General features: G+C 36.3%; 5 protein-coding genes and 1 long non-coding RNA gene across 6 annotated transcripts; 1 reads left to right on the plus strand and 5 right to left on the minus strand.

Annotated features, from left to right (window-relative positions):
* Positions 1 to 14,646: 14,646 nt before the first annotated feature.
* Positions 14,647 to 16,302, minus strand: LOC122316735. Its single transcript, XM_043133482.1, has 2 exons — positions 15,706 to 16,302; positions 14,647 to 14,962 (listed from the first exon to the last, which is right to left on the minus strand). The coding sequence occupies exons 1-2, from the start codon at positions 16,290 to 16,292 to the stop codon at positions 14,914 to 14,916; spliced, it is 636 nt and encodes a 211-aa protein (XP_042989416.1). The 5' UTR covers positions 16,293 to 16,302; the 3' UTR covers positions 14,647 to 14,913.
* Positions 16,303 to 26,942: 10,640 nt separating this feature from the next.
* LOC122317299 (histone H1-like) lies at positions 26,943 to 27,830 on the minus strand. The gene is made up of 2 exons (XM_043134298.1): positions 27,648 to 27,830; positions 26,943 to 27,539 (listed from the first exon to the last, which is right to left on the minus strand). The coding sequence occupies exons 1-2, from the start codon at positions 27,708 to 27,710 to the stop codon at positions 27,078 to 27,080; spliced, it is 525 nt and encodes a 174-aa protein (XP_042990232.1). The 5' UTR covers positions 27,711 to 27,830; the 3' UTR covers positions 26,943 to 27,077.
* Positions 27,831 to 29,767: 1,937 nt separating this feature from the next.
* LOC122316315 (leucine-rich repeat extensin-like protein 3) lies at positions 29,768 to 30,268 on the minus strand. The gene has a single exon (XM_043132847.1). The coding sequence runs from the start codon at positions 30,266 to 30,268 to the stop codon at positions 29,768 to 29,770; it is 501 nt and encodes a 166-aa protein (XP_042988781.1).
* Positions 30,269 to 32,954: 2,686 nt separating this feature from the next.
* On the minus strand, positions 32,955 to 33,925 carry LOC122314960. The gene is made up of 2 exons (XM_043130617.1): positions 33,755 to 33,925; positions 32,955 to 33,652 (listed from the first exon to the last, which is right to left on the minus strand). Exons 1-2 carry the CDS (start codon positions 33,923 to 33,925, stop codon positions 33,086 to 33,088), a joined length of 738 nt encoding a protein of 245 aa, XP_042986551.1. The 3' UTR covers positions 32,955 to 33,085.
* On the plus strand, positions 33,538 to 34,298 carry LOC122314962. Its single transcript, XR_006243919.1, has 2 exons — positions 33,538 to 33,681; positions 33,781 to 34,298. It is a non-coding gene; the product is annotated as an uncharacterized LOC122314962 (long non-coding RNA).
* A 7,617-nt stretch (positions 34,299 to 41,915) lies between these two features.
* On the minus strand, positions 41,916 to 44,454 carry LOC122314798. The gene is made up of 3 exons (XM_043130395.1): positions 43,673 to 44,454; positions 43,141 to 43,518; positions 41,916 to 42,514 (listed from the first exon to the last, which is right to left on the minus strand). Exons 1-3 carry the CDS (start codon positions 44,229 to 44,231, stop codon positions 42,150 to 42,152), a joined length of 1,302 nt encoding a protein of 433 aa, XP_042986329.1. The 5' UTR covers positions 44,232 to 44,454; the 3' UTR covers positions 41,916 to 42,149.
* Positions 44,455 to 58,290: the final 13,836 nt, after the last annotated feature.

Genomic DNA, 58,290 nt, shown 5'->3' on the forward strand with positions numbered 1-58,290 from the left:
AAGTGTGTAAGCCCCCTATATCTTTTTAAAACAGTGAGAAAACATGGGTAGACTTATATGAAAAAAATCAAAAAAGATAGGTCTCATTCCTTTTTAATAATAATACTAGATATAATTTTAGGCGTGCAAGTCTCGTGCACTTTTTCTGAAAAAAAGTAGTCAACCATTAAAAAGTAATTTTTTTTTTATATAGATTTTGAATTTATTTATTCTTTTCAAATGGAATGCACTAGACTTACACATCTTAGAACTTTAAATATTATTTTTTATTTTTTTAAAAAAAAATATATCAGATTTGTACACTTTAAGACCGTATCAGTTGATATGGCAAACTTTAAACAATTTCAAAAGTCACTTAAAAATCTCACGCATTAACAGATATGGTTGAAAAATAAAATCCAAAATGATTAATGATATTTCTTAAATAAGAATAATGTATAGATGTCGTGTTGTCTATCAAGACCAAGAAAATGAACCAAAATGTGCCGCATTATGTCACCTTGCACGCTTCTAGCTCTCCAATCATGCATCCTACAGCTGTATGATTCATGAATATGTACTGATCTATATATAAGATGTAAGTGTTCAACGAACAATACACCTTCAAGTACTTTGTAGGTATGTAGATCTTGCTTATTACCCTTCACCCAATTTGGATTTATAATTGAGTCCTCCATTCTCACCTCATTTGTTTTGATCAATTGGTGGTCGACCATGCTAGTCTAACTTACTAAATTACTATCCTTCTAGTAAATAACTTATTATCTTTCTTTAATATGATTGAACAAATTTAGAAAGTATGTTGGTTTTTTTCTATTTTTAGGATCGACTGTAACTATGGTTTTATTTGTTAGAACGTATATAAAGAAGGGTATAGATAGATTCGTAAGAGTTAATTACACAAGAATGAAAGAAAAAGATTGTAAGCACTTTCTTAACACATAACAGTTAAAAAGATAGAATAAAAGATCAACAGAGAGCGATCTCATTTCTATAATATCATATTCATCAATAATCAAACTCTTTATCTCTTATAAACAAACTTTGACAAGAGTAAGCTATACCACTAATTCTATATCTCTAACATTCTCTAAAATGTACACAAATTATTTTTATTATAAAGTAGATCTGATGAATCATATAAAATTTAATCAGTTTATGAGATTACTTTTATATAATTGATTTGTGTGGCTCAACATTCTAGATTGAAGGGGAATAAAAGCGTAGGCATGCAAGGAGGACCGAAGAGAGTGAGAATTGGAAGTTTGGAGCAGAATATATAATAATTAATAAAATAATAAGCAGCTACAAATTTTAGTTGGGTGAGATTAGAGACGTTACAAAGTACTAGCCGTTGTTGTAGCACTCCTTTCCTCCTGCAAGCGTATATATATGACTCCAACTTGCTGCGTCAACATCTCTTTTTCAAATACCGGAGTCTTTAATAATATCATTACATGCAACTGAGTCTGAGTCAATCGCTGACATTTTCTCCCTGCTTAATTTTGCCGTTGGCGTGATCACTGCCTTCCCAGCTCCCTCCCTCCTCGAGCCTTCATTATCCACCTGCGCACGCATTGATGATTGATTAATAATAATAATAATAAAAGCTGTACATTCTAAGAAGTCTACTCTTCCTCGCCTGCTGCTAGAAACCTTTTCTCTCACCCTCCTCCCCCGCGGGAGGGAGGGAGTTCCTCTCCATCTACCATCATACCTTGTCCTTCGTTATCTTTTATTCATCTTTAAAATATGTATTTCATGCAGTCTACACCCACGACAACCCTATGACAGATCGAGTATAGGCACATGGCCGTACTCTCTAACATTTCACAATACTCTATATTATTAAAAATAGATCATGATTATGTGATGAAAGTTTTTATAATGAATAATGATATTATATGTTGTGATATTTAATGCAAGAGTATTTAGTATATATAAACAAAAACAAGTTGCTCGACAAATCGCCATTTGAAAGCCAAAACATGATAAAGAAACAAAACTAATGATTCTTAGGAGATCAAACTTCGAATGAATAGTATTGTATGAAGTCCTCATGGCTATGCTTCATATCATCAACTTTTAGTACATTTTTGCAGGAACAGTATGATAAAGAAAAAGAAAAGAAGTGTATAGTACTGTTACATGTGACAGTCTAGAGTTGAGAATCTTTTTTTATATTTTTAGGCAAATATAGAGGGTTATGAATCATTGACCAGTAATAGATCATGTGCAATTATATTGTGCATGAATGCCAATGGTGGACGGTGGATATTTTAACTTTTTACACGTGCATAATACTCTTACCACTACCACTACAGTCCGTGACTTCTTCACGAAATAGATCAAATATGCATGGGAGGTAGACAATTAAAGATGACCTGAGAAGCTCGATTGGCTTTTTGAATCGACTTTTCAACCGCTGATTTGCTCCACAAAGCCAAAGGAATCATGGAGTCCCCAAACTATGCTTATTTGACTTTTAATTACAAAATAAAAAATTATATTTTTATATTAATCTCTTAAAAAACACATAAAATAATACCCATTTTATTAAAATCCTTTTCCTTCGCACCTAAGCAAGGTAGCAGGGGGGGAGGTATATGCTGATCTTTTACTTGGATTAGAATGATCAAGTCTTTGGGATTGGTTGAAAAGTAAGTAGCCTTGAGACATCGTGGATGGAGACAGATTAAGCTTAATTTAAGTTTAGTTTAGGTACATTAATCTTGCATTTTGTGTGTCACAAGTCATTGTCAATATTCATCTAATAATTATAGAGTTTTGCTACATATAAGTAAAGTCGCGTAATAATCTGCTTACCAATATTGATTTATTCATATTCAAAATTTAAATTAGTACCGTTTTCAATAAAATCTATTTTTTTGACCAATCCTATTAGACTAGTGCACATATTAGTGGGTAATTGTACTAACAATTAAATTTTTTCATAATTATATACATCAACGTTAAACTACATTAAAAATATAGAAATTATAAAATATCACGGCCATATCCGTGATGGACACGCTCAGTTACGTTGATAAGAAACTAGAAAATGAGATTCAAATAATGGCAGCTTAATTAAACAAATTAATGAAATAGCAGCCTCGAATTAGGTATCTATATATATATATTAATTAATTGTCAAACCCAAATTCTATATTCTATAATCTATATATATACACGTAATCCATTGTTGATGAGTCACATAATCTACAATTAAATCGTAGTTGGCCCCTATAGTTTACTTAGAGGTATGGTGTTAATTACATATATAAAGATTCAACTTTGCCGGTTTGCCCACTTTTTACAAGCCATTAATCTACCTCTTTTTCTAGGGATTATGTCGAAGTCAATGATCCCTTTATTATTTGAAAAAATCTAGTTACAAGTATAATTATGTACTAATATATATATTAATTTATTATAATTGGTTAAAAAATAGATTTTATTAAAAACAGTGTTAATTTAAATTTTAAGTATGAATGAATCAGTATTAACATACAGATTAATACACGACTTTATTTGTATATAGCAAAACTCTTATTATTTATGTCACACACCGACACAGGTGACGTTCTTTATAAGCTAGCAATATATGTCCTTTTCTAACTTGCGAAGTAAAAGCAGTTTGTTAATTTTATTTTTATTTTCTAATTCGGTATAATATCGTGAGATATCAAAAATTTATCTACAGTTATTTTTATATATTTTTTGTGCACTTCATTAATGTGATAGACTGTCTTATATTTTTTAATATAAAATAATTATTTTAAATAATTATATCAGTATAGTACATAAAAAATATATAAAAATAACTTTATATAACATAACTCTTAAGATATTTTTTTTTGGACCATGTATATTCATCTTAATTCTTCTGTCCATCCTTTTATCAGTTTCTTAATTATAAATCAAGGCAATACAGCCCAACTCACACCCAATTATGAATTTGTGCTTTGGACCATAGCTCTGCCATACGGCCCATACCTAACATTGTAATAACCAGATAAAGTTAAGTGAATTCCAAAGAAAGAAGCCCTATGCTTGAAGTTTCATCAAAGAAGCAACAAGCAATCTGACATGATTTTCTAATTAAAAAACTTTCTATGATTGAGAAAGAGATATAAATAGCATGTAAATCATACCGTACTTATACAAAAGAGATGCCAGATCTTATAAAAATAAATTTATAAATTAGAAAAATATTTTGGCCAAAGAAAAATTTCATAAAAATAAACCCGCAAACTGACATGACTTGATGTAATACGTCAAATTATATATTTATTTTTATTATAAAATAGATATAACGTATCACATGAAACTATATCATCAGTTTCTAAATTTACTTTTATAAATCTCTTTGTGGTTGTAACACTTATTTACAAATTAACGTGACTTGATATAATATTAGATTAAAAAGTTAACTTGCTTATAATAATAAAATTGTACATAAATATTCAAAATTTAGAATACAGTTTTAATTAAGATCGGCTGTATGTAAAGCATTAGTACTCAATTAGGAGAAGATGTCAAATCCTTTAACGCTAGCTACATAATCTCAACAATTAATTAAAATTTTTTATGTGCAGTCATTTTTATATATTATTTACACGTTCTACTAATATAATTGGTTGTGTAACTTTTTTTTTTAAATATAAAATAATTATTTTGACCAATTACATCAATTGAATGTATGATAAATATGTAAAAATGATTAAATGCAGCATAACTCTTTTGACAAAGTGAGATTAGTTTTTTTTTTTTTGGGGGGGGTTGAAATTTAATTTAATTGTAGGGGTTAAATGCAAAATTGTTGGGTGACTAAAAGGAATTATTAATACATAAAAATTTTAATGGAAATTAATTCAAAGCTTGGGGTGTACGCGGTACGTACGTACGTACGTATTGGGATGCATATAATATTTAGGCCATGCAATTAATTTGCATCTAAATTTGGAGCAGCGCGCAGTACGTAGTTTAATTAATTATTAGCACATGCAGCCACCTATTAAATTAATGTACTTAGCCCTTGCTGATCACCAATTAAATACATGATACGGATAACCTAAATTAATAATTAAGAGGAAATGGGTGAAAGGAAACATAGTATATATTATATGTAGATCATGATCAGAAAAAAATTGTAATAATTTGGGACGACCCATCTTAATTAATTAGAGCTATTAATTACATCAGCAGTACTAAACATGAATTGAATTGTAGTAGGATATTTTATTGAAACTAATTCGTGCATGGTCCGATGTTTTAATTTGTGTCAATCATAAACAACACAATATTATTTAATAATCCAACCAACACGAGAAAATTAAAGCTAGCTAGCACTACTTGACGTTATAAGAAAAATAAGTAGTCGCACGACAAAATATACAAGTTCGAGCTAGCCCACTCATGACTTGGAGTAGGAGTACTCCAGTCGTCTGCTTGATCATATATATATATCTTTAACATGCTCAAGACTTTTGACTCTTAATTCTTTTCATGGCTGATGTCAACATCTTAATTGATTTGTGTCCATGGCCATACTACCCTACTTCTTACTTCTTCTTTTTTACTTTTAGAGAGGGAGACAGAGAGGTATGGGAATGAAGGGCCATTAATGCCAATTAGTCTATTTCAGCAGGTCTTTAGACTTTTTGTATAGGAAGAATATTGTTAGGTATCGTTTGTTTGAATTAAACACCACAATAGGAACGAACACACACACACACATATATATTTAAGACGACGGAGCCGAGCCCTACAAATTGATTGGCTACGTATATGGGAGATTAATTGCATAGATATATATTTAAGAACATGATGACTTGCACATGAATTGAAATATTATTGGATATATGATCAAGCGGGAACATGCATGATTATTATTGTTAAATTAACATTAATTGTATAATAGATCAAAAGGTATATGTGTGTTCTAGTTTAACTTTAGTGAACTCGGAATATGTTCAATTAATATTCTGTCTACAAGTAGAAAATATTAACAAATTAATAAAATTGTTTCTTGATTTTATGAACAAAATTGTTTCTTAATTTTATGAGTTAGCTAACGATCGACAGCTGATCATGAATATGTTAAATATTTTAACATGAACATTAATAATTGGATATTTGATTTCATATGATCTACAATGATAAACAGTAATAAATAAATGCGTACATTTCTCTATCAGTTTGACGAAGAATTAGATCTGGTTATGAGAGAAGAATTACCCTAGCAATTTCGCTTCACAAGTGTCTCACGATGGCAAAAGACACTCTAATATTGTAAGTGAGAACCCTTTAATCTCTCAGTGCTATTTATAGATTTCTGACCATCAAGAAATTTAAGAGTTTGTATCTGACTATAATTAGAGATATAAAGTTTTAATCTTATTTCTTAGGATTTTTCTTATCCCGTTATCACTCATCTTTTATATGATAAATTTGAGTTATTTCAAATTCTATCAAGATGGGTGTGTGGACATAGAGTTTAAATAAAACTTTTATATTCTCTTACTTGGCCCATACGCCCATAAAATAATATTTTTTGATCATAGGTTTATTACAGGAAATTAACCATACTGCGCAAATTCATTTCCTGAAACTTTCATAGCTCAAAGTATGTTACATGAGTTCTGTAATATCAATGTTAAATCAACTGCTGATGCGAGTCATGGGGGTCCTTTGTTATATAATCAACAAATTCTCTTCCATGTACCACAACACCAGCAACCAATTTTACATGATCTTTAATTGGGATAATTAAGGCTAATACCGTAATGCCTTGGGTTCCAATTCATGTCTTTTGCAGACATTATCTTGTCATCATTCTTCCAAACCATTCAATGTATAAAGAAATGGAAAGACAAGAAAGCAAAAACAAAACAACCATAATAGATATTATTAAGTGTCCAAAATAAAATAAAACATCTACGAGCTCAATAACATGTTTACATCATAAGATCAATTCTGTCAACATGTTCTTTAAACTGTTTCGCTACTAGACCCTTTGTTAATGGGTCTGCTATCATAAGCGTAGTACTAATATGTTCTATGGACACTGTCTGTTTCTGTACTTCCTCATTGACACTTAGGTATTTGAGCTCCATGTGTTTAGCACCTTTAGAATACCTATCATTTTTTGAGAAAAATACCGCAGAGGAATTATCACAATAAATTCTCAGCGGCCTTTCTATAGAGTCAACAACTCCAAGCCCTGAGATAAAGTTCATCAGCCATAAACCATGCACTGTGGTCTCAAAGCATGCCACAAACTCAGCCTCCATTGTTGATGAAGCAGTGATAGTTTGCTTCATACTTTTCCATGAGATCGCTCCACCGACTAGTAGGAAAACATATCCAGAAGTAGATTTCATACTATCAGAACAACCAGCAAAATCAGAGTCTGAGTATCCAGTTACCTCTAAATTGTCAGCTCTCATAAAGGTAAACTGGTAATCCTTAGTTTCTTACAGATATCGCAATACCTTCTTTGCTGCTTTCCAATGAGACATCCCTGGGTTACTCTGATAACGTCCAAGCATGCCAACTGCAAAACTAATGTCTGGCCTCGTGCAAATCTGTGCATATATCAAGCTCCCTACAACCGAAGCATAGGGGATTTTTGTCATCTCTTTATGCTCCCACTCAGTTTTAGGACATTGTAATAGGTTAAACTTATCACCTTTTGATATTGGAGTATCAAGTGATGAGCAACTTTTCATGCCAAATCTCTCAAGAACTCTGTCTATGTAATTTTTCTGAGACAATCTCAATAGTCCTTGTTTTCGATTCTGGAGGATTTCAATTCCGATCACAAAGGACGCCTCACCTAAATCTTTCATTTCAAAGTTCTTAGATAGAAAACCCTTGGTTTTATAAAGTAAGGCAAGATCACTACTAGCCAACAAGATATCATCAACATACAAGATCAAAATTATAAACTTGCTCCCACTGACCTTTAGGTATATACATCGATCAACGATGTTTTCTTTAAATCTAAAGGCAATAATGGTATCATTGAACTTTAAGTACCATTGTAGGGAAGCTTGCTTAAGCCCGTATATTGATTTCTTAAGCCTACATACTAGGTGATTTTTGCCCTTTTCTGAGTAGCCCTCTGGCTGCTCCATGTAGACCACTTCATCCAAACTTCCATTTAGAAAAGCTATTTTCACATCCATATGGTGTAACTCTAAATCAAAATGAGCCACCAATGCCATAATGATTTTGAAGAAGTCCTTTTTAGATACTGGAGAAAATGTCTCTTTATAATCAATGCCTACTTTTTGGTGAAATCTTTAACAACAAGTCTGGCCTTATGTCGTTCGACGTTGCTTTTAGAGTCGCGTTTGGTCTTAAAGACCCATTTACACCGAACTCTTTTACACCCTTTAGGCAACTCAACGAGATCCCAAACTTGATTTTGATCCATGGATTTTAACTATTCTTTCATGGCATCAATCCATTTATTAGAATCACATCTTTCTATATCTTGTGAAAACGTTAGTGGATCTTCACTTATCCAAATGTCAAATTCAGATTCTTGGAAATATACCACATAGTCTGCTGAAATAGCAGGTCTCCGATCTCTCTGAGATCTACGTAAGACTATCTGTTCTGGTAACTCAGAACTTGGTTCATCAGTGATATTATCATTCTGAGATGGGTGATCATTCTCTTGTTCCAATGTATCATTGTGATGATCAATTAGAGGAACCATTATCTTTTATGAGGATGTAGTTATAGGGACATCTACTCGTACTTCCTCAATGATCACATCTTTAGGTTCTATTTTCCCATTGATTTCGCCAAGTTCAATGAATTTGGCATTCCCTGTTTTCACTCTTCTCGGACTGTGATTAGGATAGTAAAACCTATACCCTTTGGATCTCTCTGGGTAGCCAATAAAGTACCTACTTACTGTTCTGGGATCCAATTTCTTTTCATGTGGGTTGTAAAGTCTCGCTTCTACTGGGCAACCCCTAATATGCACGTGTCTTAAACTTGGTGTCCTACCAGTCCATAGCTCGAAAGGAGTTTTTGAAACTGACTTACTAGGAACCCGGTTTAAGATATAAGTTGCTGTCTTAATGGCTTCACCCCCACAATGATTTGGGTAAGGTAGAATTGCTTACCATACTTCTAACCATATCCAATAAAGTCTGATTACGCCTTTTAGCAACACCGTTTTGTTGTGGCGTCCTTGGCATCATGTACTGTGCACCAATGCCACGTTGTTCAAGAAGTTTGGCGAATGGGTCAGGATTACGACCCGATTCGTCATACTTTCCATAGTATTCTCCACCTTGATCTGACCTGATGATTTTCACCTTTCTATCTAACTGCCTTTCCATCTCCATGAGAAATACCTCAAGTATTGAACAACTTGAGATTTCTCATGTAGCAGATAGATATATCCAAACCATGAAAAATCATCTATAAAAGTGATAAAATACTTTTCTCCACCAAAACATTTAGTGGAGAATGGTCCACATATATCTGTGTGAATTATTTCAAGAAGTTCTTTACTTCTTATGACACCTTTCTTAGTATGTTTGGTTTGCTTTCCTTTAATGCAATCCACACATACTTGAAGATTAGTAAAATCTAAATGCGGAAGTATCCATTCTTTTACTAATCTCTCTAACCTTTCTTTGGAGATGTGCCCCAATCTCTTATGCCACAAGTCATAAGAATGTTTATTCATCATGTTTCTTTTAGTTTCAATACACATTTCATGGTTATGGATATAGGTATTATGAATAAATGTATTATCGAGACAAAGTCGATAAAGACCATCGGAAAGAAACCCAGAACCAATAGATAAAGAGTATCTGAACAAATTAAAACTACCATTGTGAAATGAAAAGAAATAACCATTAGAGTCTAGTCTAGAAAGGAAAATTAAATTACAACTCACAGAAGGTACAAAAACTGTGTTATAAAGGTCTAAACAATGACCAGTACTCAAAACTAAACGAAAAGTCCTTATGGCCAAAACTTCAGCATTATTCTCATTTCCCATAAAAATGAATCGCTCACTGGGGTTTGGTGTTTGGCTTGTAAGGTATCCCTGCATGGTTATAGAAACATGAACATTAGCACCTGAATCTAACCACCAAGAATTAGTAGGAACATTTACAAGATTTGATTCAAAACATACAAGGACAAGAGGCTTACCCTTTTTTTCAAACCAAACCTTACGTTTCTGACATTCAGATTTTATGTGTCCATTTTTTCCACACCAGTAGCATTTGGTACTATTATGTTTAACCTGATTAACATTTCCAGGCTCCTTTCCTCTTGGTGGTCCAATTCGTTTTTTTTACTATAATTGTGCTTTTGCTTTCCAGCTTCTTTGGTAACAAAATTAGCAAAGTAATGCCTTTGTTATTTCAATCTTACTTCCTCCTGAACTATCATATTTGCCAGCTCATTCACATTCCATTTATCTTTAATAGAATTATAATGCAATGGACCATACTGAGGTGGCAATGAGTTCAGAACAAATTGAACAATAAATGACTCCTCTACTTTCATTCTCAGGGTTTGTAATCTGGCGGCAATATTTGTCATTTCAAGGATATGCTCTTGCATTCTTTTGGCTCCATCATATTTCATGGTGGTAAGTCTAGCCATCAGTATTCCTGCTAAAGACTTATTTGCAGACTCAAATCTCTCATTAGTATTTTTCAAAAAACTTTGGGCATCCTCAACACTATAGAGTGAATTTTTAATATTTTCAGATATGGTCATTTTCATGAACATTAGAGTTAGCCTGTTTGATCTCTCACACTGTTTAAATTACTCTTTTTTATCCCTGTTACTCTCTTCAGTGAGAGGTGGTGGTTTTGGACTTGTAAGGGATGAGTCTAGGTCAAGGACCCCTAAGATGAATCTGACTCGCTCAACCCACTCAGAAAAATTAGAGCCATTCAAAACAGGAACTGATGAAATTTGTGAATGTAATTATGTCGGTACATTTACTGCAAGAAAATATTCGTTACATAATGCTTTGAGTTAGACACTTATAAACAATAATCAGAATTTAAATAATTATGGATGAACTAGTAGTCTCATCAAAACCCTTCTTTGGGAGTAGATCTTAATGCACAAAGTGTTCTCACCAATATTAAATTCTGTGGATGAACTTAAGTGTATCATCAGAATTCTCCTTTGGGAGTAAACTCTAATATACAAATTGTTCCTTCCAACTTTTCTTTTGATGGATGAACTAGTAGTGTCATCAAAACTCTTATTTGGGAGTAGATCTTGACACACAAAGTGTTCACTCCAACCTTAATTTGATAGGTGAACTAGTAGTATCATCAAGATTCTCCTTTGGGAGTAGATCTTGACACACAAAATTGTTCACTCTATCATATCCACCTTACTATGGATTTTAATGATTGTTCACCAAAATTGAAGAAAATCTTGTATCTTTAGGCAATTAAGTTTTTCTTTAATTTTGATAAAAATCACTTGTCCATATTGGATAAATAATTATATATAGCATGATAAAAAGAGCTAATTCATACGTGTATTTTATGTATGTAATAATAATATGCACATGACATTTAATAAAATTTAATACATGTACTTAACAATAATATCATGCATACAACATAATAATATCATGCATACAACATTTAATAAAATTTAATACATGTATTTATCAATAATAACATGCATATAAATTTATCAATAATAAAATTTTCATACATGTAAATAACATTAATAACATGTATATAAAATAATAATAATAATAAAAAATAAAATTCGGATTTTTTTTTGCTTTTTTGGGTTGGGCCACCCATTGGCCCGTTTGTTTTCTTTTATATTGGACTGGGTCAAGCCCAGTTCACCCACAGCCCAAATAGAAAATCCTTAATAACATAAAACAGTTTATTGTCATGCACTGGGCCGAAGCCCACAGCCCAAAGCCCACAATCTTAAGTCTATAACATAAAACCCTAAAGGAAAAACTCATCACTTTTCTTCCTTCAGACTATGTTCAGCACCGCATCCTTCATTATTCTGTACAGTGCTACAGCGCAGAAGCTTTCTTGCTTTTTGAATCAATGGTGGTCCTTGGCGGTGACTAGAAGATGGCATGGAATCCCCAGGCTCCTCCCGCCGCCGAGGTCCATCTCCTCTCTACCTTTTTTCTTCTTTTTTTTATTATTATTATGGAAACACTACGACAGTGGGCTTTAGAGCCCTCTGTCACCGTGATAGAGACGCCGGCGAGGAGGTTCTCAGCCTCCTCGCAGCACCAACCTTCCCTTCGTTTTTTTTTTTTAATAACCAAACCCGAAAATAATATCATTCGGTTTCATCTCAAAACAGTTTATAGTTTCTAAAATTTGGAACAATTTCATATGCATAAATATATAGAAATTCATATATGCAATTTCACATATATATATATATATTTCATATACAGATTATGAATATCAGTGTGATAATATTACACAGACTCAAAATTATAATTTTATGCATGTAGCGTTGATGCATAATATCGGTACAAAGGAGTATATATTTTTATCTTTCATGACCGAAAGAAATATTAAAGTGATATACGGCATGTGTAATATTATATCGAGATCATAAAAAATCTATAACTTAAAATTCTGATACCACATGTTAAATATTTTAACATGAACATTAATAATCGGATCTTCGATTTCATATGATCTATAATGATAAACAGTAATAAATAAATGTGTACCTTTTTCCATCAGTTTGATGAAGAATTAGATCTGACTATGAGAGAAGGATCACCCTAACAACTTCGTCTCACAAGTGTCTCATGATGGCAAAAGGCACTCTAATGTTATAGGTGAGAACCCTTTAATCCCTTAATGTTATTTGTAGATTTCTGACCATCAAGAAATCTAAGAGTTTGTATCTGACTATAATTAGAAATATAGAGTTTTAATCTTATCTCTTAGGATTTTTCTTATCCCATTATCACTCATCTTTTATCTGATAAATTTGAGCTATTTCAAATTCTATTAAAATGGGTGTGTGGAACATAGAGTTTAAATAAAACTCTTAAAGAATATCGATAATAATCTTAATTATAAGAAACATATATAATCTTTTAATCATGATGTCGATGATTTTTAGAAAGTGATCAACGTAAAAATAATAAAAAGCCATAATATATATTAAATGTATATTAAAATATTTAGTTTTTGAAGAAAGATATATATATATTAGGAAGTTCCATATATAGTTTGTAATGACTAGGATTTTACTAATTTTAAACTAAAAAAAAATTGAAAATATAAAGATTTGCATGAATAATAATGACATTAATTATTTAAACATCATGTAATTAGAACGAAATGCATGCATTGGAAGCTTTTGCATGAATGCAGTTGTTGGATAATCCTTTAAATCCACCGATATCACACACACACACACACACCCTATATAACACCTATATGTACGTGAAACTTGTTTGAAGTTGATTCAAGCCGCATGGGTCGACCTAACCATGGTGCTTAAAACAATTTAAAACATTAAAAATAGTAACTTCTCCATATTAAAATTAAAGAAGTAAATTAAAAGCCATCGGAACTAGAGTTAAGGAATAAATTAGTACATAAATATGCCATGTTGAACAACAAATTGACAAAGATGATTAAGAGACCATTTAACTCTCTCTCTATATATAAAGTTTATATCTCATATATACATTTAGGCTATGGATGTGCATGTTTTATAAAAGAATCGAGTTAGAAATTAATCTGTAACGGGACTAGCTAGCTCTGAAGAAGGAGGCAGCCAGAGGTTGCATACTCTGGTTTTGCTAGTACTATCTTTTCCTGAATTGAACGTGATTCCATGATCAAGATTTAGAGAGGTTGATCTTATATATATTGCTGGATAATTATCTGGTAATTAATAATTATCAGGTTATGTTTTATTTTAACTTTTCGTTAAACCTACATTCCTGCATATATCTGCATGTAGTACTTGATTTTTGGTCATGGGTTCTTCAGTCTTTACATTAATGTAGGATATATATATATATATAATATAGGTACTATATATATATACACTTCTGGTGGTTCGATTCTAATGCGTAGCAATTATATAAAGCTTGTATAGTTGGTTAAAGTGGATGCATCCATACTTAATTAACCTGTTTAAAGTGCTAATGTTGGTCCCAAATTGAAAATAATTAAGAGTACTCCTTTTCTCACTCTCTCTCTAACCAGTTTGCTCTCGAAAAAACCTCCATACTAGAGTCCGGCCAGCATGCAAGCAAAATAGGGGTTCTGTCAAGAAATTATATGGAGGGACAAATACATGAAGTGTGTAATATGTTTATAAAAAAAATAGAATAAGATACGTTTATGCTCAGCGGAAAATAGGGAGCATGCAACAATTAAGTGATGCATGCCCCCAATATAATTATAATGAAATCCGCATGAAATCTGGGGTCTCCGCTAGCTAGCTGTCCCGACAATTAATCCTTCACTAAAAATGCAGAAATTTATAATTACCTACTACTGATTCGTGCCGGAGGGAATCTTTTCATGCATGCAGATGCGTGCAGTAGTAGCTAATTATAACTTAAGTAATACATGAGCAAGCTTTACAATCGGGTCACGCCTCATATATATTTATATACGGCATTAATATTATTATTATTTGTTAAACTCACCTTCTACAAATTAATAACATATTATAATATTCTTAATTTCTTTTATGTTTTAGCTTTAATTTTTACAACAAGTTGACTATTCTTAGTATTTAAACCACCGACTTTTCCAACACTTTCTTCCGTTGGTCAAGTATAAATTGGCCTCTCTCTCTCTCTCTCTCTCTCACACACACACACACACACATCATAATTTCATATATATGGTCAACAGTCCAAAGTTCCTATTGATGCAATTTTCGACCATGCCTTCTACGTACGTGCTCGACAAACCTACAATCAGAACAAAGTCTAATCAGAAACTCTGTGGAAGATACTTCTGATGCTCAAGTTAAAAAGATGAATCCTTGATCTATACTTCTGATGCTTAAGTTAAAAAGATGAATACTTGATCTATTGATAACATAGACCTGATCAGAAAGATTTTCTAGAGTAATTCTTCCGCGAATCGTGATTTGAGAAGAATTTGAACGGGTATGATTTCGGATGGAGTATGATTACAGGGTTCCATCCTTGACAAAATACGATTAAGTTTATCCTTTAGTCGCCTTGTCCCACATAGATCCCTCGTGACCACGTCTTTGATCGTCTGATATTCTTTCCTCACCAGCTACCCTCGATCGAGTTCTCTCATTAGGGGCTCTTTCATCGTCCATATATAGAGCGTATTATGCACCAACACTTGCTCTATTTATTTTATATATATATCATTGAAGAAATAAAACTCAACAAATGCTCGACGCAGTTCGATCTATATGTTTTGAAAGCAAATATAAATTAAATCTTCCCAAGAAGTTACTATTAATTCTAGACGATAGATGATTTAACGAGACATTAGAGGAGAAATTGTGACTTCGTCATCATTTCAATTAAATTGATCGATCACTATTTATCAATATATATAAACTTCATCACTAAAACATAAAAATTACAGAAAAGCGAAAAATGAGTTTTTGGGACCAACAATTACAATCTGATTAATCATAATTTAAGGAGGAAAATTACAATAAAATTACCGCTGCGAGAAAAGTTTTGCAGCATCGAGAGGCACCAGGCCCTGCGCCATAACCATGGATTTGTATATCTCGACGATCACCTTCTCGTCGTACTCTTTGAGCGAACGTCCCGGAATTCCACCGATCCCGTCCCACGAAACGGCCCCGCCGTACCCGGCGCCGGCACTGCACAGTGGCGAGTTGGCGAATCTGAGCATCAGGTTGACGTACAAGTCTCGAAGACGCACGAAGAAACTCTTGGGCGAAGGCACTCTCAGGACTCGAAGCTTGGGCGTGACCTTGATCCGCCAGAACCGCGATCTTCCCCGGGAGGAACCCAGTTGCTCCGCTCGCGTCCTCCGCCTCTGGCCAGTCGACCCACTTAACCTCTCGTAGCCTCTCCTCTTCCAGTATCCTCTCAACCTCTTGTACGTGCTTGCAGAGATCACACCTCCCATTGTTGGTGCCGTTTTCTTTGCTTTTCTCTCTCTCTTTGATAGAAAACACACGACTGTGGTGGAGAGAGCTAGAGACAGAGAGATAGAGAGAGAGGCTGGTGAGGGATTGAAGCTGGTTGACAAATTCGGTATATAAATAAATGCAGGCATGAATATTATAGAAAATATACATACATATGTATATTATGTATGTAAGCATTATATGCGTATATGATGATAATATACATATATTCATTAGTGGATTTATGTACATGTAATGTTGGAGGGGGCCGGGAGGAGTGGTGGGGTGGTGGTGATCATAAATGGCAGAAGCTAATACGCACCTGCATTTCTCACTGATGTCGCTGTCCTTATTAATAAGGCTGAACATAGCACGTGCCAAGCACCAAATTAATTTTTTTTAATATCATTATAGATTATATTTTTTAGCATAATTTATGTATATTGCAAGTTGACCATCACCGGCATGCATCCTGCCTGATCACATTTTTCTCTCTTATCACCCTTTATTTCGCTCAAAATTAATTTATTATATATATAATTTATATATAGATATATATATACACATACACACACGTGAAGTGCGTTGTATGAAGTAATATTAATTAATTAGACGTAAATATTGCATTTTTCCTTTATTTCTGAGATTATTTATTGGCATTATTAATAAATAATTTGCTTTTGCAGAGATGAATCCATATGAAATTTATAACATAAAAATACTATTGATCAGTGATTATTAATGTTGTTACGTCACAAGTATTATGATCTGATTGTATGTATATATATATGTCTTCACATATATAGAACTACATAATGTTCGTACGTTATCAAAGGTCGTACTCATAGTCTCGTACCATAAATATGAATAAATAAATTATTTATTTCTAATAAATAGGTGTAATATTTAACGTTTACGTACAGTCCCGAAACATGATGAGAGGGTGAAATATTTAGGGAGACCCAATAGTGCTCGATCCCAACTTGAAAGTGAACATAATGATTGTTGGTATGACTTTGGATGTAAGTGCATTATCATGAGTAAGTGGGTCTTGAGGTGTTTTTCATGACTTGTTTGGGACCTTTGGGTAGGTAGATGGCGAGAAAGCGACATTACGCGATCAATGCTGTCGTTGGAACACCATCGAGTTTCACGCAGTCTTCCTGATCATCTTGTTTTGTATGATATTATATATTTATTTTGATATAATTTTTTTAATTATTATCTTTTTTTTAATTATAATAAACGAAGTGTATTTAAAAAAGAAAAAAAAAAAAAAAAGCATTAATTTGAAGACCAGAGTTGATTGGTTGGGATACTAGCTAGCTAACTGAGTGGGGATACCCCATGAATAGGCATAGACTTTTTTTTGAAGTGGGTGGATGTCTTTTCTTTGGGCAGGATCGTGACTTCCCCATCCTCTCAATACATTCTTTTTACATTCGTGATATCATTGCTTGTGTGATCCATCCAAGAGAAGCCATGTTCATAAAATTAAGCCTTTTCAGTAGTAATTATATTAAATATATATTAATATGTCTAAGCTTTTACTTTATTAATTTGTCTGATCTTGTCCTGCTCAAGGAGTTGCTATTATACGATCGAAGGCCATGTGCATGCATACATATATGTAAGAGTATCGTTCCGGGGTAGAGAGGATCAATTATTAATTGCTAATAATATAATTCTTGCCGGTCACATGAATATATATATATATATATATATATATCAAGTCTAAGCTATTCATTCCTAACAAACTTTTAATGACATTTAATTTGTAAACATATATATATATATATATTAATTAATTATCTCTAAAGAATGTGAATTGAAATTAGTATGTTGGTGGCCGATGTAGCTAGGGAAATAGGCTATTTATTGATGAATAAATTTCACATTATCTTTATTGATGGATAGTAGTTGGTCAAATATTGTTCATTTAATTTTTATTCAAAGTCAAACTCGAACTTTTAATTGAGTTGCATTTTATGTTCACGAGCTGATAGTTTAATAATCGAGCGAGTATGAGTAAGTTCACGAGATGTCTTTTTTTTTTTTTTTTTAATAATTAAAATAGATTATTTATAAATCTTGACAAATAAGAAAATAAACTTTGTTAATATATTTATAAAGCTTATATATTCCTATGTCAATGATTATATTTATAATTATTTAAGCAAGATGTTTAGCATTATGAACTTGATAATCTTTAAAATATTTTTAATATAAATATAGAGATAAATATGAAATTACTCGAGTTTAATTATACATGCTTGTACGACCCAAACTTTTATAAAAGTTGCTTAGTTTATTAATTAATTATAATTTTGTGTTTACGAATGACTCATCAATAAACGAATTTAGCCGAATTCAAATATGATCAAGATGATCTCAAGAGGTTTTTCAAATAGTCTTGTTAATTTACAGTCTTATATATGAGTAATTAATTTTAAATAGAAAGCATTTTTATACAAAAATATACTCTTGCAAATTATTTATTTATAAAAATGTACCTATACTATATAAATATATATTGGTTTTGTAAGGAATGAACTTTACAGTATACGGACATATTAATTTTTGTAACAAGAAGGACAAACAGCTTACGTATCTACAGTCTCAAGTTCAGGATGTACGATGGTTTTATCGTATGTGTTCTGTAATCGATTATTTCAAAGTAAAATGGGCAAATGCCCTCTTCTCTATTGCTATCGGCCTTTCGCTCATCTACCCCCACGCCAATTTGTAAACAGAAATATTTGGGGTCCCAATTCGGAATCCAAAAAAAGTTCCGAAAACACCACCACCTCCGCCTCCTCCTCCTCCTCCTTTTTTTATGATTAAGAAAATATATTTTTGGTGATGTTATAAATTTTTCTTTAAAAAAATATAAAAAAAATTTGCCTTATTCGGTGGCAATTCGGACTACATCCCTGAGAAAATGTAGTACATTTGGAAAAACAGCTACTTCTCTTTTTCTCTTATTATAATTTTTTTTAAATGAATAACTTTCTTTCATTTAAGTTAAGGTTTGAACAGTGAGAAGAAATAAAATAGTTTTAAATAAAAATTAAACGTTAAATAAAATATTGTTAATTTTTTTTAATATTATTATTATTTTGAAATTTAAAAATTTTAAATTATTTATTATATTTTATGTAAAAATTATAATGATGAGATAAAATGAATAAAGATAGTTTTGTTATCCAAACCTAGCATAGTTCTTTTATAACAAATGAGATAGGTTGTGCCCAACTGTAGTGAAAATGATTACCTAATTGTTATAACAAATATTATATCCAAACTTTGGTTATATGTTAAAGACACAATTATTGATCTAAAATCTCTAGCATTGTTAGATACTAATTCTATTGCACTTTTGAATACAAGGTCCACAACGCCTCATTCTATTGATATAATCAATTTTCTTTTGGTGGCTTCACACAACTATTGGTATTCAATGACTCCATATCACCCTCATATCTAGTAACAAGACATTTTAATAAAGTTTATAGGTTGCTTCCTCTGTGACTTGACCTTGTGATGTTATCTCTACTTTCATACCAGTCGGTGTTGAGACTCGAGAGGAGGGTCATAACATTGTCCATACCTTGCTTAAAGTCTTCCAAGATTGTAAATGGTGTCGTAGAAGTATTTCGCCCAATTGAGTTACATTATTTGAAAGTAGAACATAAATACTTATTATGAAACTCATTAAAGTTATTAAAAAAATCAACATACCAATACATTTTTTAAGCTAATTGAATATGATTTTTATATCAGTTAGATATTTGGGGTGTCAACATTTATTGTTTAAATTCTTTAGGTATAATATAATGTTTCTTGAATTGGATTGAAAACTTTACTTCAATTGTTAATGGAAAACAAAACCCCAATGAATCAATAATACACACAACTATATCTAGATTATAGTGTCACGGACTTAGAATTTCTTCACACGTCTCGTGCGGCTTTAGGAGGCTTTCTCTCCACAAAGCTCCTAAGTAAACCTTCTAAATGACTCAAGACAATAGAGAATAAAACTAGAGAGAGAAGATAGAGAGAGAAGCTCTAGAGAACTTGTTTCTCTTATTGCTTGGTGATTTACACAAATGAGAGCCCCTCTATTTATAGGGAGCTCTTGGTACAAAGAATGGTTAGGATGGTGACACTTGTCACCAATCCAAGGGTAAAGAACTTTCTAGATTACTACTCTAGAATTGTCTAAAATGCCTTTTCCTAGGGGGTTCTACATCATTCTAGAATACTCCACACAATTCTATCAGATTACAAAGGCCTAGGAGACTCTAGAAGGTTAGGGAATTCTCTAGAAAAATCTAGGTGGTGACATTCTCCCCCACCTAGTTTCGCGACGTCCTCAGCGCGATATCTTCATGGAACCTTCGGATATGATCTTCAAACTGCCACAATGACTCTTTTGGTTCCCAAGTTGTCTCGCTTTCGGGCAATCCCTTCCACTTGATCAAGTATTCTTGGCGTGGCTTGTGACTCTTTCGCCTGATGACACGGTCCGCCAAGATTTCTTCTACTTCTTTGTCGAAAGTGGTAGTTATGCCCAATGGCACACGCTTAGACTCTCCTCGTGTTGGCTCCTCTTCATCAACATGGTAAGGCTTCAAACAGCTGACATGGAAGACCGGATGAAGCTTGAACTTGGAGGGTAAGTCTAGCTTGTAGGAGACCTTCCCTATTTTCTTGATGATTGCGAATGGTCCCTCATAACGTCGTACAAGCCCCTTGTGTAGCTTTCTTGTGAACTTGTGTTGGCTCGACAAGATCTTTACTAACACCAAGTCGCCTATACGATATTCCACTTGCCTTCTTTTCTGATCGGCTCACTTCTTCATCTTCTTGGTTGCTTTGTCTAAGTAGGAACGAGTCACATCCAATTGTTCGTTTCAAGACTTAGCAACCTTGAAGGCTGTTGGACAATTCCCCGCATAGCTCGTCTCTAATGACTGCGGAGTAAGTGGTTGCTACCCTATTACAATCTCAAATGGGCTTTTGTTTATGGATTCACTCCTTTGTAAATTGTAGGAGAATTGAGCGACATCCAACAACTTAGCCCAATTAGATTGGTTGGCACTTACAAAGCGCCTCAAGTATAACTCCAACAAGGCATTCACCCTCTCAGTTTGCCCATCTGACTGTAGATGAAAGCTGGTAGAGAAATGTAGAGCAGACCCCATAAGCTTGAATAGTCCTGACCAGAACTTTCCTATGAAGCGAGGGTCCCGATCACTGATGATGCTCTGTGGTAAGCCCCAATACTTCACCACATACTTGAAGAATAATTTTGTAGTTTCTCCAGCTGAGCAATCCTTAGGGGCCGCTATGAAGGTGGCATACTTGGAGAATCGGTCTACCACCACAATGATAGTTCTGCAGCCTTCGGATTTAGGTAGAGCCACTATGAAATCCAGGCTCACACTTTCTCATGGATGAGAAGGAATGGGTAGTGGTTCTAATAATCCTGCAGGATTTCGATTCTTCACCTTATCTTGTTGACACACAAGACAAGTCTTCACGTAGAGTTCCACCTCATCTCTCAATTGAGGCCAATAATAGGAAGCTTCCGACAAAGCTCGAGTACGTCGTTGGCCCGGATGTTCAGCCCACAAGGAATCGTGGCACTCCTTGAGAAGGTTCCTTCGTAGGTTTCTCCACTTTGGAACATAGATTCGCCCCCTGACGGTATAGAGAAGACCGTCCTCTACCCAGAATCTTTTTGTTTTCTCCTTCTTAGCCATATTTACCAAGTTCTTGGCTAAGCGATCATGCTCCATGCCTTCACGGATCACATCAAGTAGCTCCCCTTGAGCTTGAGTGATAGCAGAAAGTTTACCCTTCCTACTTAGTGCATCAGCAACAAGGTTGGCCTTCCCGGGTTTGTACTCCAAGACAAAGTCAAATTCTGCTAAGAAGTCTTGCCACCTAGCTTGCTTTGGGCTTAGTTTCTTCTGACTTTAGAAGTAACTAGTGGCAATGTTATCCGTCTTGACCACAAAACTGGAGCCAAGCAAATAGTGTCGCCAAACTCTGAGGCAGTGAATGATAGACGTCATCTCCTTATCTTGTACGATGTATCTTCTTTCAGTCTCATTGAGTTTGCGACTCTCATATGCAATGGGATGTCCTTCTTGCATGAGAACTCCCCCTATGGCAAAATTTGATGCATCTGATTGTACCTCAAAAGGCTTGGTACAATCTGGTAGGGCCAAGACCGGTTCCTCCGTGATGGCTGTCTTCAGATCGTCAAAGGCTTCCTGACACCTTGATGACCACTCCCATGTCCTGTTCTTCTTAAGCAAATTGGTGAGGGGGGATGCCCTTGTAAAGTATCCCTTTATAAATCTCCTATAATAGTTGACAAGCCCAAGGAATGATCGAAACTCGGTAACCTTAGTGGAAGGATCCCACTTCTTAATGGCTTCAATTTTCCCCTCTTCCATGTTGAGTTTTCCACCTTGGATTTTGTGGCCAAGGAAATGGACTTCGTTTAGTGCAAATGAGCACTTCTCCTTCTTGACATAGAGTTGGTTTTCCCTTAAGACACGGAAAACAATCCTTAAATGCTCCACATGTTCTTCAAGGGTAGAACTATAGATGACAATATCATCTAGATAGACTACCACAAATTGATCAAGATAGAGATGGAAGATCTTGTTCATGAGTGTGCAGAAGGTGGCTGGAGCATTTGTGAGGCCAAAGGGCATCACTAGGAACTCGTATGCTCCATAGTGAGTTACACAAGTCGTCTTTGCTTCATCCCCTTCCACAATCCTCACTTGATAATACCACGATCTTAAATCAACCTTGGAGAAGTATTTTGCATGGCCCAGTTGATCAAATAAATCAGCAATTAAAGGAATATGATACTTGTTTTTTATGGTTACCTTATTTAGAGCTCAATAGTCAATGCACAGCCACAAAGACCCATCATGTTTCTTTTGGAACAACACGGGTGCCCCATATAGTGCCTTGGAGGGATGGATGAATCCGGCATCAAGTAGCTCCTTAAGTTGCCTCCTTAGTTCTTGAAGCTCTAGAGGTGACATGCGATAAGGTGCTTTGGCGGGTGGTTTGGCGCCGGGTTCCAGCTCGATCTGATGGTCCACCCCTCTCCTGGGTGGTAGTTGCTTGAGCAATTCTAGCGGCATGACATCCTCATAGTCCCTGAGGACCCTTAGGACTTCCTTGGGTGGAGGGGAGGAAATCTTCACTTCACCTTTCTCTATTGAAGCAAAGTAAGACACCTCGCCCTTCTTCCATCCTTTCTTGAATTGCATGGCGGATAAAAGCTGGGTAGTGTTTGGCTTGGACATGGTGGGTATCATGCATGGACCGCCCTCTAAGATACACACCGAGTTGTAGTAGGGAAGAGACACTACATTAAACTGTCTCAAGAATTCCATCCCCAACACGATGTTGAAGTCATCCATAGGAGCGACAGAGAAATCCACCGTACCTTTCCAAATTCCAAGTTGTAGCTCCACCCCATGAGCTACACCATCAAGGGGTTTGGTCTCAGAATTCATGGTCTTCAGCCATCCTTGACCCTTCTTAAGAGGAACCCTAGCCGTGTGGCCTCTTCCTTCTTGATGAAGTTGTGAGAAGCTCCTGAGTCGACCATGGCATGACTCTTCTTCCCATTGACGAGGACCTCTACAAAAATCAAAGATCCATCCTTAGTGGTTGGCTTTGTGCTTGCCTTGAGGGAGTTGAGAAGTTGTAGACATTCCAGGTGCGACTTCTCTTGAACTTCCTTCTCTTCCAACATGGCATTGAGGGCCTTCCTCTTGGGACAATCTCTAGCCCAATGTGATCCGTCACAAAGGAAACAAGCATCCTTTGGCTTCTTATCTTTGGAGTGGTCCTTCTTGCCCTCCTTTGATGTTGAAGGCTTGTCTCCACTGTCTTTGTACTGTGGGGGCTTGAACCCCTTCGCTCCCCCACCCTTAGTGTGATTATCCTTTGAAGACTTGGGCTTTGAAGAGTTGTTACTCTTATGATACTCAAATTCTTCTAAGGTTTCCGCCACTGTCAGGGCAGTGGAGATGTCGTTGACTCCACGACGCTTGAGTTCTTAAGCCACCCAAGATTTGAGACCATCGATGAAGTTGAAGAGGAGATCTTCTTCACTCATGTTTGTGATTTGAAGCATGAGGGCAGAAAATTCCTCAACGTAGTTGCGGATAGAAGAGGTGTGCTTCAACTCCTTCATTCTCTTCCGCGCATTAATAGCCACATTCTCAGGATAGAATTGCCTCTTGAGTTCACGCTTGAACTCTTCCCAAGAGTCAATAGTGCAAGTACCATTCTCTATCTCACTATGCTTACGACGCCACCAAGTACTAGCAAGATTAGTAAGGTAGAGAGAGGCAGTACGTACCTTGACATGCTCGTCTTGCATGTTCAAAACTTCAAAGTAGCGCTCCATGTGCCACATGTGGTTGTTTAGTTCTTTGGCATCCCGCTTGCCATCGAACTCTTTCGGTTTGGGGGTATCCACCCTTGGTGTCGCCATCATTCCAGCCGCCATCATTCCAGCTCCGATGGCGCCCCCATTGGCCACTGCCCGCTTGCACATGGCTAAATCCGCCTTGGTCTCCTCTAGACTGACGCGGTATTCCTCCATTTGCTCTTGGAGTTTTGTTAGCTCTCCCAAGACCCGGTCTTGAAAAGCAACATTTTCAACATGTTGTGCCTCGATGGTGGGGTTGATGGTGCTCATAATGGACTCCTTGAGCGATTCGGATTGCCCTCCAATCCTAGCTCCTCCAAACCTTGCTCCACAATGTCAAGTCGGTCCCTGACATCCGCTACCGCCACCTCCATCCTTGTCATAGTGTTGTCAAGAGTGCTCACCTCCCTGTGAGACTGATCCCATTCCTCAATCTTGGCCAATATCTTGGCCATGGCCCTCTCGATGCCATCGAGACGAGACTCCATAGATGAGTTTGAATCCTTCGACCTCTTGCTCTTTCGTGTCTCCTGGGGCTCCATGGTGATCTCGCTTGGATCCGTCATCCTAACCTGGACAGCTCTGATACCAACTGTCATAGATTTAGAATTTCTTCACACGTCCCATGCGGCCTTAGGAGGCTTTCTCTCCACAAAACTCTTAAATAAGCCTTCTAAATGACTCAAGACAATAGAGAACAAAATTAGAGAGAGAAGATAGAGAGAGAAGCTCTAGAGAACTTGTTTCTCTTATTGCTTGGTGATTTACACAAATGAGAGCCCCTCTATTTATAGGGAGCTCTTGGTGCAAAGAATGGTTAGGATGGTGACACTTGTCACCAATCCAAAGGTAAAGAACTTTCTAGATTACTACTCTAGAATTGTCTAAAAGGCCATTTCCTAGGGGGTTCTACATCATTCTAGAATACTCCACACAATTCTACAAAATTACAAAGGACTAGGAGACTCTAGAAGGTTAGAGAATTCTTTAGAAAAATCTAGGTAGTGACAATAGGTTGTGGTTCGAGTAGAGATGCTTATTAATGTCAAGATCTGAAGAAAGATTATTCCCAGGTTCTATATATTAATCTTCTCATAAACCAGATGGCAGTTTTCCATTGGTGGTTTAATCTCGAAGTTCCACTCAAATACAAAATCATTTTCTTCGAGTATTTAACATGAAAATTACCAAGCAATAGGAACTGAGAAATGAGAATCTCCTTCATGTGAAGTCATTTTCATATTTAATCCAAACCGCATTCTTTCGGTGCCTCCTAAACTATCCTACTTCAATTAAATTCCGTTCTCACACACAGTCTCACACTCGGTCCTCCAGTTATTGTTGGGATAATTGGATTGAAAATTTTACTTCAATTGTTACTGGAAAACAAAACCCCAATGATACACAACTACATCTACATTAGAGGTTGTGGTTCGAGTAGAGGTGCCTATTAATGCCAAGATCTAAAGAAAGATTATTCCCAGGTTCTATATATTAAAAAAAAATCTAGTTATAAATATAACTGCGTACTAATATGTGCACCAATCTAATATAATTGGTCAAAAAATAAATTTTATTAAAAATAATATTAATTTAAATTTTAAATATAAATGAATCAATATTAATATACAAATTAATATATAATTTTATTTATTTATAACAAAACTCGTATATTAATGTTCTCAAAAACCAAATGGCACTTTCCATCGGTGGTTTAATCTCGAAGTTCCACCCAAATAAAAGTCATTTTCTTCGAGTATTTAATATGAAAAATACCAACTACCAAGCAACAAGAACCGAGAAATGAGAATCTCCTTCACCTGCAGTCATTTTCATATTTAATTAATCCAAACCGCATTCTTTCGGTGCCTCCTAAACTGTCCTATTTCAATTAAATTCCGTCCTCACACGCAGTCTCACACTCGGTCCTCCAGTTGTTGTTGGGAAATCTTTTGACTCTTTTCGGTGGGACCAGTATATGCTTTTAGTCTGATTGACAACCCAGATGGCCCACTTTCACCCAGAAAACACACAATCGAGACGGATGAACGTCTCTTTCATCGATTTGGTGAAAGGAAGAATTAAGAGTTAAGAACTTGAAACCCTCAGCACTGTTATTAAATTTTAAATCAAATCTCCGACCTATAGTTCTTAGTTTTTCAAAATCCTTTTAGAAGACAGAAAATTCCTCAAGATTTCACCCATCAACACACAATCGGCTAAAAAGAAAAAAGAAACAACTTTAAGTATGGTTAAGAAGAACAAGTTTATCCAAACATAAAATAAAAAACCAGAAATAGACAAGGCAACCATATCAACAAGCATTCTTTGCAGTACCACATTATCTACGCAAGAAGCGGCAAAATTAAATAGTAACATATTCTACCATAATTAATACCACAGCTACGAATACAGTTAATTAATGGAGATAAGCAGTGCAGTACATTTCCTAGTTCCTAGACTTTTTGGCCGGCCTAGACGAACCCTGTGGTTTTGGAGTCTTCCTCTTTATCGGCGTCAAGCTCTTCTTCTTAATCTTCTTAGGGTTCTTCTCCGGGGTCTTAACCTGACTGAGCCTCTTGGTCTTCACACCCTTCTTCTCTGCAATCTTCTTGGGGGGTATGGCCTTGGGGGGTATGGCCTTTCTGGTCTTGGTGCTGTCATCCTTCTTCTTTTTGATGGTCTCTTTCTCCTTGACCGCCAACTTGACCTTCTCGGTGGAGGAGACCTTGAAGGAGTTCTTGATTTTCACAAGCCTCTCAGACTTGACAAACCTCTTCAACTGAACAGAGAGGACTTTCTTGAAATTGGGTGGCAACACTTTTTTGTACTTCTCCTCCGCGAACTTCGCTATTGCTTGCTGGCTCGAGCCAGTCCGGTCCTTCAGAGTCAGTATGGCCTCGCTTATCATCTGCCAAAGAACCGATAAGAAAACATTTAAAAAAACCAAAACGAAACAAAACAAGATGAAGAAGAAGAAGAAAGAGAGAGAGTAAAGATGATGGAAAAACCGAAGGACCTCAAAGTAAGGGGGATGAAGGGTTTTGTCCTTATTTGCAACAGCAACCGTTGCTTTCGCCATTTTTCTGAAAGGCTCTTCTGGAGACTTGCTTGGAGAGAGGGAGACTGTGTGTTTGTGTGTCGGTGTTTTGAGTGTGTTTGTGAGTTTAAAGAGAGGGGAATTTGAATACGAAGGGTGGTAAATGGTATGGTAAAGGAGGGGTATTTGAATTTGAATTTTGGATATGTTTTGGCGGTTGTTCGGTATGTTTGAAGCAGTAGAAGTGGGCCGGTCGTCTCGAAAAAGGCTCGCATTTAAATTTGCGTTGGTTGGACTTTGGACGTGGTGACCCTGTGTTCATGATCGTGTTTTCGTGGGCTACCTAAAAATAAGAGATAAAGATTAAAAACGAAACCTTATGAGATAGGAACATTATCCGACTGTGTATCAAATGGAATTGGACCAAGCAGTCTTTATTCTATTTCCAAAACAGTAAGGAATAATAAATAAAATTAAAAAACTATTTCCTTATCATATCATAAAATGTCATATCATTAAAATTATTACAGACTAATCTTTTTAGTAACATCATATGAGAGAAAGAGAAGTGTTTGGTCTATACAGCGATATTACAAAAATATATTTACAAATTAAGATGGCGAGAGATGTGTTAAATCATATTGCTAAATCTCTTTAAAAGTTTTTATAAGGAGATGAGATTACTAATGAAAAAAGGTATTCCTACAACTATTTTACAACTCATCTTCAGACAATTAATGAAATCATACCACTCCATTCAAAATAAATCTTAATATTTCAAAACTACCATTCATTTCATGTAGAGTTGTAAAATAGTTATAAAGTTATCAACTTTAGTAGTAAATAAAAAATTTGCTTGGTGAGGGCATCTAATATAGATAAACTCCTAAACTGTCACATTTTAACATATATATATGCATGGTTAGAAAATATTGGCATTTAAGCTCGAAAGTCTTCAAATGTCTCACTTAATTGCTGATCATCCATGCATCTTCGGACATAATATATAGATTTTGTTAAAAGATCTGATGAGCAGTACTCATGATCCGCATGGAAAATTCTAATTCGGTGGTGGCAATATTAATTCGTTTCAATCGATCGATCGCGTAGTACTTGGACATGAAACTGATCACAAAATTAAGTGAACCTGAATGCATGGTAATTCGTTTGTTTGCAATTGGCAGTAATATTGTAATATATTATTATTATTTTAAGCCGAAGGCCGAATGTATCCCCACAATCAATATTATATATTATTTAATTAATGTAGAAGAGCCAAATCCAGCAACTTTCGTGGTGACCCACTTGCTGATCAGTAAGTACACAACTGTGCCATGCACACCAAGATCGAGCCCCATTCGATGTCTTCCATACGTGATGTCCTTTCTCTGACCTCCATTCATTATATGCGGTTGCTTTATCTCCTCATTAGAAAGTGTGAAATTTATCGCCTTTTTAAAAAAATAAATGTAAAGAAATTAAGAACGAAGATTTGTCAACTTTAGTAATTAATGCATGTGATCATAAGAAATTATAGTAACAGTACCGAGGGCGTAGATATTTGATGGAAGATGGGAAAGTAATCATGAGAAGGACGGACGTTTGTGACTGCCGGTCGGCGGGCTACTTCACAAACCACAAAAGAGTTTATCTATTATTCCAGATATTCAAACTAACGTACGTAGCTTCTTGATTACCATAATTAACAGCCAAGATGATCCAAAATACTTTTTTTTTTTGTAAAAAAAAAAAATAGTAGAAGAAGAACACCACATGGAACAAATTAATAATTTATTTTTCGACATAAAAGAAGATAATAAAGTACATGCATAACATTACAAATTAAGTAGCGAGGGAGCCGGCCGAGAGATTTCTTCAATCAACTAGCGACGTTATTTCTTTCTTTCCTTCTCCTATAGCTCCGGGAAGCTTGCTAGCCTGGCATCATTAGAAGCAGGAATAACAAATAGATCATAGTTATTTCTAGAGAAAATATCTAAGCGTAGAGATATCAAACTACTGACAAAGAATTACAAGAGAAAGCTGAGAGCCACCGAGGCACAATTATTACGTGAAATTAAATTCAAGCATCTAGGTAGCTACAACAAGCAGAGAAAAGAAAGGAAGAACGCAAAGGAGATGAAAACTGGCTGAGCTTTCAAATGGACAGAATGGTCATATTCATCATGCGATGGAGGGTAGTAGTAAGGGTATGGTGGAAAAGGTTTTGGATATGGCGGAGGGGGTGGCCCATAATTATCTGATGGTGGCAATGGAGGAGGGTACTCGCAATTGTCAGTACATGGAGGCTTGGGTGGTGGTGGGCATTCCGGGATGACTGGCGGTGGTGGCGGCGGGCACTCAACCACTGGCGGTGGTGGTGGTGGCGGCGGGCACTCAACCACTGGCGGTGGTGGTGATGGCAGAGGGCATGGGTGTTCACATTCCATGCACATTGTGCATGGTATTTCATCTTTGGACACTGTTGTTGCTGCTCCTACTCCTGCTGTAACATTAATAGTAGTGGTTGATGTGGTTAAGGAGAAGTTGTAGTGTAAGATGAGGAGGAGGAAAGTACTGAACGGGGAGAGTAACGTCATTGTTTAGGGTTTGCAATCCCTATGTTGAAGACTGTTTCATATATCAAATCTCAGAGAGTACTGAGGGAGGAGGGTACTTGAGGAGAAGAATGATGTATAAAGACAATGGTGATTTGGTTGAGAGGGGAGTACTGCAAGGAGATAGGAATAAGATGTCTGCAGCGTCTTGGTGACCGCACCATTTGTCGGTGTTTTATCTTTTATTGTACTACCATCCACGTAATAAACAAAATGGACCAAAATATATACAATACCAACAATTTTTTTTTTTTAATAAAAAAAGAAAGGCAAAGATGACAATTGTCCCAATTTCATCCACATTTTCCATGATTTTTCACCACATGCTTGCTGCATGAGGTAGCTAGATCAGGAAGCTGGCTCGAATATTGCTTGAAAGTTCTTAATTTGCTCATACTTATATCATGCGCGCCTTGATCTGAAAAATGACTTTTAAGTTGCATATATAAATTACTAGCAGCTAGCTAGCTTGAGAATGCAAGCGCGCAGTACATACTTTTATATTATAAGATCCCTAGCTCGATCGGAATCTCTTAATTAATTTATTATATATTTTCAAAATGAGAGTGTGTTAATGAAACGTTTCGTGATAAACTTTAGCAGGAAATTAACTTTATGATCATCTCCGGCGGGGAATTATACAATTTTGCAAGTACTGCATCACCAATTAAAAAAAAAAAAAACAGTTAATTTAATATTATACCCTTCATTGTACATTCCAGCACGTTATTAGCTAGTCTAGAAAAATAATTAACGAAGTATATTTTAGAACATATTTATAATCACAGTTAAACAATGATCTTTAATATATATATAATAGTACTATCGGTGCCGACAATAAATTGAAATAAATAAATAAATAATGAAAACTAACAAATTAAAGAGGAATAGGAAACAATAATTCAGAGGATAATGACAACCTCCGACTTTCACATGAATACCTTTGTGAGCGCTAGCTCTTAAATTCTTAAATCTCTAAATTCCTTTTCGATATGGATTGCATATGTTGACACATGCATTACGGCCCCATGAGAGGTACTATAGACGGTGCATGGCCATCTCACAAATGTTTTACATTGCGCTAGCCAACACGATGCAGAGAGGTAGTAGTATACTGTGCGTAGCCAGCCACGATCCAATATTCCAGGCAATGTCTACTCAATTATTTGATCAGTACATGATGAGGACGTGGTTGGCGACCGCTCAGTACTCCTTGTGCATGCATGGGTGCAAATAATGATCTACCCCGAAGTGTGGTGGACTAAGTGCTGATTGATGGAGAGGGGGCCGAAGTTAACGCTAGCTCCACCCTTTGTTTTATTATTATTATTATTATATATGTTGAATAGGCGTTTAAACGTTGTACGTACAACGTTATTGATCGTGTTAGGGGGGGTCTATTTGTTGCTTAATTTGTAAAATAGTGACGTGTATAAAAGACCTTATAATTATGTCATATACATATAGTTGGTTTTAAACCATAATCGAATCCAAATAACAACTAGTCAGCCTATCCAAAAAGCAATTAACAACGACGAGAAGCGGGTATACCAAACAACATGACATAATAAAAGTCAAGTGTGTTTTGCACTCGAGTGCTAATTGCATAAGCTTCCAATTTCGATGTTTCTTCAGCTTTTTGTATTTTCCCTTCAATCTCGATGGTGAAATCCGACCTACTTTTGTCCTCTCCCTAAAACCTAGATTGAAGATCGAATCTCACGCACATATAATAGGCAGCTAGCTGGCTAATAGGTTGAAGATAAAGTATGCCCAGTACTACTGATCGATCAGTACGTGACATTCTTATGCCTGATCGTTGTTTCTGCGTTCTGATCTTTCTTCACCATGAGATTCCATTCTACTTCATTATCAAAGAACTGATCTCTTAACTCATCGAGTATATATTTTTTCTGGATATAAATACCACAATAACTTCTAAGCTGAAATCCACCTAATTTTATCGACAATATATTATTGATAGATCATCATGAGATAGTGAATATATATCGTATTACATAGATCTTACCACATTCCGATATTTATAATATTTTCCATTGCCAGTCTTTAGATAAGATAAAATCCTTAGTCTCATTTAATAGTGGCCACCCATGATGCATGACCACTTAAAAAAAGTTCAGAAAATACATTTTAAACTAAGGATTTCAATCAATTACAATCAGCATGGGTATTAGATCATAAGCCTCCCGCTTGAAAATTATATTGAATAAAAATATATTCAATTCAGTCTAATTTTAAGTTAAATCTAACGTCTAACTTTTAAATTATTAAATTTATTTAAATTTAAAACCTTTTACATATAAAATTCACAATATTTTTAAATTCAACATGATCTCTTTATACGCAAAATTTACAACCATTTTCAATTTTATATAAATACATTTAAACACATTTTAAAATCTAAACATATCTTAAATAAATTCACAACCGTTTTAACTCAGCTCAACATATAATCGGTAGCTTGTTTAATTAACTCCGCGCGCGTATATGCACCTCGTTAAATAACTCCATGCGAAGATGGGTACTGTCCGGAACGCTTTCATGTATTTCTCCATCACTACTAATCACGATGGACTTTAGGATTTCTTATATGATAGCAGCTCTCTTTATTCAGCCGGTACTGATCAACATTTCTGGCTGAAAAATATTTCTTTAAATATTAGTCAGACTATTTTTATTAATATTGGCAAAATCCTTCCTTTTTTCAGCTAGCAAGCTACCAATTTACACACGCATATATATAAAAGTCGATTGGATATACACGAGGTGCAATTCATGTCAAAACCATTCACCACGAAGCTCTCTAAGAACCCTGGAATGGGGATAAGTTTCCGGATCACCACGCATAGCATTCTGCCTAAATATCTCGACGGCCCTCCTAAGCGCCTCCTCCGCCGTGTCGAGCTGCTCAGGCCTCCACGCAATCCCGTCTGCGCCACGATCGTTATCCTCGACGGCATCCGCTGTCCCATCAGTTGCTCTCGTCAATGGCTTCCTCGTATCGACTACATTGATCTCCGACAACGGCGAAGCCTTGTGATGCTTGAAGTATTCTCTGTCATCCTCCACCTGTTCGTTCCTGTCTCTATGCTCTTTTTCCTTGTCTTTTGGCCATGGCGTGCCGTTAAATCCTTCGCAACTGGCATCTTCTACGCTTGCAGTTGCATGGCTACGCTTTTGCTGAACAACGGGGTCCAGGGGTTGAGGCGAAACCTCCGTGCTTTCCAGCTTCGGAGAAGAAGCAAAAGGTGTTCTTGGAGGCTTCAATGGCCCGGTTTCTTTATGGGCTTTGTGTTCTAATTCTTGCTTGGCCGCATCATCACTATCCACCACACTTCCTTGACCCTGCGATTTTCAATCATATCAGCATATCAGTAAATCTTCAAACTTTACAAGTTTTCAATTTTGAAGCTCAGCTTACTATGTTACACTATATCAGAGTCTTACTTCGTTTTTTCTGTAATATACGTCAGGTCCAGCTTCGACTTCTCCGGAATGAATATCAGGGTCAGCGGTGCGACCGGCCGATCGGGGGGATGAAAGTCCTATGCGGAGAGCTTGGTTATGGGCTAGAGAGAGAACCCATCGTTGCATTTTGGCCGCTACCCTCGATTGCATTTTGGCTTTCCTGTTCTGTTAATAATCCACCAAATTCGTTGGGTTTTTTGATGGCTGCCTAATTGGAACAGAGACGAAACAGAGGAACAAGAAAAGCTCTAAGGGGAGAGAGAAAAGAAAATGAATAAAGATTAATTAGGTACTTTCTGGAGGAGAGACACGTGTACGGTAAAGGTATTGACGTGGAAGGACTTTATAGTGCTTTGGCGTACTTTGTGTGTCACCATGTGATGGTTCTTATCTATGGGGTTGGTGGTGGAAATGATATGCAACTAGAAGCATGGAGATTCTTGTTCTAGCGAAATCCCAAGTCTTGTAGAAGCATGGAGAAGTTGCTTAGTGGGTGCCCATTAAGGATCTTTGTTTATTTTTATTTTTAAAAGCTCATTTTTTCAAGGGAGGAATACCACAGAGATAAGAGCTAGCTTGGGGTGGTAATAAAGGCAGCCCAAGCAGCAACTAAAGTTTTGCACTATTTTACAACTCAAAACTATTCATTTTGCTTACTACTCATTTTAAAAAAAAAAAAAGCAACAGTGTTTTGCACCTTCTGCGTGTGAAAATGGTCAAATGCAAAGAGTTATAAGAGATTGAAAGCATGCTATGCACCTAAAGACTAATGCAAGATAGCGTATAAGAATCAGAAGCAAGAAGAAAAGCATTTTTACTGGTTGTGGACCTGAAGCCTGTTCTGCATGTAGATGGTATGAGACACTCCCAAAAAAGAAGAAGAGAGAGAGCTAGAACAGTAAGAAGTTGGGATTTTGCTATTTCTTAATATTTCAAAAAACAAATTGAGTAATTCGTAAACCAGATTAAAGTCTTGTTTTGGGTTGAGGGTTGAACAAAGATAGAGAGATAATTGTTCTGGCCTATATCATGCGGGGATGAGACAAAAGCCCTTCCCTTTATCTCTATTTGCCCTAAAATCCAAACGAAATAAGGAAACGCCAAAATGAATTTCTCTGAGTCACCCATTTTCTGTAGTGTGGTCCAAACACTCCAGACAGAACAAAACGAATTAAGCATGCACATAATTTATATGAGAGATACTCTTTTTAATCTGATTCCAACAATCATTCCCAAATAATTGATGGTTTTTGTTTTTTTAGACTAGTACATACATTATAACTAAACGAGTTGCAATGTCGAAAGTCTATAAATGGTGGATCATTATCATTATAAAGATTAAGGTAAGGGGATGCTTCTATAAATATCATTAAAAATTAAAACTTGTCCGTTGCGCGATAGAATGCCAACAAATATTCCAGCTATCAAATGATTTTAATAGGAATCCGATGTCTTTTTTTTTTTGTTAAGATTGTTCAACTGCTTGAATTGCTACTTGGTAGTCCCCTCAAATTGTAAGCTGTTTTATATGTTGTTCTTTTGCTTCTTTATGCCTACATAATATGCTGATGGTTTTGCCCTTAGCTTTGGGAAAGTCCATAGTTGAACCGTAAGACCCGACTTTGAGGAAACACAAATTCACCTCCATTCTTGAATCTAACGTCGAAAAGAGAAAAATCTAGGTTGCAGGACTTTTTATTGACTTGCATTAATATTGAATAAAAAGAAATGATAAAAACCCGGGAAATAATGAGATGAACAATGTGAGGTTTGGATAGTGAAATTGGATAAAATGATTTTAGATGAAGTTGAAAGTTAAATAAAATATTATTTTTTAAAATTATTATTATTTTAAAATTTGAAAAAGTTAAATTGTTTATTATATTTTATGTCGAAATTTAAAAAAATTATAATGATGAGATGAAATAAGTTGAAAATATCTTTATATCAACCTTATTAAATCTATTCGCGTATATAGCACCAAATTTTATGAGAGCTTATCCTCAAATTTTATGCCTCCTTCAAACATAACATTTTTTTGTCTTAGCCAACCATGTGATGGATTTTTAACAGCACTCCCGAGTAAAGTTGTATTGCTGCCAAGATTTAGAAAATATTCACACACCTTTAATTGATCGTATGAAGATATTTAAACAAAATTACAGAGTTTATTCTAAGTAAGTTTCCTAGAATTATGACTAACGGATACAAAGAAAATTTCAAACTGTACAAAGAAAATTGATAGCCTTGATTCTTGGCTATTTATTTGCTTGACAATTTTGCTGATTTTCATTTACTTGATTTGAGGAATGTTCCTTTATATGCCCCCGCAAGATTGAGGTGCCATTGGCCAAACCAATCTTGTTTCACAGAGTTTCAGTTCTTTGTCGTGACAGCGCTTTGGTCAACAGATCTGCTAGCTGATCTTGAGTGTTGACATGTTGGACATTGAGAATTCCACGTTGGACCAAATCACAAACAAAATGAAGATCAATTTATATGTCTTTCATTCGGGAGTGCTGTACTGGATTAAAATTAAGATGTGTTGCGTCCAAATTATCACATAATAGCTTTGGTGGAGCCAATAGTGGAAGATCAAGTTCCTTTAATAAGGATAAGAGCCACATAATCTCTAAAGCTGCATTCGCAAGACCTCTGTATTAAGCCTCAATTGATGATCTTGCTATAGCTCGTTGTTTATTAGAACTCCCAGATATTAGGTTAACGCCAAGGAAACTTATATATGCAGAAAGAAATGAAGGTTCGATCATCAAAATTGTCCACCCAATCAACAGCCGAGTATGTCAGGAGATTAAAGTTGGATATTTTTCTGATGTGAAGTCCATGAAAAATTGTTTGCTTCAAGTATCGGAGGAGCCTTTTTGCCGCTGTCTAGTGTGTGACTGTGGGCTTGTGCATAAATTGTGACAGTTTATTTATTGTAAAGGAAATGTTTGGACGAGTGAGAGACAAATATTGAAAGCCTCATATGATACTTCGAAACTCAGTACTATCAATAGATGAAGTGTCGTCAACCAGTTTGAGAGCTGTGGTTCTAGACAATGGGGTTGAGACATCATTAGCTCCAGTCATGTTTGTTTTTTACAGCAAGTCCCTAATGTACTTGTGTTGGGGCAAAAAAAGACCAGATTTGGTGGAAATGAATTCCATGCTCAAAAAGAAATGAAGCTGTCCCATGTCTTTAATAGAGAACCGATTACCAAGTTTTTGAATAATATCAACCACAAAGTGCGTATCATTGCCAGTTATCACCAAGTCATCCACATAGACTAACAAATAACAGATAATTGATCTTTATTGTAGATAAACAAAGATGAGTTTGCTTTGGAGTTATGAAATCCAAGGCCAATGATTGCCAATTTAAGGGCTGAATACCAGGCCCTAGGGGCCTTCTTGAGACCATAGATGGCCTTTTGTAACCTGCACAAATGATTAGGTTTGAAGTTATCTTTAAAACTCGGTGGCTGAACCATGTATACTGTCTCAGTCAACTCACCATGCAAGAATGCATTGTTGACATCTAGTTGCCTCAAAGACCACCCTTGCATCTCAGCTACTCTTAAGACAGTCCTGATTGTGGCCAGTTTCACAACTGGACTAAAAGTTTCCTTGTAATCTAACCCTTCACGTTGGTTGTACCCTTTAGCAACAAGTCTCGCTTTAAAGCGATCAACTGACCCATCTAGTTTTCTTTTCACACGAAAAGCCCATTTGCATCCCACTGGGTTACAGTGATTGGGTGGGGAAACAAGATCCCACGTGCCATGCGCATAAGCGCAGTAAGTTCCTCAGACATAGCTTGTCTCCAAAGAGGTTCTCAGAGTGCTTGACTCACACAAGTGGGTTCTATGGTTAATGAAAGAGGATGCTTTATCACTGAGTTGAATTGTTTCAGTCTATGAATATTATTCATTGACCGAGTAATCATTGTATGGGTTCGGTGAGGGGGTTGGACACTCGTGTTGGTGGAGGGTTCATTAGTCACAGTGGGATTTTTTGTAGGGTGAGTGAGTGGATTTTGTAAGAAGTTTAAACACACAGTCAAATTTGAAGAATTAGGACTAGAAGAGGAAAAAATCAAAGCATGTAAATCAAAGGGAAAACGATTACCTGGAGGTGATGCGTGATGTTCAGGACTTCCCGAAGGTGCTGATGAGAGTTGCAATGGTACTGGATCTGTGATGGGTGGCCCTAGTGGTATGATCGAGGCAAACAGGGAGGATGTTGAAGGTTCGAGTTGTTGAGAATAAGAGAGAAGTTGATTTTCAGCAAAGACAACGTGACGGGATAAGTATAGTTTTTGGGCCTGAACATCAAAGCATTTGTAAGCATTCTGAGTTGTGGAATAGCCCAAGAACAAACAGGGCTTGGCTTTAGACTAAAGTTTGTTGGTATTGTAGAGCCTAGTTAGAGGAAAATACAGACAACCAAATTTCTTTAACTTAAGATAATTTGGTTTTTGGTGGAATAAGGCCTCAAATGGTGATTTTTTGTTTAATAAGGGTGTGGGCTGTCGATTTATTAGATAGGCAACAGTTGAAAATGCATGTGGCCAATATAATAAGGACAAGGAAGCATCGTGTAAAAGAGTTAGACCGGTTTCTACCAAATGACGGTGACAACGCTCGAAGACAATATTTTGCTGTGATGTGTGGGGAGCAATGGTGTAATGACTAATCCTATGTATTGCAAAGTATTGTTTGAGAGCAACAAATTCGCCACCATTATCAGAGTAAACATTTTTTATTTTGGACTGAAATTTGATTTCAACAAGATGCTTAAATTGAGGAAAAATCATGCTAACACTAGATTTTGTTTCCATGGGATAAAACCAAATATATTTTGTAAAATGATCAACCAAAATCAAATAGTATTAAGATCCATCTATGCCAATGGTGTTAGATGGGCCCCAAACATCAGTATAAATTAAATCAAGTGGGGCATGGCTTTGCAAACTATTAAACTCGAATGGTTGTTTGTGCGCTTTATTGACTGAACAAGAAGTGCAAATATGAGAATCTTTTTTTTTTTTTATTATTATTGGAAGGGAAAAATGCTGGACAAGATGATGAACAATTTTATTTGACGGGTGTCCAAGACGCTTGTGCCACCATCGATTGAAGTTTGTTCATGAAAATTGGCAACCATTTGTTAAGGAACTTTCACTAGCGATTCCAAGAGGACGTAAACACCATTTTCACACGCACCTCTGAGTAGAACCATCCCCGTGGTCTGATCCTTAACAAGAAAAAAAAATGGATGAAATTCAACAACCACATGATTTTGAGAGGTGAAGTGATGAACAGAGATAAGGTTATTACGTATGCTAGAAGCACAAAGAGTATCATTTAAATGAAAGGTACAAGTGGATGATTTAAGAACCAAAGAACCAATGTGTGAGACATACAAACCTAAGCCATCACCTATGACAACTTCATCGGTACCATAATATTCAGTATGCACAGATAAATTAGCCAAGTCTCCTGTAATATTGTGAGAAGCTCCCGAGTCTATAAGCCATTTTTTATCTTAGGCGGTTGATGAAGATACACAATTGGCAGTTGCATCCGAAAACTCCAAGCGGTGGCAATATTTTGCTATATGGCCCATTTCATCACACAGTTGACATTTTGGTGTGCATCGCGCTGCCCAATGGACCTAGTGAATTTCTTGTTAGTTTTTGGGCCTCCAGATGAACGGTGTTGGGCCGAACTTACATAAGGTTTTAAGAGGGCTCCGTTTCAGCCAGAAGCATTTGGTTTGGAGAAGCCCTTGTTTCCCTTGTCCTCTGTGGGATGAACCAAACTGGCAATGGGAGTAATTTGCCGTGGCAACCAGCTGCTGAGTGGAAGTTTCTAAACGACGAAGATAAGCATCGTGGCCAACGAGCAGATCATGGAGTTCTTCGAACGTTAATGGCCTTTCCCTTACTCGAATGGGTGCTGCGATCTCACGAAAATCACTGCCCAATCCATTAAGAATGTATAGAGTGAGATCATCATCCGAAATAGGATGATCAATCAGCGACATCTCATCGGCAAGGGCCTTGACAGTGTGCAAGTACTCTTGAATGGTTTGATTTACTTTCTTTATCATTGTCAACTCCTCCTTGAGTTACATAGCACGAGTGCACGATTTGCTTGCATACATCATATGCAATTTGTGCCATGCTTTCTTAGATGTCTTGGCAGCGGAAATGAAAGGAGTAATGGTGGTGGTAGTAAAAGCCAAAATTTCACTTAGGATAAGCTTATCATAGCGGATCCAATGAGTTTTTTGTGGGTTGATGATAGTGGGATCAGGGGAAGATGGGCAAGGATGATTGCCAGTGACATAATCAAGTAGGTTATACCCGATAAGGAGTGCTTCAAAGTGGCACGCCACTGTGGGAGATTGAGGGTGTGAGTTTCTCATTAATTTGGGCAGCAATATTGAGAGCAATGAGAGGAGTTTCTAAGGGGGATGGTGGTGTTGTTACCGGGTTAGGATTGGCTTCAGAGTTGGGGATCGAGTTCTCGTTAGAGGACGGCTCTCCTGATACCATGATGAATTTTGAAGAGTAACAGAGTAAAGTTGTATTGCTGCCAAGATTTGGAAAATATTCATACACCTTCAATTGATCGTTTGAAGAAATTTATACAAAATTACAGAATTTATTCTAAGTAAGTTTCTTAGAATTATGACTAATAGATATAAAGAAAAATTTAGACTGTACAAAGAAAATTGACAGCCTTGATTCTTGGCTATTTATTTACTTGCCGATCTTGCTAATTTTTATTTACTTGATTTGAGAAATGTTCCTTTATACCATGCAACCAAATGAGTTAGTCCTGCAAGCAATGCGTTTCTCATATTATAGAAGCTGGTGCGGGTTCATTGAGCTCGATTCTACGAGAAAAAATGAAATATTTCTTAGCTATGACTTCTCACCTAGCTAGGCCAGGTCGTTGTGAAACGTGCTTCACGAAATCAGATTTTGAGATGTTAATGCTAAAGCTTCTACTGATTTAGCTAGGCATGTTGATGGAAATAGAAAGTAGAGTTCCTGCATGGCCTGATGCGATGTCAGAGTCTTGGAAGAAATCAATAATGAAAGTTTGAAATAAGTCTTGAAGAATTTGAGTGTCGATAAGTGTTAAGTTATATTACGGATAATAATAAAAGAATAAATAAAAAATAATAATAAAATATTAAATAATAATAATAAGAAATTTATAAATAATAATAATAAAATAATAAATAATAATGAAATAGTAGTAATAATAAAATAATGAAGCAGCTTTAATCATGTAAAGAGTGCTGCATCATTTCATTGCTTAGCTCGTGAAACATCTCTTGCTGATTACAATGCCCAAAAGTTTCTGCTAATCAATCAGTACTTAGATATGAATAAGGAAATAACAGCATATTCAGTTAACAATACTCATGAAAAAGCGAAATGGTTGCAATCAACAAAATTCTGCCAAATCTAAATTTCACCCCTGGAAATATTCAAAGGCTTTCAGTTTAAAACAATCTCGAAAAGAGGTCTCATGAACTTGAAAATATATTAAAAAAGGGTGTCATTTAGTCTAGAGTTTGATTCGAGATTGGATCAGAAAAGTTAAAAAATTGATCAAACCAAAAGGTGAAAGTTTGGCTTGACATTGGCTCAAGCCAACATGTTCTAGGAATCTCACTCGACCGGTGCTCTTCACCTTGGCTCTAGCAAGAATGCAGCAGAAATGATTTTACAGTCTGTCTCTATGGGACATAATTAAATCCCTACCCTATACAAACACATACACAATTTTGAAGGTTTAGTAAGGCCAGAAATGAAAATCCTTACTGCCTTGAAAATAAAAAACATCATTCACAGAGCCTTAATATTCTCTCCTTATGCACAGACCGCTAACCTAATTATCATTTTGATATTATCAATGTGTTCATCGGTGTTTGACAATCTCTAGACTTCTGACGCTTGGATTAAATCATTTTTATTCTACCAGTAGCCTATAGATTTAGTCTAAAATTAAAAGAAGATAAAAATTAAACGCAGCAGTTAATAAAACGTTGATTAATTTTTCTTTTAATCACAGAGAGAGCGAGAGAGAGAGAGAGAGAGAGAGAGAGAGAGTACTAAAAAAAATTGGCAGGAACAGCCTCACCATTTTTATTCAATTGCAATGGTTTATTCATTACACGCAGTATGAATACATTGACTCGTGTTGTCAGACAGAAGGTAAACCAGAATTACTTATTGTATTTCAATATTATATTTACATATGCATCAAGTCATAGTGCTAGCCAATCTCAAAACTCAGCCAGTACTCTAACACCAAATCGCAAAAGTATCTCCAGCTACCGTATTCCTTCACAAGTACTTCAATTTATCCCTCTGCCCAAGTTTGGTGCAGAGATTGGCAAGGAAACCGAAGAAAGTAGCAAGGAAGCACATTATCCATGACAATATAAGCACTGCCCAGTCCCAGGTATTTTTCTTTGGACAGTGTCCCCTATCTGATATAAGTAATGCTCTATAAACAGCTTCAGATAAGGCATAGGCCGTGACAGGGTCTGATTCTTCTGCTAGATATCCATACTGTGTGAGACACACAATGTCATACACCCCAGTGGTCTCCGATATACCTAACCATTCACATATCTTCAGGCGGCCCTCGATCCTCTCCTCGGTTGATAACATGTCACCATGTGTCAAGATCAAGAGAGGGTTCTCATCTGCAGCCACAATCGATCCCACATGGATTATTTTACTGCTATGTGAATATATTTATGACTGTAGCAGACATGGCATACTTCCAAAATTTATGTCCCCTAAAAGAGTAACTAAGCACTTAAGGACTCAAAAACAGAAGTTCTTAAGCAATAGAAAACTGAATTTTGATTATGAATTAAATTTCATGGCATACATTTCATAGGAAAAAATCATTGATTATAGGGTCAAAAACCTCTTAATGTAGGAGAATGGAATGCATACAATTTAGTCATGATTGAGAATTTCGATTGAACAAGAAAGAAAATCCGTAAATATTTTAGTGAATCAAACATTACGGTGGTGTGACAGATTTCTGTAATGCAAGCTGAAAGATTGGATTGACAAACAGAGAGCAAACTTCACTAAATCAGTAATATATGTTTTACTGACTCGCTCTCCTGTTATGCTCTTTGAATAGAAATACGGACAATGCTTACTGTGCAACTTATTTCTGAGATTCAACATAAAAATTGTTATGAGTTCAATCAAATGGGAACCATTGTAGGAGGTCAGTAATCTTGCTTCGTTGCCTTAGTTGACAAAATTACTTAAAATGAACTTTTTTTTTAAGTCATAGAAGGCTGCTTACTGGATTTTCTTAAAACAGGACAGCAGAAGAGTTCTCTGATGGCCTTCAGTGGCTTGAAATCAGCTGCTTTTGCAGCTTTATAGATCTCTGCTATGTTAGCCACCACCATTGCATAGTTCACTGTTCTCTTCAAAAATTTTGCAGATGATTTCGAAGTTAAATTTTCAATGTCCTCTTCGGTCAATGCATCATCTCCCAACCTTAAGCATAGCTGATTATGATGGATGCCTTCAGTCATCCAACTGGACAATTCTTCAAGATTCTCGTACAATTGATCATAATCAAAGCCCCTCGAATCATAGACGCAAAACCCACTCTGCATAGACCTCAGCACATTATGCTCTTCCATTAACAAATTGGAGTACTTGGAAAAACTTCCTGCAACAGAAAACAGGATAATACTTCAATATAGCTTTATTTTAGCCTTTTACCACTGTCCGTTCTCTGAATTAGAACAATTTAATTCTACAGGGTAATGACACAAAAATGCAGATTATAAGGTTAAGTTAGAGTTTATACAAATGTTGCTTACCCTGTGACGTTTGAGTAAAGGGTATGAGGCCAGAACGCCCAAGAACACTGTACATAAGGTTCACAAGTGAGCTTTTGCCAGAACCAGTAAAACCCACCAAGAGAATCGTATTCGCTGGGGGAATCTCCATCTCCTCTTTCTTGATACCCCCCGTCGGCACCCAAAAGTCACCGGAACGATACGTGAGCAGTTTGTGCCGAAGCTCGTTCAGCCCTTCAGATGCAATCAAAGCCAACCTTTCCATCTCCCTTAGCACTTTAAGCCTAGGAGTTAGGCTTGAAATGTTTGGGAGGTCGAGCTTGAGCTTAAGACATTCATCAAACTTGGCAGCCGAACGCCACCAACAGTGAACCGTTCTGGATACCTCATTCTCGTCTTCTTCATCACAGCAATAAAGCTGGCTTTTCATGATCTCTTTCTCTGAAACTCTAGAATTGTAGCAAAAAATGGTGACCAAGTCGTGGATTTCAAGAGCCTGTATATGAACAGTTTGGTTCTTGTTCTTGATTCCACTGTTGCACGGCAATTTGAAGGGACTTGCACACAGACAAAAACTCATGAATTTGCAGCCCCAATAGAGTACAGTCGTATTCACGGGTTGGCCAGGCCAGAAAGAGCTGCTTCCTGGCTCTTTCGTATACTTGGAGAAGGATTCCTGGATCAGATTCGTTTTTACGAAAGTACCCACGTGGTAAAGTTGATAAAATACAGAACACCTCCAACGTTAAAAGATGAAGTTGCAGTAGTTTGGAAACGTATCGTTAGTCTTCTTCCAATCACTTGCATAACACAAACGTCCACCCAGAATTTAAAAGAGCATTGGAATTTTTCCAGTTCACTTTATTCCAACACACTCCAATTTGGTAGGACTCTGTATGAGAATCTACCCTCTACTTTGACTGCGACTCTGCGAGTGATGCAGCAATGTCAAAATGGTTTCTTACATTTAGAAAGATAAATCTTTTAAGTTATATTATTAAAAATTAAATTCAAACAAACGTTATGATATGTTAGATTATAAAATTATTTTTATTATAAAATATATCTAACGTATCATATAAAATTATGTTAATTTATTAATTTATTTTTATAAGATTTCTTTGTGGATATAACACCTCTAAAACAAGGCTCATGTTCTCAAGATTTAAGGCTCGTTCAAAAAGTAAGATGACATGAGAATTTTATAAATAATAGTAAAATTGTCTGTAAATAATATTGAAATGATTTCAGTTAAAATATTGAGATTTGAGAAATAAGAAAAAAAATATCGATAAGAATATTATGAAGTTAAAATATTGTTTGATAATAATTTTTTAATATTATTTTTATTTTGAAATTTATAAAATATATATATTTTTTTTTTATATTTTATTTGAAAGTTTGGAAAATTTTGAAAAAATTATAATGATTAGATAAAAAAATTAAGGATACAAAATTAAAAAATATTTATATTTTAGTAATATTTAGAAATGAAATTATTAAAAATTATGAAATGAGAAGAGATAAAATCATCTCACTTTCCAAACAAATCTTTAGTTTGTCTACAATTATTTTTTTCGAAAATGTTTTCTATATCTTGGACTAGACACTAGATGGACAAGATTTGTAGACTTTACAACATTAAAACTCAGTATGAAATACATAAAAATTCACACGATATGTATATGTCTTTCGTAATTATAAAAGAGTAACCATATAACAATACAATTATCCTATTTTTATCTTACTTTTCAACAACCTTGAATCTTAAATTTCTTTTAAAATAAATTTAAGATTTGATGAATAATGTTAACACATTATAGTAAAATAAGCATAAGATAACTTTATAATATGTAAAATTATTTATTATTAGAAAATATTTGGATCAAATAATTACAATGTACATCCATTTAATGCAGAAGTTCCATTATTACTCCACAACAAAGTACCACTGTGCAAACACATACTTGCGTACAGTGAATGGAGTCTCCAAACAGTTCGTTTGTACGATGTCAGAATTAAGAGCATGCGGACATGAAAATAATTGGCATAAATCACGACCAAAAGTACGGACTGAGTTCCTATTCCATTTCTCTGAACAGAACAGAACCCTGCCTGCCACCTCTACATGAACATGCATCGCAAACCATATTCACAGGTAGGAGCGTAACATGAAGGAACAGCAAGTTCATTCCCTAGGGTAACATGTTGTTCTTAGTCCTTGTAAACTTCATTTTTTTTCTTATTAGAAGTGCTAAATTGACAATAAAATTAAATAATTTATAAAAATAATTTTATAAAATAATATAATTTTATATAATACGTTAAATTTACTTTATAATAAGAATCGAACGTATTATTTTAAATTACTTATAAATTTATTTTTATAAGATTTATTTTGTAACTAAAATTTCTCATTTTTTACATTTGAAAGTTCAAATTTCACAGACTCCCCTGTTAATTCATTTACACCCACAAAATTTTCTTACTTATATTTCAGTCATAAGTTCACCATAATGAAACTGGAATTTGAAAACCCATTAAGGTCCCTACCGGTACAATGGGCAACGGCATGGTGCCTTTTGGATGGAGGGAGAATTGAAAAACTCAAAAGAGATCCACATGTATAGATAGGATCGTGGGACCCAGTCCAACTCCTCTTTCTCTCTAGTCTCTACCCCGTAAATTCTTCGAAAGCTGTCCTTTTGTGTTTCTTTTTGCCCAAAGACCCTAATTACAAGATAATATTGCAGCTTTGAATTGGGATTATGAGGTAGGGAGTATAGCAAACAAATGCTAAAGTCAGGCATATGGGGAGGACCCGTGCACGCCGTCCAATGTCTTAGGTCTGTTTTGATGTTGAGCGGAATGAAGATAAGTTAAATTTTTTATAAATAGTAATTAATTAAAATAGTAAAGCGAGTTTTATAAGACCTATCTAAATAAAATTTAGGACTCGTTTAGAAAGTAAGATGAGATAAAAAATTTTATAAATAGTAGTAAAATTGTTTAAGAATAGTAGTAAAATTATTTAAGTTAAGATATTGTGTTTTGACAAATGAGAAGAAAAAAATAGAATAAAAATATTATGAAGTTAAAATGTTGTTTATTAATAATTTTTTAATATTATTTTTATTTTAAAATTTAAAAAAGTAGTATTTTTTTTAATTTTATTTAAAAGTTTAAAAAAATTATAATGATTAAGTAATGATTAGTTGAAAAAATTAAAAATTAAAAAATATTTGTGCTTTAGTGATATTTAGAAATAAAATTATTAAAAATTATGAATGAGATAAAATAAGATCATCCCACTTTTCAAACAAGTCTTTAGTCTGTCTACAATTATTTTTTTTTTATGAAAATGCTTTCTATAACTTGGAGTAGACACTGAACAAACAAGATTTGCAGGACTTTACAACATGAATGTTACTACGAGCAAAGTAGAATTCAATATGAAATAAATTAAAATTCCCCCGATGTGTTTATGTCATTCGTAATTATAAAAGAGTACGATATAACCATAAAATTATTCTATTTTTATCTTTCTTTTCAACATCCTTGAATCTTCTTTTAATTTATTTTAAAGTAAAGTTAAAATTTGATGAATCATGTTAACTTATTATAGTAAAATAAGAATAAGATAAGTTTATAATATGTAAAATGATTTATTATTAGAAAATATTTGTTACAATGTACATCCATTCGCAGAAGTTCCATTATTACTCCACAGTAAAGTACCACTGTCCAAACACATACTTGTGTGTAGTGGAAGGAATCTCCAAACAGATCGTTTGTACTATGTTACAATTAAGAGCATGTGGACATGCATGAAAATAATTGGCATAAATCACGACCAAAAGTACGGACTGAGTTCCTATTCCATTTCTCTGAACAGAATCCTGCCTGCCACCTCTACATGAACATGCATCGCAAACCATATTCACAGGTAGGAGCGTACCACGAAGGAACAGCAAGTTCATTCCCCAGGGTAACCTGTTGTTCTCACTCCTTATAAGCTGTTATAATAAGTACTAAAGTCACCAAAATATATATATATATATATATATATAAACTAAATGATTTTATATGATAATAATAAATTTATTTTATAATAAAGATAATTTTATAATTTATATACTATATCAAATTACATCAATTTATAAATTTACTTTTATAAAATCTCTTTATACTGAAGCATTTATCTTTTCACATTTATAAGTTCAAATTTCGCAGGCTCCCTGTTCATTCATTTACATCCACAAAAATTTTCTTCTTGTGCATAATGTATATTTCAGTCATATGTTCACCATGGTAAAATTGGAAAAACCCATTAAGGTCCCCTACGGTCTACCAGTACAATGGACAACGGCATGGTGCCTTAGGAGGGAAGGACAATTTGAAAAACTAGAGATCCACATGTAGATGGGATCATGGGACCGAGTCCAACACGCCTCTTTCTCTCTACCCCGTAAATTCTTTGAAAGTTGTCCTTCTGTGTTTTCTTTTTGCCCAAAGACCCTAATTACAAGATAATGACCAAAATTGCGGCTTTGATTGGGATTAAGAGGTAGGGAGTGTAGCAAACATTGTACCTTGTTTCCCCACGGTACAATCTTGAGTTGTGTTTGGATACTAAAAGTACCAATATCTCTACTTTTCAACATATTCTATTATTATTCATTACTTTATTATTATTTTTTACATATATTTTATTATTATTTATTACTTTTTACTACTATTTAATATTCTATTATTACTTTTTATCTTCTTTTTCACTACTATTCATAACATATATCAACACTTCTTAACGCTTAAACCAAACCTAAATCTCAATCCTCAAGTTCTAAGTGTAAGACAGTACAGCAGAAAGTACCTCAGACTTAGCTTGAACAAATGCTCCACAAGTTTCTCCAGCGTGACAAAAAGACAAGCGTTTTCTCTTAGTGGCAAAGTGTACTACGTAGTTATAAAACTAGAGTAACACTTAACAAATCCACAGTCTATAAACTATTTCAAGAGAGAACAAGTGAGAGAGAGATTTTTATTATTGTGATTGCTGCACCAGAATCAAAAGGAGAGGGGCTATATATAGCCCCCTACATGGCTGGCCTTTAAAGGTCGGTCTTCAATACGCTGGAAACGCATGGCTTAAAGCCATGCGTTTACCGGCTGTGTAACGCATGGCTTTAAGCCATGCGTTATAACACATGCAATCATAAAGGGGGGTCTGCCCGTGTGGGCGCCCCCTCCATTTAACATCTCTCACTCGCACACAGTGGACATGACCCTAGGTCTGCATCTCTCTAATGTTCTCAATCTTGTTCATGTTGTGAAAAAACGATGACAATGAATTGAAATAACACCGAATGAGAAAACGATCACACACGCAATCACACACGACACAAGATGTACGTGGTTCGGCAAATTGCCTACGTCCACGGGAGCTGCAGATGATTTTTATTATTGAGGAATCACACTACAAGATGGGTCACAACACTGTTCATCCACAGTATTTTCGTAGCTACTCTGTTACAGACTTAAGAGGCAAAAATCAGATTTATAGTTCAAACGGCGGAATCCCTAAATCGTATGTTCGCTCGAGCGGCGTGTCGAGCGCGCGTCGAGCGAACTTCCCTTCCGCATCCCGCTCGAGCCCACTGTCGAGCTGACGTCGAGCGTTCGACTCTGCCTGATTTCGCTCGAGCGACCAATGCCTCCGCTCGAGCGAACTCCTCCTGCTCGAGCTCACTGTCGAGCCAACATCGAGCGTTCGACTCTGCCTGACTTCGCTCGAGCGGCCAATGACTCCGCTCGAGCGGTGTGAACCAGACTCCACATTACTCAACAATTCTCCCACTTGGAGACTGGTACACTCGCTGTATCACCGTCTTCCTCAAACATGATATCCTCCACCTCTGCAACTCACTGCTCCTGTCTTCATTCTAGAAGACCAACTGAAGTTGCGCACAACTTCAGTTTCTCAAGCGTAACACCCTTTGTCAACATATCAGCAGGGTTCTTGCTTCCACATATCTTTTCAAGTAACAACTGTCCGTCATCTAACAATGACCGTATGAAGTGATACCTGATCTGAATGTGTTTGGTCCTGGAATGGAATGCTGGATTCTTGGCAAGGAAAATGGCACTCTGACTATCACTGTGGAGAGTACCTTTCTGATTCTTCTTACCCAATTCTTCCAAGAAGCCTTGTAGCCATACCAGCTCCTTTGCAGCCTCTGACACTGCAATATACTCAGCTTCTGTTGTAGACAAAGAAACTGTTTTCTGTAAATTAGAACCTCATGACACTGCAGTACCACCAAGCGTATAAACAAAGCCCGTGGTACTCTTTCTGCTGTCAATATCTCCAGCTAAATCAGCATCAACATAGCCCTGCACCTCCAAGCTCTCTCCAGAGAAACATAAACAGGTTTCTGAGGAACCCTTTAGGTACCTCAAAATCCACTTCACTGCTTCCCAATGTTGCTTTCCTGGGTTACTCATGTATCTACTCACAACTCCCACTGCATGGGCAATATCCGGTCTTGTACAAACCATAGCATACATAAGTGAACCAATGGCTGAGGCATAAGGAACCTTACTCATGTAATCTCGTTCCTCCTCTGACTCTGGTGACTGATTCTTGCTGAGTCTGAAGTGACTTCCCAAGGGTGTGCCAACTGGTTTGGCCTTGTCCATATTGAACCTGCTGAGTACCTTTTTCACATACTCAGCCTGTGAGAGTCTCAACGTACCTCTGACTCTGTCTCTGACAATTCTCATGCCAAGGATTTGCTTTGCAGCTCCCAAATCCTTCATTGCAAAGTGCTCTGACATCTGCTTCTTCAGATTATTGATCTCATCAATACTAGCCCCTGCAATAAGCATGTCATCCACATACAACAGCAAAATAATATAAGAATTGTCAAAATGCCTGACATAGCAACAGTGATCTACCTGACATCTAATATACCCTGCACTGTGCATAAAGTTGTCAAATTTCTTGTACCACTGTCTAGGAGCTTGCTTCAGGCCATACAAGCTCTTCTTCAGTCTGCAAACTGAACCTTCCTTTCCCTGTACCACAAACCCCTCAGGCTGGTGCATGTAGATGTCTTCTTCAAGGTCTCCATGAAGAAAAGCTGTCTTCACATCTAACTGCTCAAGAAATAGATCTTCAGTGGCAACCATAGCCAGTACCATCCTGATAGTTGTGATCTTTACCACAGGAGAAAAGATCTCAGAGTAGTCAATACCCTGCTTTTGCTGAAAGCCTTTTACAACAAGTCTAGCCTTGTACCTCTTACTGCCATCATGCTCAGTTTTCACCCGGTACACCCACTTGTTGTGTAATGCCTTCTTCCCTGATGGAAGTTCTGTCAACTCCCATGTCTGATTCCCTAGCAAGGAATCCATCTCGTCTTTCATGGCCAGCTCCCACTTGCTAGAATTCTCATCTTGCAAGGTTTCTTCATAACTCTGCGGTTCTCCACCATCTGTCAACAGAATGTAATTCAAAGTAGGTGAGAAACGCTGTGGGGGACGTATAGTCCTAACTGACCTGCGAACTGCAACTGTAGGAGTAGACGGTTCTGAAACTGCCTGCGGAATAATAGGAATGGGTGTACTGGACCCACTCTCCCCGTCACTCTCATCTCTACACTGCACTGTGACCTCTGGTAGGTCATCCAATCCTACAAATTCGGACTCCTGAGGAGCTACTGCAGGAACTGTACTCGACTTATCCTTGTACATCATTTTCTCATTGAAAATCACATTCCTGCTTCTTATGATTTTCCGACCCTGATCATCCCAGAAACGATAGCCAAATGCCTCGTCTCCATAGCCAATGAAATAGCATTTCTTTGACTTAGCCTCAAGCTTACTGCGAGCATCAGAATCAACAAGCACATAAGAAAGACAACCAAAGGTTTTAAGGTGAGAAAACTTAACCTCTTTCCCGCTCCAAACCTCCTTAGGCAATCCACAATCCAGTGGAACTGATGGCCCTCTGTTTATCAAATAAACGGCAGTGCTGACTGCATCTGCCCAGAAAGTGGGTGGTAGTCCAGCGTGCAACCTCATGCTTCTAGCACGCTCATTAATGGTCCTGTTCATACGCTCAGCAACTCCATTTTGCTGTGGTGTCCCAGGAATGGTCTTCTCCATTCTGATACCCTGAGCTGCACAGTACTCCTTGAACCCGCCATCAACATACTCACCACCATTGTCAGACCTCAAACACTTCAGTTTCAAGCCTGTCTCTGTCTCAACCATGGCTTTCCAAATTTTGAAAACATTAAATACTTCAGATTTATGTTTCAAAAAATAAATCCATACCTTTCTACTATGGTCATCAATGAACGTAACATAGTAGCGAGAACCTCCAAGAGATGCAACTGGAGAAGGACCCCACACATCTGTGTGCACAAGATCAAGTCTTCCTGTCTTTGGCGTCCTGCCACTTTTCAAGAAGCTGACCTTCTTTTGCTTCCCCATAACACAACTCTCACACATACCGAGATCAACTGTCTTCAGTTCTGGTAGCTTGCCTCTAGACAGAAGTTCCGTCATGCCCTTCTGACTCATATGGCCAAGCCTACAATGCCACAAATCTGCTGTGCTCTCTGCAACGGTAGTAGCAATAGTGTCAATTAAACCAGTAGTCATATAAAGTGTACCAGTTTTCTTACCCCGAGCTAGTACCAATGCCCCTTTTGTGACCTTCCAGGTGCTATCTGAGAACACCACTGAATGACCACACTCATCAAGCTGCCCAACAGAAATGAGGTTCTTCTTCAACTCAGGAATGTGCCTGACCTTTTGCAAGGTCCATTTGTTCTTGCTAGGGAGTGCAATGTCAATGTCTCCCATCCCCACTACGTTCAGAGCCTCACCATCAGCCAAATATACCTTCCCAAAATCACCTGCAACATAATTCCTCATTAGTTCCCGGTGGGAAGATGTATGGAAGGAAGCCCCTGAATCCAGTATCCAGTCATCAACTAGACTATGAACTGCAAGCAATAGTGCATCCTGTACTTCTTCAGTTACCACATTAGCACTATCATTCTCCGTCTTCTTGGAGTTTTTGCAGTTTTTCTTTAAGTGGCCAGCTTTGCCACAATTCCAGCAAGTTGCCTGCTGACCAGGCCTCGACTTGCTCTTGCCCCTATACTTTGATTTTGATCTTCCTCTGTTTGAATTCCTGTCATGTGATCTCCCTCGAGATTCAACATTCAGGGCTGAACTCAAACCCGAGGTCTCGCCTGAATCTTTCCTGCGCACCTCCTCAGCCAAAATCAAATCACGAATATCATCATACTTCAGTTTATTTTTACCAGCAGAATTACTAACAGCCATTCTCATGGCTTCCCAACTATTTGGCAATGAAGCCAATAGTATCAGTGCACGTATCTCATCATCAAATTCAATTTCAACAGACGACAATTGATTTGTGATAGTATTAAAATCATTCAGATGTTGTGCAACAGACGTACTATCTGCCATTTTCAAATTGAATAACTTTTTCATCAGATGTACCTTGTTATTCGCTGACGGCTTTTCATACATACCTGACAAAGCCGCCATGAGATCCGCCGTCGTCTTCTCCTTGATGACGTTGTGTGCAACGGATCTCGACAGGGTTAATCGAATAACCCCCAGAACCTGTCGATCCAACAGATTCCAACTAGCATCATCCATCTTTTTCGGTTGCTGTCCCAATAGTGGAAGATGGAGTTTCTTCCCATAGAGGTAGTCCTCTATTTGCATCCTCCAGTATCCAAAATCCGTGCCATCAAACTTCTCGATCCCCGATACCTTCAATTCATCTCCAGCCATCGTTTTTCCTCAGACCCGAACCTTGGCTCTGATACCAATTGTTGTGAAAAAACGATGACAATGAATTGAAATAACACCGAATGAGAAAACGATTACACACGCAATCACACACGACACAAGATGTACGTGGTTCGGCAAATTGCCTACGTCCACGGGAGCTGCAGAGGATTTTTATTATTGAGGAATCACACTACAAGATGGGTCACAACACTGTTCATCCACAGTGTTTTCGTAGCTGCTCTGTTACAGACTTAAGAGGCAAAAATCAGATTTATAGTTCAAACGGCGGAATCCCTAAATCGTATGTTCGCTCGAGCGGCGTGTCGAGCGCGCGTCGAGCGAACTTCCCTTCCGCATCCCGCTCGAGCCCACTGTCGAGCTGACGTCGAGCGTTCGACTCTGCCTGATTTCGCTCGAGCGGCCAATGCCTCCGCTCGAGCGAACTCCTCCTGCTCGAGCTCACTGTCGAGCCAACATCGAGCGTTCGACTCTGCCTGACTTCGCTCGAGCGGCCAATGACTCTGCTCGAGCGGTGTGAACCAGACTCCACATTACTCAACAGTTCACACAAGTAAATAGGTCGTGCGATCACCAAGCATATCTTCAGAAAAGTGGGAGTACATACACTAAATCTCTCCCAGAGAAGACTAGCATAGTAACATCCCTAAAGTGTTTGGTTATGTCCTAGACTCATTCGATCGCATCAGTCCAAGCATTTTCGAAACCCTCTTGAGTTTCAAAAAACTCAGAACAATGCTTGACTATCTCTAAATCATTTCAATATGTTCACAACCTTAGTCGCTACCAGTATGTAGCGTCATAGTTTGACGTCAACAAACACTATCGAAGATGCGATATCGAAGAATCTTCCCTTTGCACTCATATCATTCAATTTTGGTCAAACCGCTTTCCCAACAATGCCTCTTTAGACCGTATTAATCATGGCCATAGACAACATGCCAAAGTAGCAGACATTATAACCTCCATCTTGTGACATAGTCAAAAGTAAAAGACATTTAAAAAAAATGAGACTCACACAGTGAGAAAGAGGGGAACCATTTACTCACTTACTCATTTGGTCGAATAAGCACATGTAGTATAAAACACATGTTACGGTGGATTTCTCTTTTTTTTTTTTTTTTAAAAGAGCATATATCTATATCAACACCGTACAGATCTTAGTCTAGCCGCTCCTTAAGCGTCTAACCCGAGTTCCTCTATTTGCTTGCCTCCAAGGCGTCAAAAAGGTTCTCACATCTGGCTAACCACAGGTTACATAGGTTGTGGGGTAACCCATGCATAATCCTCTTATTGGACCTAATTTTAGCTCCCACTAAAAACCGACATATCTTTGTGTCAACTAACTTATCCATTTGGACAAGTATCTTAGAACACAATGTCTCATCTCTACTCGCTTCTCAAGCGATAGAGGCGATCGCTTGTGTGAGTGAGCCGATCTAAGCCTGTTGACATATCTTGTGTGTGAATTAGAAAGACAATACGATAAAGACAATAATTGAATCATATTGTATTAATATCCCAAAGGAAATGTTACATCTCATAAAAACATTTACAGTCTACGCAGTCCTAGATTCCTAACATGAGCCTCAAAGACATCTCTTGCTATGGGCTTCGTTAAGGGATCAGCAACCATGTGACTTGTAGAGAGGTGTTTCAGAACCACTTCCTTTTGCGCTACCATGTCTCTGATGTAGTGATATCTGATATCTATGTGTTTGGTTCTTCCATGGTACTTAGAGTCTTTAGCATATGCGAGAGCAGCCGTGCTATCGCAGAATATTGTCACCGAATCTGAAGAATCCGTGCCAATGTCTAAATGCTTGAGGAATCTCCGTAACCAAACAGCTTCTTGAACCGCTGCAGAACAAGCTATGTATTCTGCCTCCATGGTGGATAAAGCTATACAGGGTTGTTTCTTGCTGCTCCATATAATGGCGCCATTATTGAGCAGAAAAGCATACCCAGTGGTTGATTTACGCTCATCTAGGTCACTGCCCCAGTCGGCATCGCTGTAACCTTTTAGCTGTAAATCTGAACCTTGATAGCATAGCACATAGTCTGCAGTTCCCTTGAGATATCGCATAATCCTCTTGACTGCTTTCCAGTGAGCCAGTCCAGGGTTAGATTGGAATCTACTCACTAAGCCAACTGCATAGCATATGTCAGGCCGAGTACACATTGTGACGCCCCCAAATTCCGTTTGGAATCGGACGGACATTTGAAGCGTCAAGACATGCAACACAAGGTTACCTGCCCCCGTTCATGACATATAAGATGCAATGTTCCTAACATGCATCTAACAATATGCAATATTCGCAGCGGATAAATTTTTTCTTTAGCAATACTATGCACCAAATTGGAAATATCGCAAATACTTAAAACATACTTCATACATAAAAACCCATTGAACAACTAAGATCACAACACTAGTTCAAAATGGTTATGATCCAAAAAGTACTAGAGATGCAACTCAATCGTACAAGTATGTTAATTACTATATTAACATTGATGTCGCACCGTCGCTTAGTCAACTGTGTCTAGTTGATCAGCTCCTGATTCTCTTTCATGTCCTGTAACAAGATCTACCATTCGGGAGGAATGGTAGTTGGGACTACTAAAGTGAGATTTGATTACAAATCTCAGTAAGTTAACAAAAAAACTTCCACACAAGCTAATGATGTATGGATGACAGTAAAAGCATAAATGCATATTCAAATTCATAAGTAATTAAAGCATAACTTGGCGTACAACATAACATAATTGACATAACTTAAGTTGAAACATGAACTGAACTTGATTTGACATGAACTTGATCTGAAACTTGACTTAGCATGAACTTGCTCTGAAACTTGAATTAACATGAACATGATATGAAACTTAACTTATCATGAACTTATTCTGAAACTTGACTTAACATGAACGTGATATGAAACTTGACTTATCATGAACTTGTTTTGAAACTTGACTTAACATGAAAAATACATACTCCACAGTTGTTGTGGCCCCATGTATTCTACGTGTAAATACATACTCCACAGTTGTTGTGGCCCCATGTATTCTACACAAACTTGACTTGACATGAAAAATACATACTCCACAGTTGTTGTGGCCCCATATATTCTACGTGTAAATACATACTCCACAGTTGTTGTGGCCTCATGTATTCTACACAAACTTGACTTGACATGAAAAATACATACTCCACAGTTGTTGTGGCCCCATGTATTTTACGTGTAAATATATACTCCACAGTTGTTGTGGCCCCATGTATTCTACGTGTCACAATTGCTGTGTCTCATGTAGTGTATGCATCACAATTGCTGTGACCCATACATAAGTAATCAAGATGAAATATGACTGGAATACGAAAGGACTGAAGCTCTGACGTAACATAACATGACTTGAACATAACTTGAAATACATGACCAACTTGAGATAGAAATATCTCGTAACATGGCATAACATATAATAGACAACATATTTAACATGACATACTTGCAAAGTGAATATTACATGACTTGACATACATGTAATAGATGGCATACTTAGCATGACGTACTTGTAAGGTACAGTAATACATGACAGAATATATTATGTAACAAATAAAAATTGATGACAGAATAAATTCTGTATAATAGACAATTACGTGATAACTTGGCATGGCATAACATATATGATAACACACATACATATACTGTAGTTCATTTACTTAGCACACATACACAGTAGACTACTAGTAAGTTAAAAGATAACTTACCTCGATTTCTGCGTTTCTTATAAAACTTCAAGTGCGACCACGAGGAACTGTAATTAGTGATTTTAAAAGTTAGAACTAAATTACTAATAATTTGAAATATGGAAAATACTAACTTAAAGAGTAAAATTTTCATTTTACTCTCTACATGTGGGAAAATGACCGTTTTACCCATAACTTAAGGATTTTGCATACTAACTCCAAAAGTTTTCAAAATTTACATTCCTCATGTAAATTTTATCCTAAACTTAAATATCAACTCAGAAAAATTTAAAACAAAACACAACTTTGAAGAACACACTATGGCCGAAACATCCATAAGTCATTTCCCTTGATTTTTGTTGCAATTCCTTCTAACTTCAAAACTCATGCTTAAACCAAAATTTTGCAACAAATATCTTCCAATCCTAAGTTCAAAACCATACTTAAAACATCCATTTAGAAAAAGCTAATAATTAACACCAATTTTTTTTTTTTTGTAAAAAGATCCAAGCACTTGAATCACAAGTTTTGACCTTAAATCAAAACATTTTCAAGAATTTCAAAAATCAAATCTTACTTCTAACATATTCATAATATCATCCTAACATCAACCATGCTTTAAATCATCAAACTAAAGTCACCAAAATCACAAAATAACATTTGGAGTTTTTTGGTTTTACACTTAGTCCAAAAACAGAAACTTTTTCCTCAACTAGTTTTGATAAATCTCTTGATCTATGACTTATAAATATATGATCTTTAAACCAAACCATCACATGGTTTAAAAAGATGTCCTAAAACATATATAAGCTTCTAATTCAAGATCACATGGTTAGAAATTAACCAAAACATAAATTTAGCCAAGAATATCCACACTTTGGCTTATTTGAATATCTCTTTGCATAAAATTTCATATATTTGAAACTAACACCAAATATCTTCAAAATAATAATATAAAATGTATATAAGATGTTTAGGATCCTCCAATAAAATTATCAAAGTCATTGGAATAGGTTTAGACCACCAAAGAGTTAAACTT

This window comes from Carya illinoinensis, chromosome 7, assembly GCF_018687715.1.
Source record: "Carya illinoinensis cultivar Pawnee chromosome 7, C.illinoinensisPawnee_v1, whole genome shotgun sequence".
Taxonomy (NCBI): Eukaryota; Viridiplantae; Streptophyta; class Magnoliopsida; order Fagales; family Juglandaceae; genus Carya; species Carya illinoinensis.

Bases quoted from the DNA above. Each gene is read 5' to 3' on its own strand.
- LOC122314960 (XM_043130617.1), bottom strand. From the start codon at position 33,925: ATGCAATCGAGGGTAGCGGCCAAAATGCAACGATGGGTTCTCTCTCTA. The intron at 33,653-33,754 runs GTAAGACTCTGA...TGAAAATCGCAG, and splicing joins TATATTACAGAAAAAACGAA to GGTCAAGGAAGTGTGGTGGA.
- LOC122316315 (XM_043132847.1), bottom strand. From the start codon at position 30,268: ATGACGTTACTCTCCCCGTTCAGTACTTTCCTCCTCCTCATCTTACAC.
- LOC122317299 (XM_043134298.1), bottom strand. From the start codon at position 27,710: ATGGCGAAAGCAACGGTTGCTGTTGCAAATAAGGACAAAACCCTTCAT. The intron at 27,540-27,647 runs GTCCTTCGGTTT...GTTCTTTGGCAG, and splicing joins TTCATCCCCCTTACTTTGAG to ATGATAAGCGAGGCCATACT.
- LOC122316735 (XM_043133482.1), bottom strand. From the start codon at position 16,292: ATGCCTGCATTTATTTATATACCGAATTTGTCAACCAGCTTCAATCCC. The intron at 14,963-15,705 runs GTAATTTTATTG...TTCTGATTGTAG, and splicing joins GCAAAACTTTTCTCGCAGCG to GTTTGTCGAGCACGTACGTA.
- LOC122314798 (XM_043130395.1), bottom strand. From the start codon at position 44,231: ATGAGTTTTTGTCTGTGTGCAAGTCCCTTCAAATTGCCGTGCAACAGT. The intron at 43,519-43,672 runs GTAAGCAACATT...TTTCTGTTGCAG, and splicing joins CTTTACTCAAACGTCACAGG to GAAGTTTTTCCAAGTACTCC. The intron at 42,515-43,140 runs GTAAGCAGCCTT...TTGTGGCTGCAG, and splicing joins TCCTGTTTTAAGAAAATCCA to ATGAGAACCCTCTCTTGATC.